This window comes from Ascaphus truei, chromosome 2, assembly GCF_040206685.1.
Source record: "Ascaphus truei isolate aAscTru1 chromosome 2, aAscTru1.hap1, whole genome shotgun sequence".
Taxonomy (NCBI): Eukaryota; Metazoa; Chordata; class Amphibia; order Anura; family Ascaphidae; genus Ascaphus; species Ascaphus truei.
The window spans coordinates 124,298,689-124,370,777 of record NC_134484.1 but is presented as its reverse complement, the minus strand read 5'-3'; the positions used below and the strand labels follow the sequence as shown (position 1 = coordinate 124,370,777).

The following is a 72,089-nucleotide window of genomic DNA, read 5'->3' as shown; positions in this document are numbered from 1 at the left end:
CTTAATATCATACCATATTTTGTATGGACTATCATGTTGCTCTCTTCCACGCTGTTTCTATTATATAGGGAGAAGCATATATTCAGAAGAATTCCCCTATTTGGAGTAATTCATGCCAACTAGTAGACACATAAACCTCTAATTTATGGGATACCAGATAGGTATTCATAGTCATTTCATATAAATTTGATTTTCAAAACTAAAAATAGAAGAATAATTTATAATGGAGTATTGCTTGTATCAATCACGGAATTTTCTTTTCAAAAACAGCTAAAGTAAGTTACAATTAATGTATCTATTTACTATACTCATTAGCTGACCAATTGCTAAGAAACTGTTAAACTCTTCATCACTCATGTTTGTTATTGGATCTACCCTCCTCAAGCCATATTTACCAAGTGTTAATTAGTACAAATTTCATCTAAGTACAATTAGATCAATTGGGGTATTTTGATATTCTTAGATATACCCTGTAGTCCTTCCAATTAAAAAAGGACATCAACTGTAAGTTTGTTTTAATAATTTAATGTATAAATGTCAGTTAATTTATTTCATGTCATTGTGTGTTGGCAAGTATCTATTCACGGAGATCTAGTATTAGGTGTTCACATGTGCACAAAATTTGAGCAGCTAGTCATGCAAATTGCCTACACACTGTTTGCCTGTTAATCAATCCAGCTAATTGGACTCGTGGGTGTATATATTATGTTATACCACACACCCAGAGCCCACCCCCTGAAGAAGTCAGTTAATCTAATGAAACGCGTAGGGAAGGTGTGCAGTGGACCTTCACAAACGCTTGCTACAGAACTGCTTGGGATCTTTACTGGTCCGGTATCCAGCACGATTTTCGTGACGTCATCCGCTGGTCCGCGGCATTTACCGTCCCCGGTGGGAACCAAAGAGCATCTGTTGGTGTGTATCCGGTGAAAGATCATCGCGGAGTGCCTGATACGTCAGTTCCTGCAGGCGGTGAACAACGAAGGCAGCATTCTGATCCAGTGGTGTCACGGAGTGAATACAGCAGTGAAGCAGCGTTTCCTGGTCCTAGGAGCATGAGTATATCTCATAACATGCTTTTAATTGTTCTATGTTTGTGAGTTCATTTTTATTGAGATTTTTGGGAATTAAATATATCGATTTTGCACAGTAATGCACTAGGATTTGGCGCTTTTTTTCTTTTATATATATATATATATATATATATATATATATATATAACCCATTTGAAACAATTACACAGCTGTAGGGGAAAAGGAGAGAACTATATTAAGTAATCGTATCTGTGTTTCAGTCAGAATTAGGTCAGATAGGTTGATAATCTGGAGATCCTGAGTCGGAGCAGTAGTACTCAGTACCTAACTTTGTGTGGCCTGTTGCCTTTGGCGTATGCCCAAAAGCGCCGGTCGCTTAACCTTCCTTGCCCCACTCTTTGTTGTTACTCTCTTGCATATACAGGGGTGCTGTATCGCAGGTGCTCTAAAAAAGGAGGAGAGGGAGTTGGTGTTTTGGGTGTAGCTGATCTGAATGAGTGTGTGTAGGTTCCCTGTCTGATTTGCTATTACTACCTGACCTCTCCCATTCCATGGAAGAGTCGTGCTATCTATAAGTAGATTTCTTCTTTGGCAAGTTGAAGCGAAATATGTTTTCTTTGGAATTTCTTGAGTCACTGAGGAATTTCTTCTGCTTCCATTCTCTGAACTCAGCCTGGAATCTCTATATTTAACTTAATTCTTGTTTCTACTGTAAGTAATTGAAGTCTTGATGTGTTTGCAATTTAGGAATCTCGGCAAATAATTTTTTGATTGCCTCATTAGTTGCTGACAATTTTTTCTTCTCTTGTGTAATGAATAACTGGGTCAGTGATTTAGAGCATTGTAGAATAGGGGGTTCCCATGTTTTATTTTTATTCTTCCTCATTTATTAGGTGTGAGGGGCCAAGGTTAACTCGCAGACCACTGGGCACCAGTTCCAATCTTAAATAATTTTCAAGGCTGGAGATTTCCCACCATGTCTTGGATTGGGATCTGTATAGACCATCCAGCAATTGGAAAAAAAATCCTAATGTCTAATGGGACCACTCTTTCATTGGTATTAGCAATGGAAAACACATTCTAAGGCTTTATTTGCCACACATTAAAGTCTGCTTTACGTGATAGGTAACCGGTCATAATGTAGTAACTCAGGGGTGAGTAGTATCTAGAATGAAGTAGTGAAACTGCTAGGATTACAGACACACAAAACTGGGACGTGACACCCGCTCAACCTTGTATTCACGGGAGATGTTAATGTCAATGCACCCTGTCAAAGAGGTGTCTTCTATAGTGGGGAGCTAGTCAGGAAGGCCCCAGATTACGTGCCCTCAATTGCCCGAACTACAAAAATATGTTAGTCAATAATAGATAGGCTGAGTTATTAGTTCAGGAACGAGCATGTATAGAGTAATAGGTTGCCCTAGGGCTGGGAAGTAGACTGTCACCAGTGGGTAGTGAATAGATGAATGGACAAATATAAAAGCAATATTTAATAGTAATTCGAATAAATAAAATAAATTGGTGACAGTCCAAGGTAGCAGTTCTGTGGATCAATAATATCAGTATATACTTACTCTATCAATGATCAGATCGCAGAAAAAAAGTTCTAAATATGACTGCTAATGGGCATCTATGATGATTAATACATTTGAAGTCAATAATAAGGTTGAGTGGGTATTACGTCTCAGATTTGTATGTGTGTAGGGTACATGTAGCGTGCGTCTATATATGGTGTATGGGCTGCCTGGTTCCTGGGCCAGTTAGTTGGGCTTACCCCCCCAGGCAAAAATGTGCCAGCCAGCCCCCGGTTATTATTTGTGTGTACCGCATCCCCCTAATGCAGGGCTGTATCACGGTATGCAGAAAGCCCCGAATACCAGTGATAGCAACATTATCAAAAATGGCAAGGAGCTGGCGGTGAGATGATCGGCCCTCCAAAAAGGGCTCACCCGGCGAGTTCTATCTGATGCAGAAAGAGAGCCGCCTCTCTCTGTGCAAATCTTGCCAGAAAAAAATCTTTTTAAATTTACATTTTAATTACTAGTGTATGTGAGCAGGGGGTCTCCAGAGCAGAACCGCATTGGTTTGAGGTCCGGGGACCCCCTGCTTCCCGAGATACTGGCCCCTTTATGGGGTGCCGGTATCTCCAATGCGTCACGTAATCGGGACATTTCCATGCATAGAAGATACCGGCACCCCATAACGGGGCCTGTATCGTGGGAAGCAAGGGCTCCCCGGACCTCAAATCAACAAGGTTCTGCTCGGAGACCCCCTGCTACAATCCACTAGTAATAAAATGTCAATTAAAATATGTAATAACCACCAAAACACAACCCACTCCAGTACCCCCACATAAAACCATATTTTATTTTTTAACACACAGGATTAATACCACAGGCCGGTGGGTGTCCCCGGGTGGTCCCCACAGGTTTCCGGGGGCCCTCGGGTGGTCCCTGCTAGGCTTCGTGGGCCTCCAGGTGGTCCCTGTGGGTGCCCATGGGCCCCAACGGGGTCTGAGGGTGTTCCCCATGGGTGTCTGGGTCATCCCCACATGTGTCTGGGGGCCCTCGGGTGGTTCCCACAGGGGTCTTGGGGTCCTCGGGTGGTTTTGACGGGTGTCTGGGTCCTCAGGTGGTCCCTATGGGTGTCCGGGGGTCCTCGGGTGGTCCCCGTGGGTCCCCGCTGGCCTGCGGTACCAATCCTGTATTTAAAAAATAAAAACATGGCCTACATTTCAATAAATACACCCCCCCCACACCAAACACATACAGTAATGGGCAAAATAACTATTATCCAGATATGGGTAATAGATTATTTGCCCATTATTAAACACAACATTAGCTAGGCAGCATAAATAAAGTAAATAAAAACTGTTCTACTTACCCCTGCCAATGTGAAGGGTGTCCTCATCAGCTTACTGCATGTCCCCATTGCCAGAAAGAATACATAGCAAAATACAATGTAATGGCCCCTAACCCCTTAATCACCTTAGCGGTTAATAACCGCTATAGTAATTAAAGGGTTAACCCACCCTGCCCCGCTACCCACCCGGGAGGCCTAACCACCCACCTCGGACACACTACACCCACACCCACCAAAATCATTGGTACAGTGGGTACATCATGCCCATATAATATGGACATGATTTAACACTATGCCAGTCAATGGTGAACCTATAAAAAAACAATTACCAAATTAACTTTACAAAAAGTAAACACAACAAAATTACCACCAATCAATTAATCAAATACCAAATCAACACCAGAATGAACTATTCCAACACAAAAAACATCAATAAATAAAATAAATCTCCTAAGTCCACCATCCTTCAAATTCAAAACTCCAAAAATAAACCACTATTAAAATGCAAACATCCAAAAGAACACAGAAATAACCAATTAAAAACACCACCAAAAATGCCATAATACAACATGAACAAGCAAAATAAATAGCATACAAATATTTAAAAAAATGAGCCAGCATACATATAAAAAACATAAAAGCAAGCATTTTGCAAAAGAATCATTGCTTCTTACTGTATGTATATATAGCCGTAAAGGGGCATACATAAATACAGTTGCAATTAATTTGTATTAAAAAAAATGGAGTCTACAGATATTTGTTTGCCGATGCTTCGCAAAGGATTGTTTGGGTAAACCCGGGGGGAAATCCCTGTTCCCAAAGAAAGGGGTCACCAGGGAGATTGGGTTGCTAAGCTTGTATTTAAATTTGAGTCTGTCCCATAGTCTGAGAGAGTACGTGAATGCTGGCAAGGAGGGATGCTTCAAAAGACCTATCCGGTTAGAGAGCCACAGAATATTATCTATAGGGGTGGGACGATTCAAGTGTGCCTCCAGGGAGACCCATCTCCTGAGTGATGGATTTGCATGCCAAACTACCCACTGACTTGCTTGCACAGCTCTGTAATATGAGAAAATGCAAGGAAGTGCCAGGCCTCCTGCTCCAGTGGGTCTAGTTAGCAGCCTGCGGGTCTGGGTCTCTTTTTATTATAAATAGACTTAGAGACCAAGGATTGGGAGTTTGGTTATATCTGATGTTACAATAGGTATAGGGAGGGTCTGAAAGAGGTAGAATAACCTTGGCAATAAGTTCATTTTTACTGATTGGACTCTCCCCATCCAGGAGATATTAAATTTAGTCCAAACCGCTAGGTCAGCTTTTATTACCTTCAGTATTTTTGGATAGTTAGCCTGGTAGAGCGAATCATAGTCCTTCGTTAAAAAGACTCCCAGATATTTCAGTGAGGATTGATGCCATCTGAAATAAAAATTTAATTTGATTAGCTTCACTGTCTCCTGCCTTAGCTTGATATTTAGTGCCTCCAACTTACTATTGTTTATCTTGAAACCAGATAGTTTATAGAAAATAGATAGTTCGTGGAACAAGTTTGGTTGGGTCATTAAGGGTTTTGATATCGTTAGAATAATATTGTCTGTGAAAAGGGCCAGCTCGTATAACTGATCCCCCACCTCAAGACCTGAGATATTAGGAGTTTGGCGTATATGTGCTGCAAACGGTTCCATACAAAGGGCGAATATGAGTGGGGACAGTGGGCAACAATGTCTTGTGCCACTTTTTAGCTGAAATTGAGAGGAGGGAAAGCCCTGGCTTTTTCCTATTGCAATGGGATTTGAGTAGAGGGCCATTACTGCTTTGAGGAATATTCCTGAAAAATCGACTGAGGCCTCCCCCGTGTCGGCAGTCTTACAGCCATCCTCCCCACCATAACTGTTTTTATTACAATTTTAATACTAGTGTGCGTGAGCAGGAGGTCTCCGGAGCAGAACCATGTAGATTTCAGGTCTCCCTGCTTCCCGAGATACAGGTACCTGACCCATGCAATGATTAAATGTCATGTGTCACATGACCAGGACATTTAAATGCATAGGAGATACCAGGGCCTGTATCTTGGGAATCAGGGGGTCCCCGGAGACACCCTGCTCCCACACACTTGTATTAACATTTTAATAAAAACACTGCAATCGCCTGTGAGAGATGTGCAGGGAGAGGCGGTTCTCTCTCGCTCTGCAGCTCTCTATGCAGCTGCAATCAGATTGTATGGGGAGAACTTTGAGTGAGGCCGAGATCTCATCGCTGCTGCCCCGAGCGGTTTAGGCATTTTCCACCGCATGGTTTGAGAGGGTTTCAGATTCTTTCTGAATACCATGATGTCACGCTTGTGCTCTCCTCACAAGCGCAGGGAGAAAGGGGAAGGACCCGTTAGCGAGGTGGGGAGGCCGCAGGGGATACGAAGGGAGTGAGTTGCTGCGCAGCTGGGGATCGGCGCACGTAGTCACGTGACCGCGCCGCGCGCATGAGAATGCGTGACGCGTCCGAAGGTGTGGTGCCTAATCAGAGACACGAGTGATCCAGCTGCAAGTGCGCGCATGCTCTGACAGCAGAGCGGGAGTGCGCGCGTTCTCAGGCACCAATGCGGGGGTTGTGGGAAGCCAACGCTTCAGCACGGGAGTCTGGAAACAGAAACCAGGAACAAGGTACAGGAACATGGGCATAGAGTCCAGAGCACAAGGTAACATCCAGAGAAGGATTGCTTCTTGGAGAACGTCCAGACTTCTTAAAGGCATAGTAACAAAAACAGCAAGGTGCAGCGAAACTAAATAAACATAAGGGTTCTTAGTCTAATCCATTGGCCAAGGAATTATAAGCCTGCTACCACGTCAAGGTGAACCCTACTAAGCAGGTACCTACACTACCCGACGGTAAACTAACCTTAGTAGTATAAGAGTGACTTTCCCAGTACTCCGGAATCCACAGGAGATAAGTAAAGGTCCCAAGGACGTCCAGGCAGGAACAGTATGCGATGAGTACCAGCAGGCACCAGGGCTGGTAGCAAAAGACTAAATGCAAAGAGAAAGTCAAAGAGAGGCTTACTTCCTGTCAGGAGGAAGAGGGCAGGGTTTGCCAGAAAGCAAGATGGCGTTGCTTGCTTCAGAATCCTTAAAGACACAGGATCTTGACTCGCAGCTAGAGGGCGGCGATCAGAAGTAAACAGGTAAGGAAGGGACACGCCGCAGGGGGCGTGTTCCGCGCATCGTTACAGTACCCCCCTCTTAAGGATCGAACACCGAGCGATCCAAGAGACTAGGGGGCAGCGATGCATAGGAAGGTAGGCTCGCAGCTAGAGGGCAGCGCCCGCCACACAGAGAATCAACAGGGAATCTTGACTCGCAGCTAGAGGGTGGCGCACGCCATACAGGGAGACATCAGGGAAACTAGGCAAGAGGGTAGCGCCCGCCACACAGGGAATCAACAGGGAATCTTGACTCGCAGCTAGAGGACGGCGCATGCCATTCAGAGAGACATCAGAAAAACTAGGCATGGGTAGAGAATACGCCACAAGGGGGAGTGAAGTTGACTCGCAGCTGGAGGGCGGCACACGCCGTCACGTGTACGCGCCACGCGTGAGAGAATGCGTGACGCGACCGGGGGTGGCCGGGCTCCGTGCTACGAGTAGGGAACCGCGGGTGCGTGCATGCTCTATAAGGAGAGCGGGAACTGAGATGCGGCAGGTAAGGAGGGAGCACGCCGCAGGGGGCGTGTTCCCCGATTCCTTACAGTATCCCTCCCTTCAGGATCGGACTCCGAACGATCCTTACTAGACTAGGGGGGACTATAGGATCTTACCCCCCCAGGCAAAAATGTGCCAGCCAGCCCCCGGTTATTATTTGTGTGTACCGCATCCCCCTAATGCAGGGCTGTATCACGGTATGCAGAAAGCCCCGAATACCAGTGATAGCAACATTATCAAAAATGGCAAGGAGCTGGCGGTGAGATGATCGGCCCTCCAAAAAGGGCTCACCCGGCGAGTTCTATCTGATGCAGAAAGAGAGCCGCCTCTCTCTGTGCAAATCTTGCCAGAAAAAAATCTTTTTAAATTTACATTTTAATTACTAGTGTATGTGAGCAGGGGGTCTCCAGAGCAGAACCGCATTGGTTTGAGGTCCGGGGACCCCCTGCTTCCCGAGATACTGGCCCCTTTATGGGGTGCCGGTATCTCCAATGCGTCACGTAATCGGGACATTTCCATGCATAGAAGATACCGGCACCCCATAACGGGGCCTGTATCGTGGGAAGCAAGGGCTCCCCGGACCTCAAATCAACAAGGTTCTGCTCGGAGACCCCCTGCTACAATCCACTAGTAATAAAATGTCAATTAAAATATGTAATAACCACCAAAACACAACCCACTCCAGTACCCCCACATAAAACCATATTTTATTTTTTAACACACAGGATTAATACCACAGGCCGGTGGGTGTCCCCGGGTGGTCCCCACAGGTTTCCGGGGGCCCTCGGGTGGTCCCTGCTAGGCTTCGTGGGCCTCCAGGTGGTCCCTGTGGGTGCCCATGGGCCCCAACGGGGTTTGAGGGTGTTCCCCATGGGTGTCTGGGTCATCCCCACATGTGTCTGGGGGCCCTCGGGTGGTTCCCACAGGGGTCTTGGGGTCCTCGGGTGGTTTTGACGGGTGTCTGGGTCCTCAGGTGGTCCCTATGGGTGTCCGGGGGTCCTCGGGTGGTCCCCGTGGGTCCCCGCTGGCCCGCTGGCCTGCGGTACCAATCCTGTATTTAAAAAATAAAAACATGGCCTACATTTCAATAAATACACCCCCCCCACACCAAACACATACAGTAATGGGCAAAATAACTATTATCCAGATATGGGTAATAGATTATTTGCCCATTATTAAACACAACATTAGCTAGGCAGCATAAATAAAGTAAATAAAAACTGTTCTACTTACCCCTGCCAATGTGAAGGGTGTCCTCATCAGCTTACTGCATGTCCCCATTGCCAGAAAGAATACATAGCAAAATACAATGTAATGGCCCCTAACCCCTTAATCACCTTAGCGGTTAATAACCGCTATAGTAATTAAAGGGTTAACCCACCCTGCCCCGCTACCCACCCGGGAGGCCTAACCACCCACCTCGGACACACTACACCCACACCCACCAAAATCATTGGTACAGTGGGTACATCATGCCCATATAATATGGACATGATTTAACACTATGCCAGTCAATGGTGAACCTATAAAAAAACAATTACCAAATTAACTTTACAAAAAGTAAACACAACAAAATTACCACCAATCAATTAATCAAATACCAAATCAACACCAGAATGAACTATTCCAACACAAAAAACATCAATAAATAAAATAAATCTCCTAAGTCCACCATCCTTCAAATTCAAAACTCCAAAAATAAACCACTATTAAAATGCAAACATCCAAAAGAACACAGAAATAACCAATTAAAAACACCACCAAAAATGCCATAATACAACATGAACAAGCAAAATAAATAGCATACAAATATTTAAAAAAATGAGCCAGCATACATATAAAAAACATAAAAGCAAGCATTTTGCAAAAGAATCATTGCTTCTTACTGTATGTATATATAGCCGTAAAGGGGCATACATAAATACAGTTGCAATTAATTTGTATTAAAAAAAATGGAGTCTACAGATATTTGTTTGCCGATGCTTCGCAAAGGATTGTTTGGGTAAACCCGGGGGGAAATCCCTGTTCCCAAAGAAAGGGGTCACCAGGGAGATTGGGTTGCTAAGCTTGTATTTAAATTTGAGTCTGTCCCATAGTCTGAGAGAGTACGTGAATGCTGGCAAGGAGGGATGCTTTAAAAGACCTATCCGGTTAGAGAGCCACAGAATATTATCTATAGGGGTGGGACGATTCAAGTGTGCCTCCAGGGAGACCCATCTCCTGAGTGATGGATTTGCATGCCAAACTACCCACTGACTTGCTTGCACAGCTCTGTAATATGAGAAAATGCAAGGAAGTGCCAGGCCTCCTGCTCCAGTGGGTCTAGTTAGCAGCCTGCGGGTCTGGGTCTCTTTTTATTATACAGTAAATAGACTTAGAGACCAAGGATTGGGAGTTTGGTTATATCTGATGTTACAATAGGTATAGGGAGGGTCTGAAAGAGGTAGAATAACCTTGGCAATAAGTTCATTTTTACTGATTGGACTCTCCCCATCCAGGAGATATTAAATTTAGTCCAAACCGCTAGGTCAGCTTTTATTACCTTCAGTATTTTTGGATAGTTAGCCTGGTAGAGCGAATCATAGTCCTTCGTTAAAAAGACTCCCAGATATTTCAGTGAGGATTGATGCCATCTGAAATAAAAATTTAATTTGATTAGCTTCACTGTCTCCTGCCTTAGCTTGATATTTAGTGCCTCCAACTTACTATTGTTTATCTTGAAACCAGATAGTTTATAGAAAATAGATAGTTCGTGGAACAAGTTTGGTTGGGTCATTAAGGGTTTTGATATCGTTAGAATAATATTGTCTGTGAAAAGGGCCAGCTCGTATAACTGATCCCCCACCTCAAGACCTGAGATATTAGGAGTTTGGCGTATATGTGCTGCAAACGGTTCCATACAAAGGGCGAATATGAGTGGGGACAGTGGGCAACAATGTCTTGTGCCACTTTTTAGCTGAAATTGAGAGGAGGGAAAGCCCTGGCTTTTTCCTATTGCAATGGGATTTGAGTAGAGGGCCATTACTGCTTTGAGGAATATTCCTGAAAAATCGACTGAGGCCTCCCCCGTGTCGGCAGTCTTACAGCCATCCTCCCCACCATAACTGTTTTTATTACAATTTTAATACTAGTGTGCGTGAGCAGGAGGTCTCCGGAGCAGAACCATGTAGATTTCAGGTCTCCCTGCTTCCCGAGATACAGGTACCTGACCCATGCAATGATTAAATGTCATGTGTCACATGACCAGGACATTTAAATGCATAGGAGATACCAGGGCCTGTATCTTGGGAATCAGGGGGTCCCCGGAGACACCCTGCTCCCACACACTTGTATTAACATTTTAATAAAAACACTGCAATCGCCTGTGAGAGATGTGCAGGGAGAGGCGGTTCTCTCTCGCTCTGCAGCTCTCTATGCAGCTGCAATCAGATTGTATGGGGAGAACTTTGAGTGAGGCCGAGATCTCATCGCTGCTGCCCCGAGCGGTTTAGGCATTTTCCACCGCATGGTTTGAGAGGGTTTCAGATTCTTTCTGAATACCATGATGTCACGCTTGTGCTCTCCTCACAAGCGCAGGGAGAAAGGGGAAGGACCCGTTAGCGAGGTGGGGAGGCCGCAGGGGATACGAAGGGAGTGAGTTGCTGCGCAGCTGGGGATCGGCGCCCGTAGTCACGTGACCGCGCCGCGCGCATGAGAATGCGTGACGCGTCCGAAGGTGTGGTGCCTACTCAGAGACACGAGTGATCCAGCTGCAAGTGCGCGCATGCTCTGACAGCAGAGCGGGAGTGCGCGCGTTCTCAGGCACCAATACGGGGGTTGTGGGAAGCCAACGCTTCAGCACGGGAGTCTGGAAACAGAAACCAGGAACAAGGTACAGGAACATGGGCATAGAGTCCAGAGCACAAGGTAACATCCAGAGAAGGATTGCTTCTTGGAGAACGTCCAGACTTCTTAAAGGCATAGTGACAGAAACAGCAAGGTGCAGCGAAACTAAATAAGCATAAGGGTTCTTAGTCTAATCCATTGGCCAAGGAATTATAAGCCTGCTACCACGTCAAGGTGAACCCTACTAAGCAGGTACCTACACTACCCGACGGTAAACTAACCTTAGTAGTATAAGAGTGACTTTCCCAGTACTCCGGAATCCACAGGAGATAAGTAAAGGTCCCAAGGACGTCCAGGCAGGAACAGTATGCGATGAGTACCAGCAGGCACCAGGGCTGGTAGCAAAAGACTAAATGCAAAGAGAAAGTCAAAGAGAGGCTTACTTCCTGTCAGGAGGAAGAGGGCAGGGTTTGCCAGAAAGCAAGATGGCGTTGCTTGCTTCAGAATCCTTAAAGACACAGGATCTTGACTCGCAGCTAGAGGGCGGCGATCAGAAGTAAACAGGTAAGGAAGGGACACGCCGCAGGGGGCGTGTTCCGCGCATCGTTACAGTACCCCCCTCTTAAGGATCGAACACCGAGCGATCCAAGAGACTAGGGGGCAGCGATGCATAGGAAGGTAGGCTCGCAGCTAGAGGGCAGTGCCCGCCACACAGAGAATCAACAGGGAATCTTGACTCGCAGCTAGAGGGTGGCGCACGCCATACAGGGAGACATCAGGGAAACTAGGCAAGAGGGCAGCGCCCGCCACACAGGGAATCAACAGGGAATCTTGACTCGCAGCTAGAGGATGGCGCATGCCATTCAGAGAGACATCAGAGAAACTAGGCATGGGTAGAGAATACGCCACAAGGGGGCGTGAAGTTGACTCGCAGCTGGAGGGCAGCACACGCCGTCACGTGTACGCGCCACGCGTGAGAGAATGCGTGACGCGACCGGGGGTGGCCGGGCTCCGTGCTACGAGTAGGGAACCGCGGGTGCGTGCATGCTCTATAAGGAGAGCGGGAACTGAGATGCGGCAGGTAAGGAGGGAGCACGCCGCAGGGGGCGTGTTCCCCGATTCCTTACAGTATCCCTCCCTTCAGGATCGGACTCCGAACGATCCTTACTAGACTAGGGGGGACTATAGGATCTCCCAACGTTACAGGGGTACAGGAACGGGCCTCTGCATGGAGCTAGCAGCAGGCCTCAGGAACATGGACACGAACATGGCATGGAACATGGAGACAGGCGGGGCCACCTCTGGGGGTCCGTTTGTTTGGCCGAGCATAATGTCACAGTTGTGCTCTCCTCACAAGCGCAGGGAGAAAGGGGAAGGACCCGTTAGCGAGGTGGGGAGGCCGCAGGGGATACGAAGGGAGTGAGTTGCCACGCAGCTGGGGATCGGCGCACGTAGTCACGTGACCGCGCCGCGCGCATGAGAATGCGTGACGCGTCCGGAGGTGTGGTGCCTACTCAGAGACACGAGTGATCCAGCTGCAAGTGCGCGCATGCTCTGACAGCAGAGCGGGAGTGCGCGCGTTCTCAGGCACCAACGCGGGGGTTGTGGGAAGCCAACGCTTCAGCACGGGAGTCTGGAAACAGAAACCAGGAACAAGGTACAGGAACATGGGCATAGAGTCCAGAGCACAAGGTAACATCCAGAGAAGGATTGCTTCTTGGAGAACGTCCAGACTTCTTAAAGGCATAGTAACAAAAACAGCAAGGTGCAGCGAAACTAAATAAACATAAGGGTTCTTAGTCTAATCCATTGGCTAAGGAATTATAAGCCTGCTACCACGTCAAGGTGAACCCTACTAAGCAGGTACCTACACTACCTGACGGTAAACTAACCTTAGTAGTATAAGAGTGACTTTCCCAGTCCTCCGGAATCCACAAGAGATAAGTAAAGGTCCCAAGGACGTCCAGGCAGGAACAGTATGCGATGAGTACCAGCAGGCACCAGGGCTGGTAGCAAAAGACTAAATGCAAAGAGAAAGTCAAAGAGAGGCTTACTTCCTGTCAGGAGGAAGAGGGCAGGGTTTTCCAGAAAGCAAGATGGCGTTGCTTGCTTCAGAATCCTTAAATACACAGGATCTTGACTCGCAGCTAGAGGGCGGCGATCAGAAGTAAACAGGTAAGGAAGGGACACGCCGCAGGGGGCGTGTTCCGCGCATCGTTACACATGATAACTCAACTGACAAACTGTTCGGCGAGAACATGCCAAACCTTGCGAGAGAGCAGCAAACTCACCAAGGCTACTAGAATTGGCCCCTATGTCTCATAAGAGAAAAAAAGAAATTTCTTCCTGACTCCCACAATGCACCAGTCGGAGAAGGTGCTCTTTGAATTTGTTGTGCGTGAGAAGGGAGTGGGGCTACTGCTCAATTTTGCCTGCAGGTGCATGTAAATGGGTGCCGTAACGGCTGATAAGGTCAAGCTTAACACTCTTTAGTGAATATAGGCCATAGTATTAAAATGAGTCCTTCTCTTGTAGATTCACCATAAAAAAGAACTTACATATAAAAATAACAAACTGTGTAAGTTCAGTGAACTACATACTGTAGGCATAATTTTATTAAAGTAGAGATGGGAAATAAATCCCCAATAGGTGCTTCCAATATCCGGATTATGATTGCAATATAGCATATAGTCCAGGAGAGAGTATATCTTCAATGAAAATAAATGTGCAGTATATAGGCTTAGATGCTCACCTTATAGCCATAGTATGGGATAACAAATAAGGGGTGAAGAGCCCCACAGTGAGTGTGTGTAATGAGCACTCAACGAAGAGAGCCCACCACACACCCACTAATGGGAGCAAGACACCTAAATCCCTAGGCTTGAGCAGATAAATCGCCTAGTAATATATACAAACTGCATAATATTTGAAACGAACAGTTCACTCACGGTTAGCACATGTCCTGGAAAATACAGCGTGCCTCCTTCCGGTAATGGTAAATCACAGTAGAAAAGAATGGTAAGCACTTTATCAAATATGACAGCGCGAAACGCGTTAGAGAACCCGTTTTTTTCTGTAGCTCTGTCTACTTATGCATTAGAATAAAGCATTTTTAATTTTGCTATTAGCCTCCAGTCCTTTAATTTTCCAAGCTGTGCTCCACCATTCTTTTCTACTATAATTTTATTAAAGTATGGTTTATTACAGAAGATAAATTGTTTTGCAACATAATATGCTTTGAGTTCAGATTATTGTGCAACATAATATGCTTTGAGTTCAGATCAGTCTTTCCAGCCCCATCACGTAAATACTTCAGTCTTTCAATTAGAGGAGAAAAACATTCTGTACAGGTATAGTATGTCTAGGTTTTCAAATGCTATTCCTTCTTGAAATGAGTAATAAAAAGCTATGACAAGGGGATAAAAGATGATACTGTATTTACTAAGCAATGCTATTCCATAAGACACGTTATGGCTCATTAACTTGAATGGGCTGTGAGGTGTCTTTCCGGCACTAGAGGTTATTTACAGGAATAGCACCATTTAGTAAATATGGGAGTAAATCTGGTTTCCATATTTGTAATAAATCCTCCACCTGTCACCATTTTAAAATATAATTCTTGATTATTTTATAAATATATTCAGAAATTTGGGAAATGCTTGAATTCCTTAACAACTCCCTTTTGTGTGATGTTACTGTGTGTTGAACAAGGAATGTGAACAACATCCACAGACAAATTGTGCTCTCCCACTAGTCATCTGAGTGAAGAATGCAGAATTATCATCATGTAATAACGGGGGCTGGTCAAATGGAACAAATATGGAGGAGACTGCAGTAAGCATGTTTTGTCATTTGTTGAAAAGAATATTTTCTTTAGTTTCAAATAAACCAAAATAATGCTTAATGTTACACTTCTTCTAAAAAGTCACTAATTTTATTAACATTTTTTGTTCATTTTCATTTTTTGTCTGTAATTAATTAGTGATTTGCTGAACACAAACTAAACAGTTGTAACATAATCATGGGAATAAGAAAAACAGCTTAAAAGTCCCATTTAGTAAGCCAATGACCATATAGCAGGGGAACCTTGTTCAATTCCCAGTGTCGGCTCCTTGTGACCTTGAGCAGGTCACTTTATTTCCCTGTGCCTCAGGCACCAAAAACATAGATTGTAAGCTCCACGGGTCAGGGACCTGTGCCTGCAAAATGCTACGTAAAACTAGCTGCGCTATACAAGAACATATTATTATTATCTAATGAGTTATCTATTTTCAATAATATATCTTGCCACAAAATAAAATAGGCATGTATCATTACAACCTTTGTATGTCATGTCTCACCAGGTTTCAGCTAACAATGCTGGTTGTATTGTACCAAGTGTAGTAATAGGTCAACATTCAAGTATCAAACCACTGACAAGGCAAAATAACAAAGGGATTAAAGAATTAAACCAAAGATACACAAACGCAGCAAGCCAAAGTAAACAACCAAACCACCAAGTCATTTTGCTACAAATACCTAAAGATTGTTTGATTGCTATTGATATACTTTTTCTTATCATTATACTACATTTTTCCCCAACAATGTATCACTTTTCTATGTACAAATAAACAATAGTGGCGTATTAGTTCAAATGCTTATTGTCAGGATATTCTTTACGCCATCACAAGAACTGGCCAGAAAGTACAGTAGCATAACAAAGCCTAAATCCCAATTAAATCCATTGGGAGGTTTAACTTTTATTTTAGTTACATATATAATATATAACGGATGCTCACTAAAACCACGGGGCCGAGATGGGGATTATATAACCGCCGCCCTACAACCATGGGGCCAGGTCCGAATAGCAGAGACAGGGATGTGTAGCCGGATCAGGGTAGGAGAGTGTAGGTAGGTCGGGGTACATGCAGTGGTTCGGGGTTGGAGAGAGAAGAGTAGTCATTGTCCGTAAGCCGTGGTCGAGGAGCGTAGAGAGCAGGAATCCAAATACGAGCCGAAGTTTAGGGATATGGAAGAGACGGGTCCAAATACGAGCAGGGGTCACAACAGAGGTCAAAACAAGGTCTGGATACAGGCAAACTCAGGTTGCAGTGAGCACGGTGCATAAACAACAGTTTATGCTCAGCAACAGGCAGAGGGCTGAGTTGGTAGAAGAAGGGACAGGAGCCAATGGGATGGAGGCAGGGGGAGTGGTTAGACGTAGGAAGAGATCTGATAGGAGGAAGTTACCTGTGGAACATGTGTGGTACAGCTGAGGGCAGTACCAATATTACTGAGAGTATAGAGGCCGAGGGAAATATAGTCTCCTGGTGATCCTCCGATTTATCCTCCACCAGAAATTGCTGAGAGAGCGTGTCTGCCTTTATATTCTTGGAACCAGGAAGGTAAGATATGATAAAATTGAAACGGGTGAAAAACAAGGACCATCGTGCCTGTCGTAACACCAAGCGATGCACACTTTCAATATAAAGTAGGTTCTTGTGTTCGGTCTGGATGGTGATGGGAGTCTCTGTACCTTCAAGTAGGTGTCTTCATTCTTCTAAAGATATGTGGGTGTGTAGTACACCAAAACAGTGCAAATAAATGCAAGAAATGCGATACTTGCTGTAAGAGGACATGCGCAGAGGTATGCAATGGAGACTTTTTTAAGGTTAAATTAAATAAGGCTTTTATTGCGCCTGTTTCTTTAACACAAGAAAATCATCCAAACATATGCAAATAAGGGGTCAAACAAAGCTTCTGTTCCACTTGGGAGTATTTCTAGTGAAACGTATGCAGTCCACAACTCCCTTTAGATTAGCATGTCTCCCAGCCCCAAACATATATCTTGATATGTGCAGATATACAAAAAGTCTTATAAAGGAAAGTCTTATCTGTTTCTTGTAGTTGGAGTGGAAGTCTTCTCTGTTCCTGGGTTGCTGCCTTTTCCTCAGGCTATATCAGCATTCAGGTTTAGAGGTGCTTTTCCCTTTGTCTTGCTGGCAGCGTGCAGGCTCAAGACATCTGTTCCTATGGTCAGTCCCACAATTTGTGAGACTCAGGAAAAATCTCACTTCCTGTAACAAACCTAATCAGCCAGGTGGTGTTGGTTAATTGACTACCAGCAGTTAACCACCACACTGCTGGATTAGAGGCACATTTCCTGAACAGGGATAAATCCCCTGTTACATACCTCCCCTGTTTGTGGGACGCTCGGGCTTGCCACGGCCAAAGCCCGTCCTTCCACTCTCATTCGGGATATCTCTGTGACTTGAATGAGAGTGGATGGAGGAAGAGAACCCTCAGTCCCACTGGGATTGGAGCCCATTGTCCAGTTTATTCGTGTCTCCTCCCGAAGGTGCTTGAGATCAGCACTCCTCAATCGCTCGAGGAGGACTTTTTCCAAGTATACTCTTTTTACTGCGTGCGCGGTCATGAGATTTCCCTTGCATCGGGTGTTCCTCTTATTGTAGGCAGACTGTATGGCAACAGTTGCAGAGCATTTAAAAACAGCCCTTTGCGTTTTCCGCTCTTGAAGCCGTCTCTCTGCACTTTTTCCACTCAATGGAGTTGCTAGTTCAGCTTCTTTGGGATTGAGTTGCAATTCCACCTCCACTTCCAGAGAATGTCCCATCTTTTCAGCTTCATCATCTAAGGATTCTTCTGGTTTTGATTCAGCACGTGTACCTTTTTTTGTTGCCTGTTGGGTGGCTGAAGGTTTTGCTAGTGCTTGTTTAGGTGGTTCAAATTTTGCAACCTTGTTTTTCAGACGAGCGGTATTCCCAGCTCTCACTGTACCGTTGTCTTCATGGGTTTTTGAGGCTGTGGGATACTGACGCTTGGTCAGGGTCAAAACTTGTCCTTGTAGAACTGTAATCTCATCCGCGAGAGATCCCTGTTTTTTGAGTGCGTCTTGCAAGTCTCTTCTCAGGGAATTTATCTACACACTTTGCTTTCCCTGAGCTTGCTTCCACATTTTCATTGTATTGTAAAGCACTGTGAATTTCTTTCTCGGGCCACAGTTACTTGTCTCAGTTTCTGGACCTTCTTGTGCTCCCTCTTGTGCTGAGTCACCTGGGCTCTAAGCTTGGCCTCTAGCGATGCTTTGGTGATGCTCAGGGTAGCTTTCAGTTTCTCATGCTGCTTTGCGGGGACATACTGGGTAATCAGACGTTCCTGCAGCACTTGTACTTCTTTAGCAGCCTGCAGATTGTTTTCCTGCTGAGTTTGCTGCTTCTCCTCGGCCTTCTAGAGGTGCGTACGCAGACCTTGCAGTTGGTTCTGCAGTCGGTGCTCTGCTTCAAACTTCTCATCTTATAAAATTTTATTTATTTCTTTAAGCTTGTGCAGCTTTTCATTCTTTTCCTTGACGAGGTCTGTCAAATGAGAATTTTCTTCTTTCAGTTTTAAGTTTTCTCTTTTTGCAGTCTCTGTAATTTTCAGGGCCTCCATGTATCCCTCCTTCCATTTACGCACATCTGTTTTGAGAATGATAGTCTCCTGGCGGGAGACTTCCATATCTAGGTTGAGGGTCTGAAGCACCTTCAGAGAGATTTTGAGAATCATATTAAGACTGAGGTTAGTTTTTTGAGAGAAGTCCAGCTCCTCAGCGAGACTGTGAAGTTCCATTTTAGAGACTTCCAGTTTTGTGCGGCAGGTGCCGATCTCCTGGTGTGAGGCATCCAGTGCTGTGCGGAGTGTATGAACCTAATTCTGGGATACGTCCACCTCTGTCCGGACACTGTTGACCTCTTGTTGTGAGGCATTCATTTCTAGGCGAAGACCGTGAACCTTTTGCTGAAAGACTGTAATCTCCTTCAGTGCCTCCTCATACTTCCGCTTCAGCTTAGCCATCATTTTATCAGATTGGCTCTGCTTTTCATCCATGGCGGTAATAGTAGCGTTTTCAGCATCTAGCTCAGTCTTGAGATCGTCCAATTCTGTCCTGGCTAAAGAGTAAATTGTGAGCACATCTTTCTGTAGCTTCACGTTATTTTTCTGTAGCTCTGTGTAATCACCTTTTTTTTGTTTCAATTGTTCACGGAGCATATCACAGTCATGCCTGGCATTTTTCAGGGCATCTTCAGGGCTGGTCAAGGGATCGACATTCACTGGTTCCGGCTCCACTTCCCTGGGATGGTTGGTTGAGGGTTCCTCACTGTTGGCACCGGACAGACACTTCTTTGGGGTACACGACTTCTGCCTTGGGCCCTCTGGATATTCGGTTATCCACGGGACGAATTCTCCATTTTCTCTAGGCTGCAGGGCAACTCTGTCCCCCTTTTCCTCCACAGGATCTGCGGACGTGTCTGTTCCTTCCACGGTAAGTGAAGAACCGCTTTTCTTTTTCTTTTTCCGCCTTTTTGTTTTGGATGACTCCGTCCCATCAGGAATACTGGGGTCTCCTTCTTTATTTGAAACTTCAGCGGCTTCATTGTATACACCAGGCTTTTCTTGCAGTTGCGTTAGCTGACAGAAATATTTGGTGATCTGCTGCTCCCGCTCTTTCTCCTGCCGATCATATTCGTCATCATAGAGAGCGGTCTTTTCGGTTCGTGCCGAGTTCAGGCACCCCCACCATTCTTGGGGTGTTTTGTGGGTGTGACTCAGTTTGCGCTCCCCGTAAGAGATGTCTTCCTCTTTATTGGACTGGAAGGGCCACCATTCCATGGTGTAGGGTTCATTACAGGAACGCTGCATCTTGTCCTCCATTTTGGGGCTATCAGGTGTAATTTCCTTCCTGACCTCAGGAAGCGCTATTGAAGCTGTTGGCACTGTATTTGCTAGAACCCGCAATTGACGTAGTCCTACAGGTGGGCATATTTTGCTTGTGGAGGTCGTAGCTCTCACAGGCATCTCTGTAGACTTTTTCTTTTTCTTTCCTTGGGCAAGTTTTACAATATCAGCAGTACTGTGCACGCATCCTCTCTCATTAGGTATACTGGATGTGCAGTTGCTAGGTAAAAACTTCTGTTTGCTTTACACCATTTACTTGCTAGGTGCATCCCTCCGCTTCAGCCAAATAATGTGGTTTTCTGCTTGAGTTCAGTAACTTTCCGTCTCAACTTTGGGTATTATGGCATTCACTTTTCACACTTTGGGTGCCTGTTTTACTCCCAAGATACATAGACAGACTTTACTTGCAGAAAAAATATATATATTCTTTGCAGTGGAATATTTCTTTCACTCCCGGCAGGGCGACTCAACACTCAGCAATTGGCTTTGGGATACCTTTTACACAGCTCAGCAATTCCCTTTTCCCCGGTAGGGCAATTTTACCCTCAGCACTTGTTTACTGAAAATTCCCCTGCTTCAGCAGAGTCTTGCATCAATTTTCATACTTTTCTGCATATACTCCATTCACAGCTGGTAGTCCTATGCGGTGTGGCAGCCTTTACTTGCAGAATCAGTGCCGCTCGTGGGTCACCATCTGTATTCACTGCTTCAGCGAAACATTTGAAAACAACAAACGCCTATCCCTTTTAAGGGCTAACTTACTTCTTCAACCCTGACTACGGCTGCAAGGCAAAACCCCTATTTCAATGACCATATTACACTGTATTGTGATAGGCAAGTAAGGTTTACCTGCTTCAGCAGTCTCTCTCTCCTCTACGGATTGGGGAAAAGAGTCCGTCTGTGGTTTTGTGGCTTTCAGTACAGTGTACATTTCCTGCCTGGATGTGTATCACTTTAATTCTGGTCTCTGCTGCATGAGATCATTTGTTTATGTTGCTCAGGCTGTTTATAGGCAAAAAGCACAAAAAAATTCACAGGCAATCTCCGGGGCCCCTTTTAACTTCAAGGACCACCTCTCATTCCACTTCTGACACCATATGTAAGAGGATATGTGCAGAGGTATGCAATGAAGACTTTTTTAAGGTGAAATTAAATAAGGCTTTTATTGCGCCTGTTTCTTTAACACAAGAAAATCATTCAAACATATGCAAATAAGGGGTCAAACAAAGCTTCTGTTCCACTTGGGAGTATTTCTAGTGAAACCTATGCAGTCCACAACTCCCTTTAGATTAGCATGTCTCCCAGCCCCAAACATATATCTTGATATGTGCAGATATACAAAAAGTCTTATAAAGGAAAGTCTTATCTGTTTCTTGTAGTTGGAGGGGAAGTCTTCTCTGTTCCTGGGTTGCTGCCTTTTCCTCAGGCTATATCAGCATTCAGGTTTAGAGGTGCTTTTCCCTTTGTCTTGCTGGCAGCGTGCAGGCTCAAGACATCTGTTCCTATGGTCAGTCCCACAATTTGTGAGACTCAGGAAAAATCTCACTTCCTGTAACAAACCTAATCAGCCAGGTGGTGTTGGTTAATTGACTACCAGCAGTTAACCACCACACTGCTGGATTAGAGTCACATTTCCTGAACAGGGATAAATCCCCTGTTACACTTGTGCACAATGCCAGAGCTCCTGGTTCAAGGATGGCCTATCTGCAGCAATCCAAGTATACGGCACCAGGAAAGATTATCCAGGGCTCCATTGGTTTTCAGCAAAAGAATTTATTCATAATACACAATGTTTCGTCCTCACTTAGGCCTTTGTCAAGTGACTGGTAATTACCATTAACAATTACCAAAACCCGTGGAGTCCTGGATCATCTTTCCTGTTGCTTCATTCTTCTAAAGCCATCTTAATGGCAAGGAGTTCCCAATTTCCCACATCGAAGTTCTTCTCGGCGGCAGATTTTTTTTTTTTTTTTTTTAAGAATGTGCACGGGTGAAGCCTGGTTTGAGGGTTTCTCCTTTGGGAGCCCCTGCTCCAATATCCGAAGCTTCGAGAATGAAGGACAGTGCTGGATCCGGGTGCACCAGTATAGGTACGGAGCTAAAGGACTTTTTTAACTTTTCAAAAGCTCTGGTGGCTTCAGGAGGCCACTGGGCTGGTTTGGCTCCCTTTTGGGTCAAAGCCGTAATGGGCGCCACCACCGAAAAGAAACCTTGGATAAATCTCCGGTAGTAGTTTGCGAACCCGAGGAATCTCTGCACAGCCTTGAGGGATAGAGGACGTGGCCAGTCTATGATTGCTTTGACCTTGGCTGGATCCATGGCAAGTCCTGTATTGGATATGATGTATCCCAAGAAGGTAGTTGAGGTCTTGTGAAACTGGTACTTCTCCAGTTTGGCGAATACGTGATTAGCTCGTAGTCTTTGGAGGACTTGTTTCATGCGTTCCGGGTGCTCAGAAGTATTTTTGGAAAAGATCAGGATGTCGTCCAGATGCATGACCACGTGTTGGTCGAGTAGGTCCCTGAAGATCTCCTTCACAAAAATCTTGGAGCACTGCGGAGGCCGAAGGGCATCATCAAGTACTCATAGTGACCGTCCTGGGTGTTGAAGGCCGTCTTCCACTCATCACCCTGACGGATTCTTATCAAGTTGGATGCACCCCGCAGGTCCAGCTTGGTGAAGATGGTGGCCCTTGGAGCCTGTCAAACAGCTCTGAGATTAAGGGCAGGGGATAGCGACTTTTAACCGTTATTTTGTTGAGCCCCCGGTAATCGATGCACAGCCTGAGGGACCCATCCTTTTTCTTTACGAAAAAGAACCCCGCACCTACGGGTGAAGAAGACTTTCAGATGAAGCCCCTCTGAAGCTTCTCTTGAATGTACCGTCTCATGGCCTTGGTCTCCGGAGAGGACAGTGGATAAGAGCACCACCTGGGGAGAGTAGCACCGGGCAGGAGATCTATAGGACAGTCGTAGGGACTATGGGGTGGTAGTTCCTCGGCCTGCCTTTTGTTAAAGACGTCCCGGAACCCGTTGTAGATCTCAGGCAGCGGATTACCTGATTCCGGCAGTAGCACCCCTGCTAGACCTTTGGAAGGAATACCAATGTAAAGGGGGGTAAAGTCTGCACACCACAATATAAATAAATACATACAGTTTACCGGTGCTGCTGGTTCAAGGAAGTACCTGCCAGGCAAATTCCAATATACACGGAGGAAAAAAGAGAGATCCAGCGCTCCACGGATTTCAAGATAAATGAATTTATTGTGCCACACGACGTTTCGACCAACACTTGAAAAAGACCTGTTGGTCGAAACAATAAATTCATTTATCTTGAAATCCGTGGAGCGCTGGATCTCTCTTTTTTCCTCAGACCTTTGGAAGGAGTCAGGCACCTCCCTTGACACTGGGTAATCCATCGGAAAGGTAGGACTCCCATCCAATCGATTTGGGGGTTGTGTAGCTGGTGCCATGGTAGTCCTAGGGTGACGTCAACGGAGAGGGTGTGAATGGCATCTAGTTATATGCTCTCAGAATGGCCTCCTTCGGCCTGCAAGAAGAGAGGTCTAGTTTGTACAGTGATGAAGGCGGGATGGAGTGGAAGGCCTTCGAGACCTACGCGTATTTTATTCCTCTCCGTAAATCCCTGGTCAATGAAGTTGCGCCCTGAACCGGAATCAGGAAGGTCCGTGTACTAGTCCTAAAGGTGTCCCCGCATAGTACGATGGAGATGTAGACCTTGGACGGAAGTCTGGGAGGAGCAGAAGAGATGGTTCCCAGTGTGGTCATCCCGGTTTTCACTGGGCTGTGGCATTTCTCGGCTTCAAAGGACCGGTGGCAACTAAGTGTCCGCTGTTACCACAGTATAGACATAGTCCGGAGCGGCATCTATGCTGTCTTTCACTGGTGGACAAGCGGGTGAGTCCCAATGGCATGGGTTGGTCCATGGCTGCTGGTGGAAGATTTCCGATTGTGACCGGCGGAAAAAAGAATGACTGCATACCCCATTGGCGCCTTACTCTCTCCATCCTTCTCTCCTGGAGACAATGGTCCATGCATATGCAGAGGACCACCAGGGCTTCCAACCCTGTGGGGCGTTCTAGTGCCGCCAGCTCGTCTTTGAGGTTTTCGGACAGCCTCTGCCAGAATGCCGCCGTCAAGGCCTCCTCATTCCAGCCGGTCTTGGTGGCGACGGTATGAAAATCGAGAGGGTAGCAGGCCACGGAATGATCCCCCTGTGATATTTAGAAGAGTGGATGCTGCCGTTACCTTTCACCCTTGTGTGTCGAAGACTCTTTGGAACTCTGCAGCAAACCGGTCGAAATCGGAAGTCAGGTCCAGTCTTTGCTCCCAGATAGGTGAGGCCCATGCCAGGGCGTTGTCCATCAAAAGGGAGATTACGTATACCACCTTAGAGCGTTGGGAAGGAAAATGTGCAGGTAAAAGTTCAAAGTGTATAGAGCACTGATTGAGAAACCCCCAACATCCCATAGAGTCACCCCCATAGCGATTAGGGGTAGGCAAGCGTGGCTCTGAACTTGGGGTCAGGGGAGCGGCGGCAGGAGCCGACGCCATGTGTAGCGGTGGTCGGGTTGAGGGCTTTAACCCAGTAATCCAGGTCCCCTATGGCGTGTTGGAACCCCTCCATACACTGGTTATTCTGATTCAGACATCCCTCCACTTGTTTAAACATGGCTTCAATTTCATGCAGTTGTCAACACACATTAGCGGGGTCCAGGTTTGTTGGGCTGAGCATATTGTAACGGATGCTATCTACAACCTGGACTAGACCACGGAACCGAGGTGGGGATGTATATAACCGCTGCCCTACAACCATGGGCCAGGTCCGGATAGCAGAGTCAGGGACATGTAGCCGGGTCAGGGTAGGAGAGTGAAGGTATGTCGGGGTACTTGCCGTGGTCCGGGGTTGGAGAGAGAAGAGTAGTCGTTGTCCGTAAGCCATGGTCGAGGAGCAGAGATAGCAGGAATCCAAATACGAGCCAAAGTCCAGGGATATAGAAGAGACGGTCCATATACGAGCAGGGGTCACAACAGAGGTCAAAACAAGGTCCGGATACAGGCAAACTCAGGCTGCAGTGAGCACGGTGCATAAACAACAGTTTATGCTTAGCAACAAACAGAGGGCTGAGTGGGTAGAAGAAGGGACAGGAGCCAATGGGATGGAGGCAGGGGGGAGCAGTTAGACATAGGCAGAGAGCCGATAGGAGGAAGTTACCTGTGGAACAGGTGTGTTACAGCTGAGGGCAATACCGACATTAGCCGTCGCACGGCGTGCACATGCGGGAGGTGCGCGGCACATGGTGAGCACACCGCCGCCAGGACTGAGAGGTATGGCGCCATCATGGGTGCACGTCTGTTTGTTGCAGTGGTGTGCGTGCATAGCCGGGAGTCCGTGCGCATCCCAGGATGTCTGGTGTGACGCGTCTTGAGGGCAGGACTTTGGTGCGACCCTGACATATATTTCTTAAAAGTAGTTGACAATATTTTTCGTGACTTGAAAGTGTTTTTTTTTTTTTTTTTTTACTTTTTAAAAATTCAGCTTCCATTATTTTAAAATTCTAGGCACAATCCTGCCCATTGTGGTTTACTCTAGTGATTGCAACGTGACAGTGCATATCTGGTAACTCTGTATCAGCATCTGTTTAACATGTGCAACAAAATCTGCCATGGAATTCATTTGTTTATTATTTAGTGGAGTGAGTATGAATACTAAATGAACATTAACCTTACTTGCCGCCTAATTGTTTTTCATTTAATTATTGAATTACATTTTTTTTGCAAGCCATCTAGAATGGATGGACTACAATGGTTCCATTCTCAGTCATTAAGTTAATTATTTTTGTTTCCTGGGTGGTGGCATATTTTTCCAGGTATGCTGAATGTTGACATTAAGTCACACCTGTCTCCTCACAAAATATCCCTTCTGTTCACAGGCTGTGCCTTCTTCCATTATGTTTAGATAATTACATATGAACGATGGACTAGCATCTGAAAACTGACTAATGCCGTGACACAATTGTTTTATTGATTCATGAATTGTATTTGACTAATAATACAGTTGGCATTTTCGCCTTCCTGGATTGCTTTATTGTGAAATTAATATACATTTATTATTTGTGAGTCACATTGAAGCCATATATATTTCTCATTACATTTTACAGTAAATATATATATATATATATATATACATAACATGAAACGAATGTCCTAAATATGAGTCAAATATCAATACTTTAAGAAATTTTGCGTGATAGCACTTTCATAAATCTAACTATTTAGGTCTAATGAATCTTAGGTTAGTAGGGACTGAATTAAATTATTACACAATCTTTTTTTCAAAGTAGTTGAAAAAGGTTAAATATGGGACAGACCATGAAAATTGTAGCTGAACAGGAACATTTTACTGACTAAATTATTCATATATATATTTACATAAATGCTGCTTAGTCCCCACGTGATCTATATTTAAAAAGTAAGGAACAGCCATAATTGCATTAAGACATACAGTACAGAGCTATGTATCAAAGTCTCCACGCTGTAAAACTGGAGCAAAAAGGCTGCACCGCCTTTATCAGAGCAAAGAATCCCATTTTACCCTTTGGCATTGTTTCCTTTGATACATGTGGTGGACTATTTTTGCTTTAGTTTTGCTCAATATTTAATTCCAGGAGACTTTAATCCATAACCCCCTTTGTAGCTTAATTTCTGCCCACCCATTACAGAGTATATCAGAATCAAATTATTTTTTACAATTTTGCAATCTGTTGCACATATTCCCATGAGCTCTACTCAAGTTCATTATAAAGTTCTCCACCTGATGAAAGGTCCATATGGGTCCGTTGTTATTCCACTGTTATTGGCTGTCACATTAAATGGAGAACGTCATTATGGACTTGTGAGTAGAGCTCTACTTTGTATCTCTGACTTAGAGGGGACCCGCACTTGAAATTGTTTGTGTGTGTTGTGTTGGCTGCACAAGCAGGTTTCTCCTCGCCTGAGGCTGTTTCCCCGTATTTTGGAATTGACCTATTCCCATGAGCACATGACTAATAATGATACCAAAAGGTAAAGGGTTGAAGCAGATCTATATATTAGATACCATACTAATAAGCATACACAATTCAAAGTTCAAACAGGTGCATCCTTATAGATACAGAAGTATAATTAATGAGTGAAGGAAGGTGAGTTCAACATGGAGACGTTTCTCAAAGTAAATATTATTTAATATTCACAATAATAGTTACTGTGTTGCCTCAGTGTGAAGAGAGCAAACACCTGGTCAAGACAATTGATCTTTCCTGAAGCACTTGTATTTATACCTGAAGGAATCGGTTTTCTACTTCATTCTCATATCATCATACTGAATTTCCCCCCACCCTAACTGTATCTTCTTGTCAGCATTTTCCAGTTATCTCCTTTCTGTGGCTTAATCTTGCTGACCTTCAAACTATCACTATTCTGCATTCAACCTTCCCTTGCTGGTCCATGCTTGCACAGTTTTATCATATTAATCAGTCTTTTGGTTGTCTGTTTTGGGGGTCATATAGTTTAAAATTCAACATAATCCCTCTTTGACCCAATAGGGTCACCATCACTTTCTTCTTTGATCCTCTTTTTGGGCAACCTAAAAAAAACTTTCACTCCCATTCACACGACTAAGTATATTGAATATGATAAGCCAATAAGTGGTTTATACAGTATGATATGCTGTGCTTGCAATTGACTTTGTACTCTGCGAAGCTTGCAGTACATGTGTGTAATAAAAAAACAAAGATTTCAGCAAAAAAATTACAATAATAATCAGAACAATAACAGGGTCAATCAAACATAATACTCATCACAATTTATTGTTGAGCTATATTCAAAAATTGCTTCCCACCAAGATATTTTTTCATCCTCCTTCAATTGATAAATAACCTGGGTGGTTTTCTGTAAATCATGTTTAACAATTATGGCTGTCTTGGTACCTTGGTAATGTACTTAACATGGACAATCCCTTCTAAGGACCAAAGTTAACCAGTGCCCGTAGCATGTTAAAGGTGTTCTATCTGGGTAATTTTACTTTGTATTACTGTTTGATACTCATAACATTATTATTATTATTATTATTATTTTAAAGTGGGATTTGTTCCCTCAGGTTGCTCTTTTTTATCTGATGTTAGTATTTCAGCAACTGCTTGCACAGCCAGAGACCCTTGTATCTCTCCTTCTCTTTATTAGCTCTCTAATAAGGAACACTATTTGCCTTTAACAATTCCCACCTAAATGTATCACAGAATCTGTGACCTTATTTACATAAAACATGCAAATCAACACAATATTACAGAGGACAAGGGACACAAAACACGTAACTTATTAATGCATGTGGAAGTTTTGTTACCCCTTCAAAAGAAAATCAGGGACATGAAAATAGATTAAAAAATACAGAACACAATATTTCCTTAATATTGAACAGTTCTGTATTTTACTTTTCCCTTCTAACCTATATTTAAAACATGTAAATTGACATAATGTTAGTACATCATTTATCTTTGGAATTAAAATGGAACCACATATTCGATGTCCTGTAAATTCCATAGGAAATAAACCTAAAAAGATTATACACCACACCAACAGTATACATTTATCACTACCAAAATATTTTGTGCACATTCTTATTACCATTTTGTAAAACAAATAGTTTTACTTGTTTTAATTATTTTAATTGTTTGCAAACAATTTGTTGTATTAGTGAGCTCGTAATATGACACCACATGGTTTTATACTCTTAACATACTTGGGATGACAAAGATCGTAGAAACAGAAAAATATATATATATGCTTACGTTCATTTTATAAATTTAAATAAATAGTTCACTTTGTGTAAAAAAACATTCCTGAAATAGAAAGAGACATAATATGAGGGCATATATCATGCAATTTTAATTACTGCAATTACTTAATCTTTGTAACAAATTCAAACATTTCTTTAGTCAGAAACTTAAAGTAAAACATGGTCTACAGTGCATCCCAGAGACTAAAGAAACTCCACCTCTCTCTGCACCACATAAGGAATGTGGACAGGGTAAGGGTGGAGAATAAAGCGCAACTTCACTGGAATCATTAATTCAGTTTGATAATTACACAACGCTGACACTCGGATTCTTCAGAAACTAAGCAGAATTGCAAGTGTGCCAATAAAATCAACGGTACAAAACAAAGTAACCTGTATCTGATCCCTTAGACCAACCAAGTCCAAACACTGACCATTAGATTTGAACAATTTAGCCAACTCCTTCAGGAGTTGGGTGTAAAAGGATCCCCCTTTTTGGTTAAGTTCCCATTATCCTGTCTTTCATGGCTCCTTGTATTTTGCCGGTCCCTTTTATTCCTGTTTCTTTTCCCGTCTTGCCATTTTAGATTACAGTAGCATTTACAATAACCCATCTTTCTAAAATTGTAACACTTTACATTATTCCTTTCTACACCGCCACCTTCATTATTGGCTACAGCCGAGACCCTTTCAGATTTGCCAGGTTGAGTGTCTGGTTATGGATTAAGCAGCCAGTTCTGTAGGACTGTAAGAAATTGTTCATATGTAGGACTAGTTTTCAGAATGGCACGTATGTTCTGGTCCAAGAATGGCACCTGTGTAACCGCAGAGGAGAGAAAGCCAGGGTCACTCATACTGGCTGTGAAAAACTAGGCGATACGATACAGATCATAATATCGGATCAAAAATTCTGCGGGTGAGTTTATGTTCATTTTCATAGATTCTAAAGTAGTATATATCGACTCTCCGGCCTCCTCCTAGAATTATTTTAATCTCCTGCATTCTTTCAAATGCTGTGCCCCAACATGTGCCCTGCATTTTTATTTGGTTGCCTTGATAAAGACCACCTCACTGGACTTCTCAATTGGATGGATACATTAGGTGGGGATCAGGCTTTTAACGGCTTACAGGCATCCTTATTATTCAAATCATACTGATCAACAATTGATTCAAAATACTTGATGATCTGTGAAACTGGCAAAGTAGAATCAAACATACCCAATAATAACTTCAGTTGTTTAATGTCTCACAGTGACATATGTTTATTCTTCACTCTATTATTACCCCGATTACTGGCACTTTAAAACTCATCACTGTCAGACCAATTTCCCTCACTGTTACCTTGGTCAGGGTTATTCTGATGACTAGTGCTAGGTTGCCCGGTAATATCCACGTACAGTTGTGTGAAAAAGAAAGTACACCCTCATTGAATTCTATGGTTTTATATATCAGGACATAATAACAATCATCTGTTCCTTAGCAGGTCTTAAAATTAGGTAAATACAACCTCAGATGAACAACAACACATGACATATTACACCGTGTCATGATTTATTTAACAAAAATAAAGCCAAAATGGAGAAGCCATGTGTGAAAAACTAAGTACACCCTAACTGCTTCCATAGGGATTAAGATGCTAAGTAGCAGACATTTGGTTCTAATCAAATACCCTTGATTAATTGATCATCAGCAAGTGTGATCACCTCTATAAAAGCCGAAGTTTTAGCAGTTTGCTGGTCTGGAGCATTCAGGTGTGTGTTAACACAATGCCAAGGAGGAAAGACATCAGCAATAATCTTAGAGAAGCAATTGTTGCTGCCCATCAATCTGGGAAGGGTTGAAAGGCCATTTCCAAACAATTTAAACTCCATCTTTCTACAGTGAGAAAGATTATTCAAAAGTGTTAAACATTCAAGACAGTTGCCAATCTTCCAAGGAGTGGGCGTCCCAGCAAATTCACCCAAAGGTCAGACCGTGCAATGCTCAGAGAAATTGCAAAAACCCAAGAGTTACATCTCAGACTCTACAGGCCTCTGTTAGCATGTTAAATGTTAAAGTTCATGACAGTACAATTAGAAAAAGACTGACCAAGTATGTTTTTTTTGGAAGGGTTGCCAGGAGAAAGCCTCTCATCTCTAAAAAGAACATGGCAGCACGGCTTAGGTTTGCAAAGTTGCATCTGAACAAACCACAAGACTTCTGAACAATGTCCTTTGGACAGATGAGACCAAAGTGGTGATATTTGGCCAAAATGCACAGCGCCACGTTTGGCGAAAACCAAACACAGCATATCAGCACAAACACATCATACCAACTGTCAAGAACGGTGGTGGAGGGGTGGAGGCTGTGTTTTCCAGCCACAGGACCTGGGAACCTTGCAGTCATTGAGTCGACCATGAACTCCTCTGTATACAAAAGTATTCTAGAGTCAAATGTGAGGCCATCTGTCCGACAGCTAAAGCTTGGCCAAAATTGGGTATGCAACAGGACAATGATCCCAAGCACACCAGCAAATCTACAACAGAATGGCTGAAAAAGAAAAGAATCAAGTTGTTGCAATGGCCCAGTCAAAGTCCAGACCTCAACCCGATTGAAAGGCTGTGGCTGGACCTTAGGAGAGCTGTGCATAAACAAATGCCCACAAACCTCAATGAACTGAAGCAACGTTGTAAAGAAGAGTGGGCCAAAATTCCTCCACAACGATGTGAGAGACTGGTAAAGTCATACAGAAAATGATTACTTCAAGTTATTGCTGCTAAAGGTGGTTCTACAAGCTATTGAATCATAAGGCAGGGGTGAGCCCCCCTTTTCATCCATGAAATTTCTCAGGCCTCCCCTGCCTGATGTAATCAAAATCACAAGCACGTGAGCTGGTTTAGCCAATAAGGGCGAACCAGCTTTGTGACGCGTCCGCCACGCGTCTACAATCTCCTGCAGCCAAGTTCACAAATCGCTTGGGCTGCAGGCGTGCGCGCAGGCCGTATACTAGTATTGGACCACTGTTTATTTTATTGTTTGCTGGCATCTGGTATTATGTTTTTTTCTGGTGCACAAAGGCAATCCATTTTAGGGGGCATTCATCCACCTCTTGCTACCTCCCTCCCCCCCCCCCCTTTTTTCCTTCTGTCATTTGCTTTCCCCAGTGTCATCCACTCCTACCTATCAGTTTTATGTATTATTTATTTATTCGTTTTAAATGTTGCTCAGGGATCCCCATAACCAAACTCAAGGGGGGTACTGATGAATCTCCCCTGCTGATCAATACTCCCAAGTGACCCCCCGCCCCAAAGAATAACCCTCAGCTCCACAAAATTCATCCTCCTCCCAAGTTTCTCAATTCTGCCATCTCTGCCTGACCTTCATCCCTCTGTTTAGCTGGGGTAACTCCGTTGATCTCTTCCTTGTCCTGCTGGAGCTCCCGGAGGATAGGCAATCATGAGGCGGGGGCCTGCTCTGGCTCCTCCAGGTGCTGGAAGGCCCTGCTACCAGTGGGTGTGCAGCTCATTGGTCTGAAAAGGGAGCCAGAACACACACTCTCACTCTCTCTCATACACACACACACTCTTTCTCTCTCACCTTCCCCCAGTGTCTCTCTCACCTTCCCCCAGTGTCTCTCTCACCTTCCCCCAGTGTCTCTCTCTCTCTCTCTCACCTTCCCCCCAGTGTCTCTCTTTCACCTTCCCCAGTGTCTCTCTCTGTCACCTTCCCCCAGTGTCTCTCTCTCACTTCCCTCCAGTCTCTCTCTCTCACTTCCCCCCATTGTCTTTCTCTCTCACCTTCCGCCCAGTGTCTCTCTCTCACCTTCCCCCAGTCTCTCTCTCTCTCACCTTCCCCCAGTGTCTCTTTCACCATCCCCCAGTGTCTCTCTCTCACCTCCCCCCAGTGTCTCTCTCTCACCTCCCCCAGTGTCTCTCTCACCTTCCCCCAGTGTCTTTCTCTCTCACCTTCCTCCAGTGTCTCTCTCCCTCTTCCCCCAATATGTCTCCCACCTCTCCATGTCTCTCTTTCTCCCACCTCTCCATGTCTTTCTTTGACACACTCACATACACTCACACACACTCACCTCATCACGAGGCATTCAGGAAGTCAAAGCCTCTGCTGCATGAGCTGTGCAGCATAGCGCCACTTAATGGCTGCAGGAGAAATTGCAGCTACAAACTGCCTTTCTCTCTGCTTCTCTGCAAAATCGCCCCAGCCGGCTGTGCCCCCCCCTAAAACAATCTTGGGGTGCACCCCCCAGTTTGCACACCTCTGTCATAAGGTATACTTAGTTTTTCACACATGGCTTCTCCATTTTGGCTTCATTTTTGTTAAATAAATCATGACACGGTGTAATATGTAATGTGTTGCTGTTCATCTGAGGTTGTATTTACCTCATTTTAAGACCTGCTAAGGAACAGTTGATTGTTATTATGTCCTGATATATAAAACCATGGAATTCAAAGAGAGTGTACTTTCTTTTTCACACCACTGTATGTAAGAAAGGTGCCCATGTTCCCTGCATATGTGAATCCATGGGTGTAGAAGGATTTAGAAGATGCACAGGTAAAAGAAGAGCAGTGGGTATAAGAGGAATAGAAGAAGCGGGCACAAGATGGTTAGAAACAGTAGGCAGAGGGAGGTTATAGACAATCTGCAGGCTGAGAACTTAAACTGGAAATCATGTGCTCCCTTAACTCACACTTAGCCTGACAAGCATCCAAATCACTCTGCATCTTTTTCTTTTGCTCACACAATGTTACAATTTCATGTTGCATCTCTTCACAGTCATACTCGCTCTGTCCTTATTCTTTTTTAGAGCCTTTAAATATTTTGATTTTACTTCCTCATTTTCTTTTTGGAGGGCTTGACTCTCTTCAGCCTGTGTAAAAGTAGCCTCTTCAGTTATGGAACGCATCATAGCAAACATTGACAAAATATTACACATTTTGAATATATCATCTTTTTTCTTTTCATTAGATTTGTTACACTGTTGTTGCAAAGATAAAAGCTAATCGACTACAGTGGATGTGGCGCCCATTGTGAATTGACAGGCACTGTACTTTTGAACATATTTCTGAAACAGTTCCATATTGTACATGATTGTCAGGAGTGTTCAATTCCCTTGAATACAAATACCCTGTGATACTTATCCCACTTAAATTCCACGTCCCCTATTAACCTATTGCTGCCCACAGCCCAGAACTCTTGTAACGTATACTCACTGGGGGTGTCAGGCATTCAAGGGTTTCTGGTGGTGCCTATCCCAGTCCCTCAATTTAGGGGTCCAGCCCCTCCCCAAATCTCTGTTCCTCATGTCTCTGTTCACCCAGGTGTTCCTGGAATCTGTGAGTTTTTTTCAATCATGTCGGTTCACCAATGAAGGAAGGTGAGTTCAACACAGAGACGTTCTTAAAGGAAATTTCATTTATTAGCACAGCAAATAATTAGGATAATAGTACAGTGTTGCCTCTGTGTGAGGAGAGCAAACACCTGGTCAAGACAACTGATCTCTCCTAAAGCACTGGAATATATACCTGAAGGGATCAGTATTTCTTATATCATGGAAACTCAATTTCTTCCTAACCTAGCTGTATATTCTTGTCAGCAGTTTCCAGTTATCTCCTTTCTGTGGCTTAGTACCGTATAGGGGATGGGTCTTTCATGTGTTCTAGCAGACTTGGGTTAGTCAGATAAACATGTTGCAAAAGTCTTATCTTCAAGGAAGGTGAATTGTCTATAGACCTTATTCAATTCTACATCGCTCCCTGTATTTGTCTGTAGCTTGTTAAGATAATCTTGCTGACCTTCTTCAAACTAACACTATTCTGCCTTCAACCTTTCCACATCCCTTTCTGGATCATGATAGCATAGTTTCATCATACTGTATTAGTCTTTTGGGTATCTGTTTTGGGGGTCTTCTACTTCAAAATCCAACAAGCAGTATTGAAAAGGCAGCATCAGCTCGTAATGTACACAAAGAAAAAGCGGACTATGAAGAACTTCTTGTATAGTCATAATTGTGAAATATTCAGGTTCCTTATCTCTGGAAGAAGGTATCGAAAGGAAAGATGTGATACATAGTAACACTCCTCCCACTTTTAGTATCTGGGCATACAAAAGGTACTGAATGTGATTTACTATAGTACACAGGAATGATAATTATAGTTTATACATGCAACAGACATTAGGCCAAAAGAATTGCAGAGCTCTACAGAGCAACAGAAGTTTACATATATACAAGAACATTGTATGAACGGCTCGCCTTTTTTCATTTTAGATACCTGATTGGAATTGTATATCTTTCATCCAACAAACTTCCTTCTGTTTCAAGGAAAATCTAAATTGAAGTGACCCCAAAAAATTCATACCAATCTTGCTCTGTTGATTTGGGTTGATGCTTTGCAGCTTTGTTGTATAACCCAGTAGCAAACTGGAGAAGGTCATTTCTCACAATGGAGTATTTTCTACTAATGCTTGTGTTGGAAACCAGAATTTAAAATTATTAGTGGGTGTCAAAATGTAATTAAAGTAGATTTGGAGAATTACTGTATATTGCCTTGGTCATTACTGCTTTACACTCCAGCTTGTTCATTATCATAATAATCCCATTTTTAATTTAGCATAGGCACATAGTTTTTTCTAACCCCATTTTCGTCAGGGAGTGTGACACTGTGAAATTAGTTGATTTTTAATGATTACATATAGGTTTATCATGAGATACATTACATATTTGAAATGTTTATATTCATTAAAACTTTGTTGAAATATATACATTAACTATTCATTGGGGGCGACATTAACATAGAGAAAGTTCAAATAGAAGGGTTTCTTATGTTTGGCACAAATTGTGAGCTAGAGAAGTTTTTGCCACTTCAGACTTTTCAGACGCAAATACAGTATAGGATAACAAAGTGACATACAGACGCAGAGATTGATACATGTCATTATAATCTGCGAATTGCATATCTCCTCCTTAACTCATCCCATTGACACTCCCCAAGCTGCAAACATGCACACACAGTACAAAACGTGGAGCTAAGTCACATAGAGGCAAAGAGATGCAAGATAAACACAAAGCGATTTGCATCATCTTTGCTGCAAAGTTGCCTTGATACTGTACATCACCTCAATGAGTGTTGCACTAGTGGTGTTTCTTAGACAGGAACTACCTTTACATTTAGCCAAACACAGGCATTGTTTGTAATTGCACAATGACACATAAAACATGTTTTTCACCCAGGTTCCTATAAAAGGTTACAGAGTCACATGTTTAATTATTCTCAAGGTACACAATACATGTAAACTCTTTGCTTTGTAATAATATTTCTGCACATGATGATTTTGTACTATTTATGAGTAGTTACGCACTGTTTTATTCATTATTCTGCTTAGGATCTTCAGCACATTACTCGTCTTAAATATGTACAACATACTCTGTGCATGATTAATTGTAATAAGAAGCAAGGCGTGTCCAAATTATCTTTTACCTAGAAGCTATAATGATGCTGTCATGTGTTGCAGATGAGACCAACCCAAGATTATGGGGTGGAGTAAAAGACTTCTGTTGTACGGCATCTTCAGTACATCTCTCAGAGAAAGGGAGACACCATCAACACCTAAGTGAAAGAACAGCCAGTTAGTAACCTCCCTTTACTTGAGCATCAGTAGCAGACAAGAAGAACATCACTGGGAACTGTGCCTGGGAGTACAGAGGGAAGATAACATGGATTGGCTGCTATGTGCAAAGTTTGCTGCCTTCTTTATTATGATGGTAAGTGATATTATTAGGTTCTTTTTTTTATATATATCTTTCAACCCCAGTCGAATATATAATTTGTTTACAACGTGGATTTTTCAGGGTACTTTATATTGGTATCTACAACTACTTTTCACAAACTACATCTCTGAAGAACTCTCATGTTGTCCAATAAAAAGAATAGATACCAGACTAAGATAAATAGATCTTCAGTACTACAAATTTCCTACATATTTTATTTGGACTGAAAATGTAAAGTATGTTAATAGTGATCAAGAAAAACCACTGCTTCATATATAGCACTGCTTGAAGAAGTATTTATCCTATTGAATGTGTATGGGGAAAGTATTTAGGAAACAATCTATAATTAATATGCAAAATATCAGATTGATCGTATTAATCCATGAACAGAAACTTGTTGCCATTCCTACTGTATGATAAATGTCACAATGTCAACATCAAAATAGAACTATCCTTATTTTAACATTAGCCATTGCTTGAGGCCAAGAAACTTCTAATTGCATTAGGTTCTTTCAATCACTAATATAGTTATTTTGCACTAAACCCATTGAAAATAACTTATAAAAGGATTGCGTTGAGTATTTCAGATTAAGCTAAAAATACAAAAACACATTTACATGTGGCTATTTGAGATTCTACTTTTTTTTTTATTATGTGGGTCTGTGCAGTAATGTAATTGCCATTGTGTTAAACATGTCATATTTACTAAGTGACAATACAGCACATACACTTTATATTTAAAATACCTTTCAAGCTACCATGCCTTACTGAATAATCTAAAGGTATCTTAAAGATAACACAAACAAAAGGGTATCTCTTAGGTACTAGGTATTGTTCATACAGTAGCTCTACAATTGATGACACTGCAGGTTCTCGCTCTTGCTCTTTGTCTGTGTCTTTCCCTGTGAATATGTTAAAATTCTGTTAAAATTGAAGGAGGTGCAAAGTCATGTATTTTATGTATCAGAATTTTTTTTTTTTTTTTTTTTTTATAAAGTGAACATAGTTGAAAGTACCAAGCACTTATCACTTTTGTCTGAAGGGACTAATATATTTGTAAATAAGCACATTATTGATGCAAAATTGTGAAACCACACTTGAAATGGCTGCTCTCTGGAGAAAGTGACAGCGTGCATTTACTAATGTGAGCATCACAATAAACTCCAAAACAAAATAACTTGAGATTAATATATCTACAGTAGCAGAGCACAGTTTTTGTGCTAAAAGTCATGGCTTGTGTGTACCTTCTGTGTAAGGTGAATAGTTGAGAATCTTGATGAAAAGTCCCCACTTACAGGTGCGCCGACGAGTATTCTAAAACTTGCCTTAAACTTGCCTTGGAAAATCTGGGGCTATAACCAACAAGACCCAGGTACATGCTGGGTACATGCTGCAACATTTCAGTGACATTTCTGCAGAGACTAATGGCCCATCGGAATAACACAGCAGGTCCCATTCAGATTAAATGGGACTGCCAGTGACCCCTGCTGTTAATCTGATGGGCCATTAGTCTGTCTGCAGAAATGTTGCAGCATGTACCCAGAATGTACCTGGGTCTTTTTGGTGATTGCCCCAGATTTGTTTTAGAATACTCGTCGGCACTACAGTAACAATTATCATATTTAAATTGTATTTTATATCACTTTATATGACTCTAAACACACCGGGGGCTATTCAGCAAATTCTGGTTGCCAACAAATGTAGCACCAGTGTGTGCACACCACAAACTATAAAACATCTGGTCTGGTTGTTTGCATTACATTTTCGCCGATTTTGCACATAGGAAACATTGATAAATTGCTATGATGTACTGTATTAAATTCTCACAGGAACCACATACAATGCTAATCTTCTTCTACACTTTTACTGAATTTGCTCAAGTGGACCATCTTAAAAGCTTTTCAAATGCAATATTACAATCCATTGCTGTACGACATGCTAATCTGAAAACACAACTAGTCAGTAGAATAAATGTCCTAAAAACCTTGCCCGGGACGTGCTTACAATATCGCATAAAGTAAACAAATGCTAACACAAACACACTGTGATACGGTGGCTACAGCATTGGCCACACCAGATGATATAAACGTATGGATTCATTTCCTTGGTAGGATCAGTATCACTGCGTGTGCTCCTGGTCAAATCACTTTATCTTCCATGCCTTCCTGGGATATATCACAATGTGTCTTTCCTATTCGTCAGATAATATAACACATGTTAAAATAACTTTCATATGAGTCGATTGAGATATTACAGGTGAACATTCATACTTTATATAAAAGCAGCGGACCTGATGCTCAATGTGGATTCAAGATTTCCCAGCATGTTCACTAAAACAATTGGCACCAGCAATATCATGACAGCAAACTGCTTAATAAAGGAAATGTGCTGTGACATTCGGGGACATATTCTGCTAAGCCATGAGGTACCTTACATTCCAATCTTACATCACAGTAAGGTGCCCTATGGCTTTGCAGCACTCAGTAAATATGGGTCTTAATACTTCCCCATGATGATTGCCAGGTGGGTCAGCATTGAATTTTGTATGCAAATACTGTTTCCTGTCCATATATCCAGACCAAGGATTTACTAGGGGTAAGACTTGTGCAATCATGCTCTGGTTCTCACCACCTAACACAAACTCTTTACTTTCCACATTATAGCTCTAACGCAAAAAAATAAAATACAAAGTTACACTGGTGGAAAACTTTTAAAATAGAATTTCATGTTCGTTTGTAAAGTTCTTAAAAGTATGTATTACATGAACAATTTAAAAAAAAAATAGTTAATTTCTTTTCCAAAGAAAAGGGTTGTGTTTCAGGTTTTAAAAAACATGTGTTGTAATTGCTGGGCATGTTTAGAACTGATGCTTTGAGCTACACCCAAGAGTGTATTATTACTTACATTTATTTGCAATGATCACACAGAACATATATAAAAAAAAGAAGAGATACTTGTTCCTTAAACAAAAACAAATCAATTATTGTTACTTTATTCTAGTTGAAAAGTACATCATAGCCACTCATACTACCTGTCAGAGAAGAATGAGGCGTCAAGGCAACAAGTTGTGCTTTAGTATATCCAGATGGATATCACTAAAACTTGGCTACATGCATAGAAAGAAAGAAAGAGAACAAATGTTGAAACATTATTATATAATATCTAGTGCAGTATATTTCAACCAGGCTTCCCAGGATCCTTTGGGTCCCGTGGAAACCCCTAAGGTTCCCTTCCTTGCAATTTTCAAGTCATGAAAATTGTACCAAATACAAAATAATTTGCAATGCATCTGATCTCAGACGTGCTATTAGAGAGGGTTGGGGTACCTTACAATGCCTCTGATCTGACAGTAGATGCATTATTGGAGAGGGTTGGAGTTCTTTACAATGCATCTGACCTCAAACACATTTTTAGAGCCTTGGGGTTCCTTACAATGCATCTGATCTCAGACACACCATTAGAGAGGGGGGTTGGGGTTTCTAACAATGCATCTGATCTCAGACGTGCTATTAGAGAGGGTTGGGATTCCTTACAATGCATCTGATCTCAGACACGCTATTAGAGAGGGTTGGAGTTCCATACAATGCGTCTGATCTCAAACACACTATTAGAGAGGGTTGGGGTTCCTCACAATGCAACTGATTCAGACACACTATTAGAGAGGGTTGGGGATCCTTACAATGCATCTGATTCAGACACACTATTTGAGAGGGTTGGGGTTCCTCACAATGTATCTGCTTTCAGACACGATATTAGAGAGGGTTGGGTTCCTGAGAGTTTCACAGTATAATTATAGGGTTCCTTAACCAAACAAAGGTTGAACACCACTGATCTAGTGCTTACATGTGTTGGGATGAGCTATAGGCCCCTTTGGTAGTAAAGCAGATTAAAGATCTTTGTGAAGAATTATTAGAAAGCCATAGCATATGGGGATGCTGACCCCCAATTGTTAAGAAACTAACATTAATTTATATCTAAACTTTAATTAATAATCCACTTTCAAATAGGGAAATATGTCAGAAAAGTCATGGAGCGCTCTCCCAGTTTATTCCAGCACTATCCCTTATACTTTCATCCTCTTTATGTGGAGTTTAAAGTCCATGGTTACCTACTTTACAAGCAAGGTTGTATTGATAATCTTTATATAGTGCTACAAGTCTTAACCTGACATACATTTAAGATAGAAAGTTAATTTTCTGTCATCATGACATTATAAATACAGATACAGTACATTTGGCTTGATTTCTGAAAATATAATATAGATAGTTGATTAAAATAGTCATTCATTTGAAGGATAGTTTTCAAGTGATCCCACTTGGGGATAGATGTAGTTCAGTTTACTTTCCCTGCAACCGTTTTGGTGTGGATGTAAAAATTGCCTATTTATTTTAATACAGCAAGCCAGGTGCAAATACTTTCACAATCACACATAAGAATTTAACTTTTATTTCAGTTTTCTTTACTCTGTTCCCATGACATACTAGAAAACGAGAGGTAACTCTCAATGTATTACTTCCTGGTAAAATATTTTATAAATAAATAAATAAATAATAATAATAGTCTATATTAATTACAGATGGAAAAGTGCCCATTTGTGAATGTGGGATGTTAAAATGTAGTTGTGGTCTGAGATTATTCCAATTGTAAATTTAAGCAATTTAAACTGTCAGCAATACTGATCAATTTTAATTAAAAAAAAATAAGATAGGTATACTATACACCTAATAACAAACCATCATAGATAAATACCTCAAACGCTATATACTGTAGTTCCCCTTACATCAGTATAATTATACTATAATCAGTTATACTATACATTGTACAAGACATCATGAATAAGTATAAACAAGAAAGATAATCATATGGGTACTACATTATAAAGTAACAAAACGTTTGCAAATCAGTACAATAGTGCATTTTAGATCTAATTTAAACATATTCTTATTAATACAAGCAATCCTATATAGGAGTGTACATTGGTACATAGCACAAACTGTTAAACAGAGTATCATTACACACTGGTTCCTTTTCAATGGCTGTGTCATAATAATACAAAAAGGTCCAGAATGTTGGATTAGTTCCAACAAAATAGACTCGATAACCATGGAAACTGCACATTTACATATGTACGTATTTATTTTTCTGGTGTAGTGGGAATAAGAATTTCAACGTGAAGTGTAGTGCTGTCCTTTTTCTCTCCTTTTATCTTCCATAAGATTTATTAAGCATATTATACTGTACTATGTGTAACATTCTGTGTAACGTCCACAGAAATCACGTTGGTGCTCCTAACAATTGGACAAGTACAAACATTGGTGAATTGCTTAGCTTGCTATCCAACCGTAAACTGAAACAGTTTTACTTTATTTTCTATATAATGCAACTTTTAGGAGCTGTATTGGTCTTAAAGAAGTATAGATGTGTCATAGGTTGTGATTCCCTAATAGACCAGTAAGATAGTTCTTCAAAGAAGCAACTGTGTGTACAGAGACCACGTGTGCGTGTGAACATGAAGACCTGAAAGGTTTCAAAAGCTCTATTAACACGATAATTTCTCTAAAGAACACTCTTCTCACGATATAAAAAGCGCATTATTTTCAAAGATATTTAGAGGAGTTGGAGAGGCAGACCGTGGGCATACATGGAGAAAACAGCAACCCAATATGCCACCATAGAGGGAGCTCATCATCATAAGGTTATGACAAGTCTGTTTAGGAACAACGACCTGTTACAGAGGAAAAAATGGCCCATTGGCAGTGAGAGAGAGATTACTATGAGCAGGTCAGTAGTAACTGCAAGCTAAGATTACAGCAGGTGTCAGTTATTTGAAATTAACTCGAAGGCCACAATCCAATCAAGTTTTAATTAATGGAAGTACAAACCTGGGACAATTTAGACCTTTACAAGTAGCCAAATGCTTGAAGTGACGTCTGAGTATATAAGAAGTTTAGAATTTAAGTATAATCATTTCTATAGTCCTCCCTTATGTGTTGCATTGAAGGAGGTTACTGCTCCCACATCATCATCATCACCCTAACAGAAATATATATATTTCTTCTGAAAACCTCATTAGACATTATAGGAAGATTTAGAATGGCTGGTGCTGTATTAAGGAAGGCTTTTATTATGTCCCCTCTCTTAAATAAATACTAATGACCCACATCAAATCCACCATTCAGTTAATTTTGATGACGAGGATTGCTGTTAAACAGCATTCATTTTGATGCAGATGAATCAGTTAGGGGAGTGGTGGGTGGAACACAGATCTGTCTCATCATTCAAGTTCATTTATAATTGCTCCTTGTTGAAATCATAACGCCAATAAATCTAGACGCACCTATAACATAAAATATGCTGGCATTAAAGTACTCATTATAAATGGTTGTGTTTGCTGTAAATGTATTACTAGTAATGAAGCCAGTAAAGTCGCTGCACAAAACACTGCACATAAAAATGAAACAGAGTTCCCAGGACCCCATAGATAATGTGAGTTGTCAGAAATAGACACGACCGAAATTGCAAACGTAGAGATTTTATTAATGCCTGAAAAAAGGGAAATTGCAACCTACTGTACAATATCACATCTAATTCATCAACAAATGCACCATGTGAAAAATACAAGAAGTATACAAGAATATATACATATATACAAAAATACAATCTGATACTTATCCCCATTTACTGTAGGATCCGGATGCTAATAGTTTTCAATCAGACTGATAGAAAAATGGAAATGTCCAGAGTCAACAGAGACTGCTCCAATATCCCCCAAAGAGGGAAACAAAAGGAAGCAAGGGGAGGAGCTGGTAGGATAAACATATTTAAGAAAGGGGGGCAATGTTTTGGGGGACGAACCCCTTCTTAACTCACACTCACATGTAAAGTACACTCTCCTCTAGCAGCGTTCTCCTTAAAAAAGCACACACAAAGAACAAGATAGTATAGTTGAAAAAAGTCCTCAGTAGATCTTTGGTGAGTTTTGCTGTCTAACCATTATACTATTAAAGCAGCAAACACTATGCAAAATATCTTCTTCTTTTTTTAAGTAGGAGGTCTACAGAGCTGAACTGTGTTAGTTTCAGCTCTGGACACCACCTGCTTCCAGAGACACTTACCTCCATTGGGGGTGCCAGTATCTCTGCAGTCAGGGAACTTGTGTGCCTAATGAAATGGCGGCTTAAATGTCTAGAGTCACTTGGGCCAATAGGATGCCATGGCGTCATCTCTTATGGCTTGCTATTGGCCCACATGACCTGGACTTTAAAACTCAACAGACATACTGGCACCCCCTACAGAGCTAAGTATCTCTGGAAGCAGGAGATCCTGAAATTGACACAGTTCATCTCCGGAGACCCCTTTCTTCAATCCTAGAAAAAATGAAAGAAAAAAACATGTCGTGCATGGTGTTGTGCTGCTTTAAAACACTGCACATGTAATCATTGTACAAAACAACTTGACACAGGAAGTCTAACTAATTACTATTAAAATGAATATTTTTGACAAAGTGGTGGTTGCAGAGACAAGGTTACACAAATAGCATGTCCTTTTTTACAGAAATTATGAGAAATCTTCAAATCCACATGAAATGAATGGGGGGAAAAATAGGACAAATGTATTTGTGTTACCAGTATTAACCCCAAGACGATGCAAGTATTGGCATTTTTTTTATAATATATAACAAATCTCTGTGAATCCAAGAGTTCTGCTTAAAGCAAACTAAATTGTGCCTTATTTCTTATGGGATTGTGTGATATATTAACCAGTTTATTTTAATACTAGATATGGCATGCAGTGTTTCTATCTGATTAAAGTAGAGATTAAAGGGTTGTTTTTCCTTGCTTGTCTCTAAGGCCCTACTCTTAACTTCTAAAAGGGAAGGGCCCCACCCACAACTTAAAGCTTTTGGCTCACTAAACTATTGCTGGTAAAAACAGAGCGTGCCCTGTACCTGCCTCTGGCAGTTTTGCTTGTGTTCAAACCATTTGGGTGTGGTTCATTGCAGTGGGCGTGCATCTCTTTTCTCACAGTTACGAGTTCTCTTCATGCCCAACAAATGTTCAGTCTGCAATTTTTCCTTTGCCATATTTTAATTTGTCTTCGCAGCTACTTAATCACATGTATTACTATTGTACTTCTCACAAAGCTCATTTTACTCCATGACATCATTACTCTTATTGCTGCAATGTTTTCATCTCAACTGGACACCATGGACTATTCAGGATTAAGAATAGTATAAACGCTGTATTTCAATATTTCAGTTTGAACATGCCACACAAACAAACACATACTGTATATGATCTCTTCTTCCAGCGGTGTTACAATGGATAAAGCAAGAAAGGGTTTTACTTAAAAACAGTGCATCCTGGAATGTTATCTGTGAGTGAAACCTATCCCTCCCCCTGTGCAGTATGCGATTTATGATAAGGTGTTAAATGGTCCCTGAATGTTAGTGATGTGCAGATGCAGTGGCCGTTATTCGAATACTTCACACGTTGTATACCTCGGAATACCCATGTCATGGCACGGGATTTCTTCCAACCGTACCACCTTAAGACGCGTGTTGACTCGTGTGCAGAAAATGGCATTTTAGTGTTCTGGTTTTTAAACACCTGCTAATTGCCACAGTAGCACAGTCAATGACACATTGCAATTCATTCATTTCTGCCACGGATACGCAAAGACTTGCTGCATGAAATACAGCAGAGCACATGAAAACAGCTCCGTGAAATGTTCGAATAATGTCCGCTGCATCTGTAAGAGTGTGTGTGTGTGTGTGGAATACTGCACAGGGGGAGGTATAGGCTTCAGTCACAGATAAATTCCAAGAAGCACTGTTCTTACGTACAACCCTTTCTTGCTTTATACCTAGTAACACCGCCGGAAGCAGAGATCAGTGTATCTCAAAATCACACACAAATAAAAGCATTTTATTAGCCACAGAATGGTATTGTCTATTTATTTTATATATTATATATAGCAAATGTAAATATTACTGTATGCTCATTTGCATGTCTTAGACAGGTCTGCAACCCACCTTTCACCTTTATCACCCAGCACTTCCACTGCAGCAAGGGATTCTGGGAAATGACAAGCAAATGAGCACACAGTGCCAACTTTTGCTTCAAAACCATTAACATAGGCTATAGGGAACCATGTTAATGGCTTTGAAGCAAAAGGTGGCACTGTGTGCTCATTTGCTTGTCATTTCCCAGAATCCCTTGCTGCAGTGGAAGCGCTATGTGCTGCGTTATAATGGCAAAAGGCGGGGTTGCAGACCTGCCTAAGACATGCAAATGAGCATACAGTAATATTTCTATGTGCTATATGCTTTGCTGTGGAGGGGGTTTGTCACTTTTTTTTACCCACCATAAATTAACTATATATATATATATATATATATATATATATATATATATATATATATATATATATATATAAAACTAGATGTTCAAAGGAAACATAGGTTAGTTTAATTCTGATGATTACTCATCAGAGGAAATCTGAGCATTACTACCAACAAGAGGCATATTAGAAGTATTAAAGGAATGCTTGAGAAAGAAACAACTACTGTATATACTGTACCACTAAACACCATAAAACATGGAGAATATAACAGACAGATCTCACTCCCACTTATTTGTATAGTATTACTCATATAATTGTGTACTTCTGCTTAGTTTTCTTAGCTTCTACAATAAGGAAACTTGTGCATGCTACTTTGACAATTATTATCCAGTAGACCAAGCTTAGTAAAGTTAAGTTAATTCCACTCTCCTTCCATATCAAAACAAATATGGTCAAGTATAATGCTATATGAAATAAGACCATAATTCAAAATCATCTAATGCCTATTTTACAGAGGAAGGTTATACACAATACATTATATTATCATCACAAAGCTCATGTGCTAAATACAAGTGGTTTAAGGGAGGATGTTTTTTTTGTTTTTGTTTTTATGGACGTAGCTTTGTGTATACCTTTAGATGTCAGAGTTGTGATACAGTAAATGTACTTTTTTCCTGTTACAATTGTTTCCAAAATGTCTTGCCCTGGTATAGAAACGTTTAGCTACTTTGGATGCATTGTGAATATGCATCACTTGTGCAATCTTTTAAATCATTGTGACATAACTATTTCGCAATTATTAATGGATGTTAGCATGATTGTAGCAAACTTATGAACCCGATTCTGAACAAGATATTTATAATGGCTTCCTGTACTGATTGGATGGGCAGTGTAGATCCTACCAGAGGGATGCCAGCACTGGATTGACTGGTCAAAATAAATCCACATTTTCTCTGATCCTCCAGAACTTGTCAAAATAATCACCTAAATCAAATTACTACTTAGAAGTAACCCCTGCATGTGTAAAAATCATGAAATTCAGCACATGCAGTATATTTTTGTGAAAGAACGAGATTACCAGTGCAGGAGTCTTCAGGTGGCATAGTGGAGTGGCTATATTAGTAATAGTATAATCTTGGAGATTTCAGGAGCATCATGTAGCTGAGTACAATATAGTATTTTAAGAAACAAGATTGTTCTTTCATTGAATTCTTCATATTTTAATTAACAAAACAAATTACTAAATGCACTAACTATGTTATTTGTTTACAGGTATCTTTAGAATGTAGCTGTGAATGGCACATAAAGGTAATTACAGAATTTAAATATCTGATGACGAATAGAGAATATAGTATGTCACATGTTATTTATTCCAACTGTAGATGTCATTAAGATGTTATTTTAACAGTCTTAATGTAGGATTGTGCCGATTCTCGGCTCCGGAATCTGGGAGTTTCAGGTGGTACTGCTGAAATGTCACTTTAGCACATTCAATCAGTCATTATTATTGTCCGATGTGGCCGTTGGAGAGGTTTGTGGATGAAAAACGCCAGAACAGCCGCTTCGGACAATATAGAGTTTCCCCCTTTGCCCTTTTTTTGACTCTAGAGGGGAATTAAATGTCTGCATTGGTAGCTTCTATTACAAGAAAGGTAATACATCTGCTCTTGATGAAGCGATGAAGTATAATTCATCTCTATTGCTCTCAGGGTTGCAAAGTCCAATGTAGTCATTTTTATAGAGCCGGATACTGTAAAATAATAAAGCAAAAAGAATTTGGTGCTGAAATTATGCCAAGTATGTTGCAGCATATCAGACAAAAGTAACAGCATTGACAGCAGTATATTACAGAGAAAGAAAAGTGTTAATACAAGAGGCCATGCTCTAAAACTGGAGGGTGTGATGCTTAGAGGAAATACACTCTTCATGGGCAGGGTCGCAGTAGGGTAGAGGCCAATACATTAAAGGAATAGACACAAGGCTGTCCTAAGAGAAAGCAAGAAAGCCAAGAATCTAATAGGGACTGAGGTTTCACATTAGATAAGAGAAAGGGCAGAGAGGACATGGGGGCATAACCAGTGAAGTAACAGTGATTCCATTAGTAGTCTCTGTGCATTAGACATTACCTAAACAATCCTCATTAAGCTGCTTTTAACCCCTGTGCTGCCAGCAAGGCTGCTCTGGCAGAAAAAGGGATAGTTCATTTATTTAAATGACTCTGATTCGCCAAAAAAGTCATATTTTAAATGTAAATTAATTAGAAATAAGCTTTCTATCTGGTTATTTCTTCCATCAGTGCACACAGTTTAAGTTGAGTGTAACAGGACACAGTATGCATATGTTTGAGAATGGGTAATCAAGTTGATCACCTTTTAAGAAAACTATGAGAGGGATTTATGACCACCTGTGGTTTGTTTCCGTGGACACAGAGTTAATTCAGTCCTAGTATGTTTCTTTGATTCTTGACTTTTGACTTGACTTTTCCTATCATGTATATACATGATGTGGAACAATATATACAGCTGGTTTCTAAAAGAATGAAACAAATAAGTAGTACTGTGGGTTAATATTGCATGGGTTATTTATGTGAGAAATAATGAAATGTGGTCATTGCGCCAGTGGGACACTATAAATCTCATCCTAACATGCATAAACATAGAACAATGTGGATAAATCTAAGAAAAATAATCAATCATGGAATCAGTAAATTATTACATAGCGATTGCTGTAGTCAATGACAGTGACAACTATTAATTCTTGAAAGATCGGAATAAGGGTCATATTCATAGCTTATTTGCAAAATCTATGTGTAAGTTTTGTTGATATCCTATTTGCAATCATTGTCAAAAGATCACAATCATATTGCTGCCAAAACCACTTTTAAAAAAAATTACTGTACTGTCTATATCTTCCAGGTAAACCAGGGAAAAGGCAAAAACGGTCAAATATTATGGGAGCCTCTTCAGCTTAAAAGACAAAAGCGTGAATGGATTGCTGCCCCTGTGCATATGCGAGAAGAAGAAGATAACAGATACAGGAATCCAATAGCACAGGTAAGTAAAAGTGAAGAACTAGGGGTATTGTTTTGTTCTTTTTATGCAGTGAAGAGCTTGAGTTTTGTAGTAAGTAGGCAATGTAAAGCAAAGCATGTGAAAAAGATAAGACTTCATTCACATGATGTATCCACGCATGAAACTGAGCTATGTGATACACTCACTCACAGATGCTTAACAAACAGGTATACAGTATATTGATTCTATTTTTGTGTTTAGTCTGCAAAGAGCTTCGCCATAACGAATCTTGCAAACATGTATACAATCGTCTGACAATATATATATATATTGTGTTTGATACATTGTTTTATTAGAAATAATAAATAACAACACATGTATGAGAAGATACTGAAGGAAAGTAAGCCAGGCTACATCCAGAGCGTTCAACGCCCAATAAAACAGCTAGATATTTGAACCTTTTCTAGCACATATATAAACTAAGAACTTTAAAAACCTTTGAGTAGAACTGAAATGCAGGGGAATTGCTACTGTCTGGTTTTAAACAGTAGTTTAAGCATGTACTGTATGTAACACTCATATAAGACAGGACACATCCTCCACAGACAAGAAGGAACGAGCACTCCAGACATCTTCATACTGTACAAAAATGTTTAATTCAAGGAGATCTCTGTGAATTAAACTTTTTTGTATGAAGACCTCTGGAGTGCTGGTTCCTTCTTGTCTGTGGAGGATGTGTCCTGTATTATAGGTCTCCCCGGTGTGGGTTGATATCCGTGCACCCGAGGCAGTTGTATTCAAGATCTAGTCAGTGAGCGCACCTAACTTCTACTTTACACTCTTATAAGAGACAGAAAGTTGGAATAGGTGTCTCCTGCTGAGGTTAGGTGCGACAGTATCTCTACATTATGTGTTTTGAATTTATGTTTCTTCTGAAAACTGAAACATTTCTAAACATCCATAGTAAGTCAACATAAATAGGGGATCTTGGCTTAACATACCAGCTGCCTTCTGACTTTGTAATTCATCCCACATCCTGCTTCATTCGGTCTTAGGGATTTTTGCAACTGAGCATGCAAAGGGTAGAGGTGTACCAAAAAGGATTCGGATAACCAAAATGAAATCATGTTTTAAAGCATTTTTGAACTGGCATCTACAGTATGCCTAAGGGGACCCTATCTTTCTTGTTTTTGAAGCAGTAGATGAAGGAATTGCAAAGACATTCAAACAAATTTAGTTTCTATCTGCATGAACTAAAACCTGTGCATGGTATAGGGGTAGGTGGCTAATATGCTCTGTATCCATGTTTGTCAAAACTCCTCAGAACCCTGAAACAAATACTTTTTTTTTCTTTTTGCAAAAACCAACAAAATCCCATTCATATGCCAACTAGGTGCCTTCATCTGTTTCCAAACGCATTGGCTACTGCTAAATCCTTGAGTGGGAGTTGATCCCGAACAGAGATTTAAGAACCACTGTTCTAGATAAGAATATAGAAAATTCAATTTTGTGCCTTAAAAATGTGATATATGAAATTATATGACACTTTTTTTTTCTACCCTGCAGGTCCGTTCAGACATAGAGATAAAGATGAAAATAACCTACAGAGTCTCTGGACCAGGGGTAGATCGTCCACCTTTAGGTATATTTTTTATAGATCCCAATACGGGAGACCTGAACGTGACGGGCGCCATTGTTGACCGTGAAGAAATTGCAATATTTTACGTAAGTCTTTCGCAGTTTTGTTTCACATGTTTTCAGACCATGGGTTTAATGTGTTCTCTGCTCATTTTTTATGTTAAGAAGCAACCTAATTTGAACTATGCCCAACTCAATGGGTAAAATTTATCAAGCTGCTATTTGTGAATTTTAGGCACCCCTGGCACTTAAGAGGTTAACCAAAATTTAGAAACAGAATTGATGTCAAAATGAGAATATTATGACAGTGCTTCACAGTGCTATAATTAATTTATAATCTTTTTCTCAATGTATTCCAACAAATATAAGTCAAGTCCAACAGTACATTTTAAGTTCATTTCAATTGTGCTTAGGCAAAAATCCTTATTAACTATATAGTATGTGACTTTTGTCCAGATACCAACGATTTGTAAGTCAGAAGAGGTATACTGCAGACAAAAATGTACTTTTGCAATCTTTTATTTTTTAAGTGGGAATGTGAAGGATATCTAGATCATATTAATAATGTTCACATTAGCTCAGAAGTATTTTGCACTCTATTATTTGAAACAGGATTGATGTTGCATGTTTGATGATATTGCTGAAGTCATTGTTTTCTCTCTGTTTTCAGCTGGTTGTGCATGCTACAAGTGGCAGGTATCAAGAGCTGGAAAAACCGCTTGAACTCCGTGTCAGAGTTATGGACATTAATGACAATCCACCAGTGTTCTCACAAAGTGTTTTTTTTGGCTCGGTAGAAGAGTGTTCCCAATCAAGTAAGACCGAATTACGTCATTTTAAAACAGCCTTTGGAATTGCCTCCGATTTTTAGATGTGTGAGGTTTTTTTTAATGTCAAAATGGATTTGTACTCCGACCTGTAAAAATCAAATAGAATATGACTTTTCCAAATGCTGTGAAAAGGGAACTGTCAAAATACACTAATGTTAATGAAGGAACAGCAATCATAGGGGCAGATGCTTAGACGTGCGCTACATAAGGGATAATAACATTGTTAACTAATTTGGTAATGGGCGTTATTTTGCTTTCATTTAACTGGGATCCTGAAAGCGAATCATGTGCATAAATAAAGTCCGTTAGCAAAAACACCATCCTTACGTCACCTGCGTTTTCCAATACACTGCACATACGCATTAATCAAACTAAGGCGTGTTATCAAGGTAGCGTTATTAAAAGAGATTTTCAGGTGTGTTACCAAAAGCTAATGCAAATCTTGTTATGATATTAGAAATTAATATTTTTTACACATTAACTTTTTCACTTAATTATATGGTACATAATGTAACAATGACTGTATCATGTATGGGTGTACAATAATCTATATCCATACATACCTCAACAATATTCAGTAATATTTCATTTATATTAATGTACACTCAAAATAAATGAAGAATATTCATATGTCCATATGGTATGGGTTACCACCCTGCGATCCTGCGTTAACTAGCAATGACTTAAATGGCAGTTAATGTGGGATTTCTGGTAAATGAACCCATATTAGAGAAATAGGAAGAATGGTGGAGCACTACAACAAATGTCCATAGAAAAATAAAAAAATCAACAAACAGGAGTGCGCGTTTCCCATAAAAAATAATTATTTAATGGTCATGGGGACAAGAAAAGGGCAAAAAAAAAACCACCAACAGGTCACGCTTCTTAGAGTGCTTTGTCAAGGTATATACCTTGACAAAGCGTTCTGAGAAGCGTGAAATGTTGGTTCAGGCTTTTTTTGCCCTTTTTTTTGCCATTTTCTCGTGATCATTAAATAATTATTTTTTATGGGAAACGCACTCTCCTGTTTGTTTATTTTTCTATGGACATTTGTTGTAGTGCTCCACCATTCTTCCTTTTTCTCTTGTCATACCTACTGGACAGAGGCACACCTAAGGACCCCCACTGCTGGATTGCATGGACGTTGCAGCTTGAAAAGTGAGTCACTTGCTTGCTACATGTTTCCCTGGCTATGATTCTTAATGAGATTTTGGTATTATTTAGGGTGGGTTATATGCTTATGACTCCTGGTGTTAATGTGTGTCAATTTCTCACTATGTGGTGAGTTCACTATCCAGGAGTCTACACCCAATACCTGTTGTCTTCAATCAAGTATTTATCTTGGGGATCCTTCTACAAGTATTCTTTATTCATTCAATTATATTTTCTGTTATCGGTCTCTAGCACCACGCATTTACATTCTACATTAACCCATATTAGAGGCTAGTGACCCCCTCTATGTGCTATATTTACTGAGTAAATATGGCCCCAGGAGTTCCAATTCAATAGATATCTCTACTAAATTGTACACGTGATAACATTAGAAAAAATAAATAAAGTTGGGTTAGTTAAGTTATTATCCCTAAATGAGTTACGAAAACTGCAGTGATTGAAAAGATGCAGGGGTTAGTAAATAAGACCGATATAGTTCAAAAATAATATATTTTAATATTAAACTATACAGAGATACAATTAGAATTTAAATAGCCATTATTACTAATGGCCAGTCATGCAAAGAGCAATAATATAAATGTAGAATTCTCTTGGATTCTCCAATAAATTAAATGGTTTTATTTTCTGTAAGACATCTATTTTCATGTACCATTTATCATACACCTGCCACAATATCAGCCAAGCACTTGCATGTATGATCAAATTGTATGCCTTGTCATTTATTATTCACCATTGGTTTCTTGAAATGGTTAGTAAACCATGTACAGTAATTTTCTATTTAGCGTCACCATGTAAACAAGTGAATATAGCTCATTGCATTTTTGTGTAAAAGCAAACCGTAAGCAAAACACCTTTTTTTGAAAACTAAATATTTTTTTAATTTCTTACACCTTTTAGACACGGAGGTGATGCGAATATTTGCTACAGATGCAGATGAGGAAAATAACCTGAATTCCAAAATTGCCTACAAAATTGTTATGCAGAATCCTGCTGATCCTCCGATGTTCATTATGAATCAATTCACTGGACAAGTTTTCACAATGTCAAATTCTCTTGATCGAGAGGTAAATTAATTGATTACATACTATTGCTTTGTGGCACTTTTTCATTTGTTGCTATACTGTATAAATGATCCCTTCAGGGCTGGAAAGCAATCCTTTACATAATACTGTAAGTATCCACACCAACAATTGTATTGTTAAAGAAGGTTACCGGGTCATAAAGTTTCAATTGTCACAAAAGATCCTCCTCCCTTTATTTGTGAGAGTTTAGATCAGATGTCTGGGAATTTTTGTTTTATATACTTTTTTTTACCAAGTTATTTCATTTCTGACTTCCTGGAAGTGCTGGAAGTGCATTGGAGAATATCTCCTAAACAGTGAGGATCAGAAGGGATTATTACTTTAACCAATATGTTGGGGGAGGGGGTGGTTAACTGATGAACTTTCTTGTAACCAACGCTGTGATTTACCATCGGTTTGTTGCAGAGGCATGCAAATTATTGCATGACGAATCAATGCATGCTTCTTCGGCAGAAGATAGGCAATGTTCATTAAAGTAAAAACTTTTTCTGAGGTTTTGGGCCTAAAAAAAAATTGATTTGATTTTTGTGGAACTCAATTGGTTTTGGTTTGAAATGTGGAATTTTTATTTTATTTATGGAAGAAAACGCACAACAAACAAGAACTGTATTTGGAAAAACAACAATAACTTTGAAGTTCAGCTTTCGAACACGTGAACCTAGCCATCATTAATAACCAGAGCAATTTCCCCAAACTTTCAGCTATACAGTTCCTTCAACCTTATGGTTACTGGATCAGATCTGAATGGAGCTGCCGGAGGACAGTCTGCACAATGTGGTTCTACCATCAATATCCTGGACGTGAATGATAACTTCCCTATACTTGAGAGGGAGTCGGTAAGGATATGTATTGTCTTCTGTGGTGGGTATGGCTTATCAAACATGAGTTGTACAACATCTAAAGAGTCCCTGCCACAAAGAGCTTACCATTTTATTTTGGTGCCTGTGGCACAGGGAGTTGAGAGTGAATTGCCCAAAATTATAATGAGCTAGCATTGTGATTCTAGCCAGGTTAATCCATAGTAAAGACAGTGTTGTACCATTAAACTATTCATTAACCCATATCAAAACCATTCATCAGTATCCTACTATAATGATATTATTGAACGTAGTTGGGGATTACTTTAACAACTCTTAGAACTTTTTATGAATGGATAACTTTGCTGGAGGAGGATTCATTTATAAAGCCCCACGTACTCGTTCCAGTTGTCAAATGGGAAATAAAAAGAATATTAGAAGCCACCTTCTGGTGCTAGGGGACACCTAATGTGACAAACTGTAGTGCCGACGATTATTCTAAAACAAACCTGGGGCAATCTCCAAAAAGACCCAGGTACATGCTGGGTGCATGCTGCAGCATTTCACACAATTCTGCAGACAGACTAATTGCCCATCGGATTAACAGCGGGGGTCCCTGGCAGCCAGGAACCCCTGCTGTGTTAATCCAACGGGCCATTAGCCTCTGCAGAAATGTCACTGAAATGTACCCAGCATGTACGCAGCATGTACCTGGCTAGTTTAAGGCAAGTTTTAGAATACTCGTTGGCTCGTCTGTAGTAATGGTTCTCAATTATGGCCCACAATCTAAATAGTCAATGAAATTAATAAGAAAAACTGAGAGCCCAAAGGGAGAAGCAAAATGTCAAAATTAAAAGAAACATTCAAGCATACCAACAATAAATCATACCTTACATCTTCCATCCAGATAGAGGTTTTAGTGGCTGATATTGTAAAGGAATTAAAAAATTATTGGAATAGACAGAAATAATCCTTGCATTTCAATTAGACTCTTGGCTTTTTTCCGTATTTAAAACTGCTTCATCTATTGGTATGCTTGGCTATTTGTTGTATTCCCATCCAAAATACATGTATGTTTTATTTAATCAATCACATTTTTTCTTTTGTGAAAACCTGCAGTAGTTTACTGAGCAAGAGAATCTTAAAATGTTCAACATTCCGTGAGAACTGGCCTTTCATAATTACTAGAGCTAATCACGTCACTAATCATTCCTCTGTTATATTTCAATCTCTAGATGGCTAATAATGAAAACAATAGAGTATAAGTTGTTTATTATGTTATACGTGTTGTTGTGAAGTTCAAAGCGTGTTGTATAACACGAGTTAAGACCATTATCACTGCTATGGAAGACAGAGTGAGACCATTACAGGTTAGACTGCCATGGACAAGCGCACCAACTCAAATTGGTGCAATCACAACTGTATTATTTACAATGACTATTACAACACATAACATGTATAATTGTCTTTTGCAGTACTCGATAGAAATAACTGAAAATACATTAAGTGAAGGCTTGCTATGGATGCAAGTATCTGATGCTGATGAAATATACACAGACAATTGGTTGGCAGAGTTTAATATTGTTTCTGGGAATGATGGAGGTTGGTTTGTGATAGAAACCGATGCTCAAACTAATAGAGGAGTATTGAAAGTTGTTAAGGTGAGTTTATCGAACTGATAATATCAATATTAGTTATTAAAACTTCTTTCATATCAGTGATACACCACAATAACAAAATAGAGGGATCGACCCAAGTTGCATAGTGAAAATATTCCAGTGAGCTTTAAGTGAGAGGTTATTGTAATATCTAAATTAATTGTTAAACGTATTCAGGTCACAGTCAAAGGCTGTCATTTGGTCATGTACGTAAGTTACAAAAAATGGCCCATAAGTTAATAATTGATTTGGCTTCCTTAAACAAATGTAGCTATGCTTAAATAAAAGAATGGCTGTTTGTGTTTGTTTTGAAATCAAGGGCAACGTCCTTTTCTTCTGGGCCATTGAATAGCAGTCTGGGGAGTTATAAATCAAGTATTTCCTCTATTTTTATCCTATTTGGTCTTGAACAGAGTGAATAACAGTAAGAAGGGCTATGCCTGTGCAACCCCTTGTTGATCCCACAATGACATAACAGAAAAGAGAGTAGCTAGAGGAAATGACATCCCTCCCATGTTTCAGTTCACTAGGTTTACAAACCAACTGTTCATCTGGCTCAGCCCCTTTAACATATCAGTGTCATAAATGTAAGCGGGTCCTAGGAGGGATTGGTGCTTCTACAATTAAATGATGTCACTAATGAATGATTTTTTTAGACAAATAAAAAAAATTGTATTGACAGAGGAAAAATGTATTCCTTGAAAGTTTTGATACATTAAGTTATTTAGTCAGTGTTTGGCAACAATAAGTAATTCCTGAAACAATCCCATAGAGGATTATCAGTTCTGTAAGAACAACCAGGAAAGCACAATCACCACTTTTTTTTTTTTTTTTTAAAGGGAGGAGTAAATAAAAATATCATTTGTGAGCATACTCCCGTCTCAGACAGGTCTACAACTTTGCTTTTCACCATTATCTCATAGTATACATAGCTTCCACTGCAGCAATGGATTCTGGGAAATGACATGCAAATAAGCACACTGTGTCATCTTTTTCTTCATGTCCCTTTTAACATGGACTCCTGTAAGCTTATGCCTGCCTAGTTCCACAGCTTTTCAGCACAGCCTGGGTTAAAGAAGTGCATAGCAGTAAACCTACAGATGCAGCGGCCGTTATTCGAACATTTCACGCTTTGTATACCTCGGAATACCCATGTCATGGCGCGCCATTACCGCGTGTTGATTCGTGTTTAATCGAGTGCAGAAAATGGTATTTTAGTGTTCTGGTTTTTAAACACCTGCAAATTGACACGGTAGCACAGTACTGTACACATTACAATGCATTCATTTCTGCCACGGATACGCGAAGAATTGCACCCAAAGAAATCATAATCCATGAAATTCAAACAAATCAACCGCATGATTGGCCGCGTGGAGTACAGAAGAGCACATGAAAACGGCTCTGTGATATGTTCGAATAATGGCCGCTGCATCTGTACTCACAGACAGCTGTTTCACACTTTTGGGTCTCATCTGTGTGAGGCTGGTTATACTGGCTTTGCAATTTGAAGCTGGGATAGGTATCACCCACACATTATATAAGTTATGGTGGGTAAAAAAGTGACACCAAAAAAATGTATGCTGTATGGTGGAGAGTTGTTGTCACTTGTTTACCCACCATAACTTAAAGGGAGGAGAAACTGCAATATTTTCTTCTAAAGACAAAATAAACTAGCAGAGAACTTTTCTTTCAGTTATTGGCAGTGAAGTATCTTTTTAACTCAATTTTCCTCTCTTATGCTACATGACACTTGGGTTAAACCCAACACAGATAAAACGCAATTAAAATGGGGTTGTCCTCTTAAGATTCGAAAAGCCAAATAACTAAATCAAACATGTTTCTTTTTCCTGTTTAGGAACTTGATTATGAAACCATGAAAATGCAAAACCTCGCTTTTGTGGTTAGAAATAAGGCCGCTTATCATTCTTCTGTTATTTCTGAATACCGCGAAACGAGGAATAGCGTAAACATTAAAGTACTAAATTTAAATGAAGGACCTATATTTGTTCCAAGCACAAGATATGTAGAAATGCCAGCAAACATACAAAGGGAATCCATGTTTTCATATGTGCTGGCAAAATTTACAGCTATGGACAGAGAAACTGGACAAGCTGCAACCAATGTTATGTAAGAAATTTGTATACATTATTTTCATACCATTATAAAACTGCGGTTGTGTATTTACTGTGCAAACTTTTTTTTACACTATAGCCTGCGTTCACTAGAGGTTGAGTTAATGCAAAGGTTGGCATTATCCTTGATTACAAAGTTCAAGATTACCCATCGCACATGTCGACAGGCCATCTAGGACTTTTCATGACGTTGTGTAGTTGGACCTTCTACACCATGGGTGAGCCAACTCCAGACCTCAAGGGCCACCAATAGGTCAGGTTTTCAGGATTTCCCAGGCTTCAGCACAGGTGGCTCAATCAGTGGGTCTGTCAGTTAGAATGACTGATACTGAAAAAGTCACCGGTGCTGAAGCCAGGATATTCTGAAAACCTGACCTGTTGGTGGCTCTTGAGGACTGGAGTTGGCTACCCCTGCTCTACACAGACCTGATCTGCAAGTACAGTATAGACATCACGATAGAGTGTACGGAGACCCATTTATCTACTGTAGTTATCATTATTTAACCCTAATATTATTTATTGTCCTATTCACTAAAGCTAGATCGCCAATGGTAAAGCAGTAATAAAGGCTTTTTAACGCAATGTCAGCACTTTTCTTAAGTTGATGTATGCAAATGAGCATGTAACTGGTAATTAATATCAAATGACGTATTTACATGCTATTCACTAGACCCTATAGATGTTAAGTGTGATATTTGCATGGGGATTTTTAGTGTTATTCAGGAAATTCCAATACTAGTGAATATCTCTGTTCTCCTGTAATGTTACTGACTGTCTCGTTTCTCCTGCATCGTCACCTTCATCTTCATTGAATCGATGCCTGTGTTTGCATATATTTTAACACATGTTATGTATTTGATAAACAGATACATGAAAGGTTGGGATGCTGAAAACTGGCTAGTGATCGACCGTATAACTGGTGAGCTCAGACTTGCTCGACAAATGACTCGAGACTCAGCAAATGTGTTCGGCGGCAAATACAATGCCACCATCTTGGCAATAAATAATGGTAAGAAAATCAATAAGTTATTCCTAAAACATTAATGATAATGAAAAGTTGTCAGTGTACCTACTGTACTGCATAATATGTTACAAAGGAGCATTTCTGTAAAATAGTGTTGCATGTTCAATTGTTTGAATTTTTGTTTCTAATAATTCCAGCAATATTTTTCTAAATTGGACTCTTTATTTCAGACACACCTAGTCGAACTGCAACTGTCACCGTTGTCATAGATGTTCCTCGGGCCATCGAAAACTGCCCTGTGATTACTAGTGAACCACGGATTATGTGTCTGGATTCACCAAGGGTTGTTATTACAGCCTATGACAATCAGACTGCTGCAAATGGTCCTCCTTTAACATTTAACCTTGTCTCTCAGCCTACTACAGACGTAGGTCCCTGGACCTTGTTGCCACTTAATGGTAAGTGGGGTAAAATATAAAATTTTTGTTTGTTTTGTAAATTTACTAATGCAACACCATTTTGCACATACAAATTTCAGCATTAATACATGGAGTGTAACATCCCCAAGGCAGATAATAGCTACAGCCAGTGTTAACTGTATATTTTATTCTCTTACCTCATCATTATATTTCAATGCTTTTGTGTGTGTTACATTGTGTACATATCTCTGATCAGTGATATATATATATATAGGGGAAAAAGAGAAAAAGCGCCCGATCCATGTGTAAAATCCAATAACAAAATTTTAATAAAAGATATCAAGACAAATGTACACTCACAATTTGTCAATGCAAAATAAGCATTGTATGGGTAAACCCATGCGCCAACATGTGTCTGCTCGCCGACCGCTTGCTTCAATACGTCAGACCTCACTGCTGCCGGTGTGTCACGATCAGGTGTCCCTCCGGCAATTCAGATAAACAGCCTCTGGTTCCTGACAGGTTGTATTGGATACTGCGTTTTCCGGAAGAAACGCGTAGGGCACGTGGTTTTGCGGAGCTACGGTGGTGGAGTAGCTCGTGCGTCTTCTGCCAGGAAGGGGAGGACTTTCCCTGAGCCGCACGCAGTATCCAATACAACCTGCCAGGAACCAGAGGCTGTTTATCTGAATTGCCGGAGGGACATCTGATCATGACACACCGGCAGAAGTGAGGTCTGATGTATTGAAGCAAGCGGTCGGCGAGCAGACACATGTTGGCGCATGGGTTTACCCATACAATGCTTATTTTGCATTGACAAATTGTGAGTATGCATTTGTCTTGATATCTTTTATTAAAATTTTGTTATTGGATTTTACACATGGATCGGGCGCTTTTTCTCTTTTTTCTCTTCTAGAATTTGCTGGGAGGTTGCTGACCCCAAAGAAGAAACAGCCCGGACATTTTAATTTCCATACAAAGATGATCTATTATCTATGTGAAGGAACACCCATTCTTATTTTGTTTTATATATATAATTTTATATATTTTTGTTTTTTATAGATTTACAACATATATTTGTGTTTTTTTCACATATATATTTTTTCATGTTTTTTACATCAGTTTTTTATTTTTAATATATATCTTTTACTTTTTCACACTCACCATTCTTATACAACTACCATCCGAGTTCCCATTTAAATTTTGTACAATTGTATTTTTACAGGTCATCTGTGCTAATTATTTCTGGCGGTCTGTGTGTTATCAGGAGTCTGCTGTGGGGCTGGTACACATCCAGGCAGTGTCAAATTTTACATTCAATATATATATACACAAATGAAATGTAATATTTAAAAAAATCTACTGAATAAACTTGACCTGTGATTTATACTATTTATATTTCTATGATGGATATTGTGCATTCTTGTGACCTTTCACATAATGTATAACCACTTTCAAATCTTGCAAAATATCCCAAACTCAATAGAATAGCTGCGTGTGTGTGTCAGATATTTAGAATTGTAATGCGGGAGGAAAAAGCAGGTGTCACTAAAAAAGGATGGACTAAGGACTGGGGGTGGATAGTTTTTAAGGTGTATATATATATATATATATACACACACATACAAAGTAAATGTAATATTTAAAAATCTACTGTATTTTATTGATCACAGACTGCAGAGACTCAAAATAGGTTGCACACTTAAAGGGCTTAAGCCCTGTAATTGTGGGACGGCCATAGGCACATCTCACAACTACCTTAAATACTGTCCAGCCCCAGTCCTTATTCCATCCTTTTTTTAGTGACCACTGCTTTTTCCTCCTCCCATTTAAATTCTAAATATCTGTGACTCACACAGCTTTCTATTGAGTTTGGGATATTTTGCAAGATTTGAAAGTGGTTATACATTATGTGAATAGTACACTAATAATAAAATTGTATGCAAGTAATGATTACCTGCGCTGATACAGTATACAAGAGAAATGTATGCAGTCCCTGCATACAGAAAGGTTACAGGAATACAGCATATGCATCATAGAAATATAAACAATATAAATCTAAATGTTGCAAATAAAGTTGACTACAACACTTTCGATGACAAGAATGAATGATTCCTTGCATCCTGATACACAAACCATAACAAAGTCAGGTATTTGCAAAACGTTGCATAAATAATTGGGCAATCCGCATGAAGTGTGGCATACAGTAGTATAGTGCTTTAATATACAAATCCATGTATGTAATGTTTACAAGCATATGTTTATCAGTTGTAATTTAAACTTGAAGTCCTGTTTTAGTAAGACATTATGGGGCGACGCGTTTTGCAATAGAGTGCGATAGCACTGATTCGGCGCTACCACACGGAAAGTTCCATTGGCTTGAGCAGTAGGGCTGAATCTATGCTTCTTGCCCTTTAATGAATAAGAACATATGCCTTGTGTTTGGCAAAGTTAATAAGACATTTACGTCTTGTGGTAGTGCAATGAAATAGAGTTTTGAAAGGATTCCACCATTGTAAATACTGCACATGCATTAGCACACCTTTAAATCCCACTAAATTGAGTTCATGTGGATAGGTACTAATCATGTTCTAAGGCTTAAGACCGTTTCCTAACTCCCAGGCTTGGTATTCTGTTAATTTGATGTACTGTGCATCTTACATGGAGTATGTCAATCCTATTTGTATTGCCATCACCTACAGCAGAGGCGTACAACTCCAGTCCTCAAGGGATAGCCTTAAAACCTGCCCTGTGTATAGCCCTTCAGGACTGGTGTTGTGCGGCCCTGACCTAATTCATGGCAGAAACTACTTGGACATATTCTTCAAATGTTCCTCCTCGGAAAATCACATACTGTATACTATTCCAATTCTAAAGCAAATAATAGCTTATCTATGGATGTAAGGTTAAAAGAAAAAAGAAAAACATCTGACATGCTTTCTTGTTCACTATTTTGTAGCAACCAGTGTAACATTGGTAGGACCAACAAATTTAAATGCCCGTAATACCACTGTTTACGTCACTGTCACAAACCAAGGCAACACAAATTGTCAAAATCCATGGTCAATCCCATTACGCATCTGTGAATGTACAGCAAATAGAAGGTGTGATAATTCAAAGAATACAAGTAAGAATGTTTCACTTGGACCAGCTGCTATTGGCCTGATGATCCTGGGATTTTTAGCACTTTTATGTAAGTAATCAGAAATCATTATATATTTGGTCATTCATGATATGTATGTACGTATGTGTTTATTTATATAGCGCCATTAATGTATACATAGTGCTTCACAGCAGTAATACACGTGACAATCATATGAATAACAAATAATATAAGTAACACATAAAGGGGAGACGTGCTTCAGACATAGAAGTGACATTTAGGAAAAGGAGTCCCTGCTCCGAAGAGCTTACAATCTAATTGGTTGGAAGGAAGAACGTACAGAGACAGTAGGAGGGAGTTCTGGTAAATGTGTCTGCAAGAGGCCAAGGTTTATGTATGAGGTGTTAATTATCAGCCATGGAGCTACTCATTTGCTTTCTTAAGCAGGTGTGTTTTGAGGTGGGTCTTAAATGCGGATAGAGAGGGTGCTAGTCGGATATTGAGGGGATGGGCATTCCAGAGGTGTGGCCCAGTCAGTGAGAAATGTTTAAGGCGGGAGAGGGCATTAGATACAAAAGGGGTAGAGAGAAGATATCCCTTACATTTGAAAGCTACACTAAAAAAAAAGGGACTTTTTTCAGCTCCATGCTATTTAGCTATTGAGGTGATTAGACAACAAAAATTGAGGTCAGCTTATAAAGGCAATATTTTGATATAATTTAAATCAACATCATTATTTGTATGTGATTTACATTGTTCCACAAGCGCTATTTTTGCTATGCTAATATTTATACAAAAAAAGTTATTTAAACAGAAATTAAAAACTGCGCCAATTCTAAAAGCACACTGTGACACATCTCATTATACATTGAGCAGCATGTGTCCTTTTTCTAAACACTCTCCAAATTCCTGAATGGCAAAAACGGAGGAAAATACACGCAAAGCACCTTGATACATTGACGCAAATTGATGCATGGTCAAAATGACACAATTTGCATAATTTCTGACCAGTGCCGAATATACTTAATCCATAGACTCAGTTGTGTACACCCCCTATGTGAATCCACTCATAACACGAGCGCATGCTCTGCATGGCTTGGAAAAGATTAATATTATGATGTAATCACTGTAGTCACAGTGGTTAAGTGTGATCTGTCATAAGAAGCTTGTGATGTGTGCGGTGTTTAGATTTTTAACATGAAATGCCAAATAACACTTTTAGCTTTGTCTCTTCCCCTTCTCTGACAGTGGTTCCACTCTTACTGCTGCTCTGTGTGTGTGGAGGTGGAGCTGGAGGCAAAGGCCAGTTTATTCCTGTCCCACCTGAAAATGACGGAGAATATCGCACATGGGGGCATGAAGGACCAAAGCCTGAAGATGTGGTCAGTTGATTGTTCCACGATTTAATGGTTCTCACAAAATATGTTTTATTGTCAACTGCTGTCCTAAAATGGTTTAAAGATGGGTGTGTTTAAAAATAAAATAGAAAGCCTGACAGTCTTTTTCTTTGTCGAGAAGTACAATAGTCCAGAATTCTTACAACGCTGCATATAACGCGGATTTTGTTTTTTCACTAGCATCCTTCACTGGTGAATAATAGTACCATCTTAAAGTGGCAGGCCAAGCAATATCCTGCATGTGTGGGTTTTTTTTAAAACAAATCATTTCTGTACTATGAGAAAATATTTGTAGCATTTAAAAAAAAAAAAAAACTATTCTGAATGACATTTTTAATGTATTATAATGTAACAAGCATTTTTTGTTTCTAAAGCAACCATTTACAAAGTCACATCCTCTTCCTCTTCTGAAACAGGCACTAGCACACACCTTTATGAGCCCTGCCCTCTCTCCAGCAGTGCACCAATTGTATCTAGTGACTGCCTGGTCACATGATCTTTCCCACAGAACTTTGCATCTTTGGTCCTCTTCTGCTGCACTGACAGCCATTTAGTGAACCCCCGAGCCGAATCTTCGCCAATCGAGAACGGATCGATCGGCAACTTAGCTAATTACTTGTCATTGTGTGGATTGTATTGATGCACATATTTAAAGGGGGGAATGTAATTGAAAAAAAAAACTGCAGCTTGGACTGCTGCTTTAATGTTTGATCTACATAAATTACATATGTGGTCTTGAATGCTGAAATATAAGAGCATATGCAAATAATTTACTTGACAACCGATCAATAAGTTTGCACCATGCATTGAATCGGTTTGAAGGCCGTATAACTTCATTAAGCACTTTCATGGTTGTTTTAAGTGTTCATGAACAGCCTAAATGTATTAACTAAATCAGCGGTGCGCAAACAGGGGGGGCACAGCTGTTGCAGAAGTCCTCAGCTCTTCCCCAAGGCATTTAAATAAAATGCTGGGGGATCGCGTGCGGCCTCTGCAGCTTCCCTTACCTTTATTCAGACGGCTGGTGTAACGCATCGCCATGGCAATGCGGCGTCAAATTACGTTACGGGGTCACGTGATGTCGCGGGACCCCTCAGCATCATTTGACGCTGGGTACAAGGTGAGGGGGGGCGCGAGCGGTGGGGGAGAGCAGGTAGGGGGGCGCAGGACAAAAAGTTTGTGCCCCTTGAACAAACCTTAAAGGTAATTTCACTAAATGCTTTAATGTTTATATTTTAACAGGAAGTGCTCAATTTGGACAGGAATCCAGACTGTCAAGGTTAGTTAAGGATCCCAGTATAATTATACTTCTTACAATTACTGTACAAATGTGATCCAAATAAGGAAGGTCATTTAAGGAATTGATATTGAGGTGAACTGTATAAATCTCATGCCGACATATTGTTGTTTAATATAAATAGTAAAAATGGCCCTATAACTGTAGATTATTTATGTAGCTATTTATGCAGAAAGTCACGAAATTTACCAGATTTACTCATCTACATTACAATATTTTAAGAGGTTTCTCGCGATTTCTGGGTTGCAGTGGCAACTACAGCAGGATTTTGAAGGGAAATAATTAGATGTTGAAAGGTGTATTGAATCTAAGGGCAGATTTATGGCAGTCTCATCAAACGTGTAGCTGCAAAAGTTGGTGCAGAATTTTTGCCCATATTTTGCAGCCATGAAACCTTTGATAAATTACCCCCATAGTTCTATTGGGCACCAAGATGTATTACACTCAGAAATCACGATACCCTCTCTCAAGAATACCTCGAGAAACAGAAAATAGAATGTAATTGCTTTCCTTTTACGGTGGTTTCATACTGATCAAATGATATGACATCCAGAAATCCCACACAACATATTTGCTCAAATCACGACTACAATTATATAAAAAAAATCATGTAAGATAAGTATGTTCAGATAGTTATCTCATAACTATCCCTGGGTACTTTCGGGATTTATTCATTTGATTATATCCTTTTCTCGGTACATGGATTGTGGAACAAGAAGTGAGACTTCACATCATGTTATTAGGACTATGGCTATGAAAACATAACTATCTCTGATTTATTTTTGAATTAAACTAATGGGATTGTCTTATGTGACAACTTTGTAGCCGGGAGACCTTGATAAATTGGATGATTTAAGTGGAGTTTAAAACTGAGGAGGTTATAAAGCAATTTTTAGGCTCACGGGTGAAAGACGGTGGCAACATTTGGGCAAATACTACACCAGATTCATCAAGGAAACATGTCCCATTGATTTCAATGGGAAACATTTTACATGATAAATTTGGTGGCGTTTTTCTGCCGCGGTTTTGTAGTTGGGAGCAATGATAAATGACCCCTTCATTATATGTAGATTTTTCTGCTTGCTACCTCAAGTGCAAAAGTTACTGTACTTAAATATTCAAACGTTTCTTTATAGAAACTCCAAGAAGATCTGATTTGCTACTTGTTTCACCTCTGTTTGTGACAAAAGATGAGCCACATATACAATATATTTTTCAGATTTTACTACAAGAAGAGAAGCTCTTGTTGGATCAGGTCCACCAGGTTTTGGAGAAAGAGGGGATGGGTTTGGTACAGAAAATGGAAGAATGTCAGGAATCGGGGGACAATCTGGCATCATAGAGAGTGAAGAAACTGGAACAAGAAGGAGAGCAATTGGATTATACGGAGAAGGTTCATTAGCTGGAGGTGGGATTACAACATACAAAGAAGGTGGAGCTGTAAATATGGCTTTCGTGGAAAACTACTTTGCAGAGGTAATAAACGCATCCATATAATTTTGATCATGATTATGACAAGAACCACGTTGCACATAAATTAGAAGAAGAACTAGAAATTGTGCTTTATTTTCAAATTGAGCAAAACATATTCTACTGTTGCATTGTTTGGATATTTTTTTTAAATTCAGAAATACCATTAAATAGGAGCACTATAAAAACACCGCGGGTCAGTTTCTTCTGCAGTCGTTCCATCTCATTTAGCATCAACTAATATAATGTTCACGCTGCTGTTTTTTTAATTGCTCAATGTACTCCCTTTCTCGTTTTAGAAAGCAGATTTCTATGCCAATGAGGAGGAGAGTCGACCTGCAAATGACTGTCTTCTCATTTACGATAATGAAGGCATTGGAAGCCCAGCCGGATCCATTGGCTGCTGCAGTTTTATTGCTGATGATTTGGATGATAGCTACTTGGACACTTTAGGGTTCAAATTTAAAACCTTAGCTGAAATCTGCTCTGGTAAAGAATTTGAGCCATTATTGAATGGTAATGTGCCAAGATTATCTGCTAACGTTCCATATGTAGAAACGGGTGCAAATATGTTCATTGATGAATCTAGTTTAAGTGTCCATGGAAATTCAGCTGTACGTGTCAGTGACTCTAATTTTGTAGCTGAAAGCTTATATTCATCTGCTAATCTCCAACCTGCTAGGCCTATACCGGAATCCTATGTCCCTGGTAATGTGGTAGTAACTGAGACTTACACAACCTCTGGTGCCGCTATGCAACCTACTACATTTACTGTTGATCCAAGGCACCAACCTAACATTCTAGTAACAGAAAGGGTAGTTCGTCCTGCTTCTGCTATGCATAACATGTTAGATTTCCCAAATCTAGCAGATGGATCCAACGTTGTCCTAAGAGAGACAATGATTGCACCCAACAGTTCAGGGCTGTCTAATTCTTTCAATATGATTGCACCCAACAGTTCAGGGCTGTCTAATTCTTTCAATATGATTGCACCCAACAGTTCAGGGCTGTCTAATTCTTTCAATATGATTGCACCCAACAGTTCAGGGCTGTCTAATTCTTTCAATATGATTGCACCCAACAGTTCAGGGCTGTCTAATGCTTTTAATATCTCAGATTTAGGTGATGCACAGAATGTTGTTGTTACAGAAAGACTGATACAGCCAGTCTCCAATGTACAGGGCAATATGAGCAATTACTCTGACATAAGTGGTGCACAGAATGTATATGTGACAGAGAAAACGGTAGTATCTGGCGCTGGTATGAAAAGCCATATGCTGAGCACTGAACCACTGTTAACACAGACCGTAGGATCTACTTCTCCTAGCCTTTCTCGCAGTAGGGTGACAAAGTATAGCACTGTACAGTATTCTAACCAATAAATCCTTCATATTTTTTGCTCGTAGACATAGATACAAAGAACTTCCCTAAAAATGATTTGATGAACCCATAAAAAAAAAAAGCGAAATTTGCACAGCAGCTGTTTCAACATATTTGAAATTATTAAGACGTGAGGGGGTTTCTAAAAGTTCTACTCCAGTTTCGCAAGAGTATAGCAACTTATTTAGCCTTACCAATGAAAATATACATTTCCTATCAATGAGAATATAAATAGGATGTTGTGGTTTCTTCAATTTAGGAACTTTCCGTTGAAATTGATAGATCTTTAAGCATGCGGTTGTTTTGACTTTCGTTCTCCTTTGAGAATAAAAAACTCCACTATTCATAAATAAAGAGAAAGCCATGTAATTACTTTAGTTTAGACATAATACATTTTGAGTACAGGAGATGAAGTCAATCTGTGAAAACAGCATGACTAGTCCTTGATTTCTTATCATTTTACGTCTGAATAGTAAAATAGAGTCTTGCAGTGGGAGCTCAAATCTATGGTTTCTGTACGATATGTAAATTAAAACTGTGCACGGTGATACAGTGCTGTAAATATAATAATGTTCCTTATGGGTTTACCTTTAGTGGATTGTCCAGTCAAACCCCCTGTTAAGCTTCATATTTACTTTGAGATTTATAACCTATATATTTTTGCCGTTTTCCACGTGTTTCCGCAGATTTTTACAGTAGGCTATATCACAACTTGTCTGTCTACCATGGTATTTATTTACACCAGAGGTCTCAAACGCAGTCCTCCAAGTCCGCCAATAGGCCAGGTTTTATGGATATCCCTGCTTCATTGTGCCACTGATTGAGCAGGGATATCTATAAAACTTGGCCTGTTGGGGGCCCTTGAAGACTGAGTTAGAGACCCCTGATTTACACTATAGTAGTGCAGTGAATTGCATTCCATGCTGCTTGCACTGGAAATAAAATGCCATAGTGAATTCTGGTGACAATTGGATTTGCATAACCTCTATTTTCTTTTTATAATGCAAATCTCTTTTAATAGCAACTTTCACTTATAATTTCTGTACGCCACAGATGTTTTTTTTTTTATATATATATATATATGTTTGCTTTGTATCTATTTAGTAATGTAGAGTTGTAGGCATATTTGTCCTTGATAAGATTAATTTGTATATAGTGATTCTTTTTAATGGGACAACATGAGAGATGTACTGTAAATGATTTGAGTTTGTACATCAGCTTTCAAGATATCACAGTCATCTAAAGAACAGATGTGTGAATCCTCAAAAGAAGGTGCACAAACGAAACCTAAAAAGAGCACATATTGGTCCAGTAAAAGGTATCATACCTGCAAAATAATCTTTTATTTTTTATATATATCTATATATATATATATATATCTATATATATATCTACAGATATATATAGATATATATATAGATATATATAAAGCAGAAAATAGCCGTGTTAGTCCAGTTGCGATAGTGCAGAATAAATAAGTTCTTCAGTATTAGGTGATACCTAATACTGAAGAACTCATTTATTCTGCACTAGATATATATATATATATATATATATATATATATATATATATATATATATATATATATGTGTGTGTGTGTGTGTGTTCTTATAAATCAGAAATCTTTTTCGCTTACACTACCTGTTACATATCACTAAAAGATGTGGAAATATACTGACTTTGAATAAACAGAAATTGTTCTACACAATACAGCCATTACTAATAAAATGCTTGTCTAGGAATAATAATAATTTAAAAAAAAACAGAGCAGATAAACATGGGGAGAGAATTACAAAACAGGGTATAGTGTAGATGCACAATAGGGTTATATCATTAAAACATTTTTTATTAAATATATATTAAAATATTCCCTGCTGGGTGTATATGCACTATCTTTAACTGCAAAGCCATGCAAGACCCTCTAGCAACAATGAGGCTGAAATAATTTACTTTTTAAACAGAGAAGGAAATATTATAAAGATAAATTCCAGTGTTTTGGTTTATTTCAGGAGTGATCAACTCCAGTCCTCAAGGGTCACCGACAGGTCAGGTTTTTAAGATATCCCTGCTTTAGCACAGGTGGCTCAATCAGTGGCTCACCTGTGCTGAAGCAGGGATATCCTAAAACACCTGACCTGTTGGTGGCCCTGGAGGACTGGAGTTCACCGCCCCTGGTATATTTTAACAATGGGTGTTTTTATCATACAGAAAGCATTGCCATATACACTTCGGTTCACTAATGTACAACACAAAACATGAGGTTTAACTGATTTCAATGTCTTTATTTGGGTGTACTGTGTGTCTGCAATATATAGCACACATTTCCAGCAGTGCTCAGTTTAAATCCAAGCAACACACATTACACATGATTCTAATGGAGCTGGGGTAGGTGGGTGGCAAATGCACCACAAGTGGTATTTTTCTATATTATTGTACATCACTCAGATCTTTAGCCAGAGAGGCGAGAGATGGACATAAAAACTGGATTTTTATATATTCAATTATAATTTGTATGTCACTTAACGTCTCTCCACTGGCACCCTCTCATTTTGCAAGCTGAGGCACACGGCGCTATAGCACCCACAAACTGATGGAAAATATATACATTCCTTTGTAGCATCAATTTAACAGCCTTGATACTAGAACCCATATTTAATATGGTATGAAGTCGTCTTGCTAGTGTTGGAGAATAGTTCAGCTCCATTTTGATGGAGCAGACCTGTATCTCACCCCGGGGAAGACGGTTTTTACACCCTATTTAATAGAAGTTACAGTCCCTAGATCTGAAATGCTGGTGTGTTTTTACTGTAATTCACAGTAATACCTTATAATATTTAAATTTATTTTAACACATTTTTGCTCTTTTTAATTTGAAATATTTGTAATAAGGGAACTGCCAATGGGTCTACTCATCATACCTCCTGAAAAAAAGTTTAAAAAAAAAAAAAAACATGTTTTTTCTCCTGTTTATTTTTTGGAGGGGGAGGGGGAGGATATTATTATTTTTATTTTACCTCTTCACACTGTGCTTATTGTAGCATGCTTATCGTACATAGTGTGTATTGTGATGCTTACAATTCCAGCTCTAACGTGTTGGTGAAAGTCAGTCTTTTGTTTTTCAAAGTTTATTTACTATGACGTCATTTTAATGATTTGCATGCATGAAAATTAGCATCAACACAGTGTTCTATCGTGAAAGCAATTAGGTTTACTATATGACAGGAATTAACTTCGTAAATTGCACTTGACAAAAAAAGACTATTTACTGTACATGTTTATTATATGACGTCTGCTTCAGTTGTCCTTTTATCATGTTAAAATAGCCCATACGCCGTATTTTGGGTATGCTAGGGGTAGCTTGTAACTGTCTTTTGTCCAATACAGCATTTTTATTATTGTTATTTAAATTCTCTATAAGAGGCAAACATTGAAAAATGTGTCAACTAAATAATATCTCCATAACATACTTGATTCGATTACCATTTCCCTGTCTGAATAATTATATATTAATATGCAAAATGCATTGATGAACCTGCATTTTTACGGACAAGCCCTTATGTTTGGCTATATTTTTGTATTTTCTAGAAAGTATTAATAAAGCACTTTTAAATAAATATGGCATGTATTCTTTTCATATGTGTATCTATATATATATAAATAGGAGAATCTCATTATAA

At 40.2% G+C, this 72,089-nt stretch overlaps 1 protein-coding gene across 1 annotated transcript; it reads left to right on the top strand.

Moving 5' to 3' along the window:
• Positions 1-36,498: 36,498 nt before the first annotated feature.
• Positions 36,499-71,435, top strand: LOC142486154 (desmoglein-4-like). Its single transcript, XM_075584815.1, has 16 exons — positions 36,499-36,709; positions 47,333-47,368; positions 48,976-49,113; positions 50,638-50,796; positions 51,380-51,524; positions 53,610-53,776; positions 54,496-54,630; positions 56,067-56,252; positions 58,105-58,376; positions 59,248-59,390; positions 59,576-59,803; positions 62,724-62,957; positions 64,116-64,249; positions 65,507-65,543; positions 66,781-67,037; positions 67,331-71,435. Exons 1-16 carry the CDS (start codon positions 36,662-36,664, stop codon positions 68,411-68,413), a joined length of 3,402 nt encoding a protein of 1,133 aa, XP_075440930.1. The 5' UTR covers positions 36,499-36,661; the 3' UTR covers positions 68,414-71,435.
• Positions 71,436-72,089: the final 654 nt, after the last annotated feature.

What these genes read in the sequence shown, in the direction of transcription:
- LOC142486154 (XM_075584815.1), top strand. Translation starts at nt 36,662, where the DNA reads ATGGATTGGCTGCTATGTGCAAAGTTTGCTGCCTTCTTTATTATGATG. An exon ending in CTGCCTTCTTTATTATGATG is followed by an intron (nt 36,710 to 47,332) that starts GTAAGTGATATT and finishes ATTTGTTTACAG; the next exon opens with GTATCTTTAGAATGTAGCTG. An exon ending in GCTGTGAATGGCACATAAAG is followed by an intron (nt 47,369 to 48,975) that starts GTAATTACAGAA and finishes TATATCTTCCAG; the next exon opens with GTAAACCAGGGAAAAGGCAA.